Source organism: Crocodylus siamensis, chromosome 3 (assembly GCF_052110815.1).
Source record: "Crocodylus siamensis isolate JL-2025a chromosome 3, ASM5211081v1, whole genome shotgun sequence".
Taxonomy (NCBI): domain Eukaryota; kingdom Metazoa; phylum Chordata; order Crocodylia; family Crocodylidae; genus Crocodylus; species Crocodylus siamensis.
Window position 1 is genome coordinate 51,352,977 of NC_143397.1, and position 72,089 is coordinate 51,425,065.

Consider the following 72,089-nt stretch of genomic DNA (forward strand, 5'->3'; position numbering starts at 1 on the left):
TAAGGAACAACAAACAAAGAAATATGAACAGCTAGACGCAAGGAACCAACCCTTTTCTCTCTTCTTTGATCAGGGCTCTTAGTATTGGAGAAATAATTTTGTCCATTCGTCAGTAGATGTCCTCAGTTCCATACTTTATCAAGCACATTTGAATGCCGACAAAACCTCTTTGTCTTTAAATTACAGTGAGACTAGTTCCTGTATTTATATTCAGTTCCTTCAGCCAACTGATTGTAATTAAGTGAAGTAGCTTCAAATTCTGGTTGGAAGAGGATACTTTCAGGTTTCACCAAGAGATAGGATGGAATTAACATGTTCACAAATTATACTTTGGAGTAGCATTTTAAAAAAGCGTGATGGACACTAACAAGATGTAAGAAATAAAAAATGAAAACAGAAAATCTCCAAGGGGAAAAACAAGCTCAATACCATAGAAACAAAAAGGTTTCTTCTGTGTCACTAAATTTATTTTTCTTTTACTATAACTAACTACTAGAAATAGACAGATATGGCAAATAAAAGACAATGGGAGGAAGCTTTGAAAAGACTCATTCAGAAACCCCTTAAAAGAATAAAACCAAATAAACTGAATATAGTACAAGAGTCAGGCAAATTAAAATATTTTCCCCGATAAATAGCTGGTGTTACCTACCTAACTGCAGTATTTCTGACCATGTGTAAAAATGAGTCTCATAAAAATTATGAGTTTTCAGGTTGATTTTACTTTTACCTTTTTAGTTTCTGAGCTGCTAGTGTACCCTTTCAAGGGTTTAATTTTTTTCTGCAGCTGTGAGAGCTCAAAACTTACTTTTTACATAAATGGTAGAGATTCTTACCGAAAAACATGAGCTGGAGCTTTAGAAAAAATACCACATATCATGATTTGCAAATAACATAATTTGCATCTTCCTTTGAAAGTAAGAGTTGCTAGTGCTGTTACTTCTATTAGCACTGCTACTGCCCTTTTGATCAAAGTTTAAGAGTCTAAATCTGTTTTTATTTTACTGGTGTGAATCAGGAATATCTGCATTTTAAGAGATCCATCATAAGTGGAAGGATGTATCAAGCCTAAACATTTCCCTTTTCTAGAAAATAATAGATCTTCTAATTTCCAGGAATGCTCAGAGGGAATTTCTCTCCTGCTTGTTTTTAAAAATCTTGAGTGAGCTTCTTTCCCATGGCCTGCAACATGCTAGCTGCAGGATGCTCATTGCTGTTCCAGGTGTAACGGATAGAAGATTTCTAGAATGCAGATGTGGCAGTTAAAAATAGAGTGTTGGCTGTACTGCTTGGGGGCAGTAGATAGCTGGAGTGGTGGGGCAATAGAAGAAAACACTTTTTTTTTTTTTTGCTCATTCTTTCTTTAATGAGACAAGGAAGAGAACTGTTATGAGTTTGGGCACATGACCACTTATACCAATGTAATCAGCTATTTAAACTGGAGTGAACAAGGAGGGGACATAAAACTTACAACCCTATACTAGTGTAACTTAAATCTCTTATAGATTTAGCTGGGAAGAAGGAATAAAAATAGATGGCTATAAGTTATATTGGTGTAAGTCAGGGGTCCAATGGAAGCTGGTCACTGTGTGCTTGTGCACAGATTCAAGGTGATGCATATTAACTTCTGAAGAGCCACATGTGGCTCTTGAGCTGCAGGTTGGCCACCCCTGGTATAAGTACTTGTTCACAGCCATTTAAATTAGCTGCTTGCTATAGGCCACATAGCAAACATCTACTTCTTGTCTACTTTGGTTCCCATTGCAGCATGCAAAACTTATTTGAATTACACTAGTGTATGTATTTTGTGTGAAGGTCCTAAGTTACTTTTCTGAGGCTGTAAGTACATATGCGCTTCATTGCGGAGTAGGTTAATTAGTTACAAAGTAAAGCGTCACCGTCCACATATTTGATGGTATTAAGCCACAGTAAAGTAATTAACTCTATCATAAAATAGTACTGTTAGGGGCCTAGAGCCACATGGTTCCACGCTTTCAGCACCCTCATGCCCCAGCCAGCTCCTCTGCCACCCAATCCAGCCTCATGGGGCAGGGCTGGGCAGAGCAGGGGTAGCCCTGGAGTAAACTGCTTCACCCCACCTGAAATTGCTGCTGCCCCAGGTGCACATGAAGATGCTGCACCCAGGAGTAGTTTACCCTAGCTGAAACTGCTATGGAGTTTATTGATTTGAATTAATTGCACATGTAAACATACCCTGACTGACATTGTTGAATATAGAGGTTTTTAAGATCTGGCTAGACAAAGCCTCGGCTGGGATAACATAGTTGGGGATGGTCCTGCTTTGAGCAGGGGGTGGGACTAGATGACCTCCTGAGGTCCTTTCCATCCCTAATTTTCTGATTCTATGAATATTATATATTCTAGGATAGGTAAGGCAAGTGTTTTTTGGGTTTCAGCAGTGCTAAGACAAAATAGCATCCTGCTGGAGAGAAGGAGAGAAATCAGAGGGATTCTTTTTAAAAATCTAGCCGTAGCGGGAACTTCTGAGTCCTTTTAGTATGCAGCTTAAATCCTTACCATCTATCCTGTCAAGGCCTGCTGTAATGCGTGACCCAATGTGTTTGTTTGAGTACATGAAATATTTTTTAAAAATAAGGCCAAGGGCTGAAGTATTATTTTATTCTACATTCAAGGCATTCACCAGAAGAGCTTCATTATTAGATGAAGAGGATTAAAAGTATTGCAAAATCAACTTTTCAGCAGTGCCTATTTAAGTATTAAAAAGGGGACATTACATACGCTACAACCTGTAGTTTAATTTAAGTGTTTCAGCTTTTTCTGTCCCAAGCGTCTAAAAAATTATCCTTCTGTTTTCTCATCCTGTTTTTGTTGGCTTTGTGTGCAGTGAAATAGGATGTCTATACATGTAACTGGTTTACCTGTTTATGATGCACTACAAGAATTGGGTATTATTTTCTTGTATACATCCATTTTGTTGTTATTCCTAAGAAAAATTTCAATATGCATGACGAGTGAAATCAGGATCTCATCTGTTTTTATTTATATAAACCCATAGTATTACATATATCATAATACCTGTAGTGGCAAAAAGTCGGCAGTTACAAGAAGTTTGTTAAGCACTTGGACGAGACCAGAGTGCAATTCAGCAGCTGTAACTGTGACTGAGCAGCTGTCTTCAGGATCCACTCTGCTCGCCTCACATGGGGAGGGGGCTAGAAAAGGTGCCCTAAATATAACCTGACTACTTTTCTTCCTGACTGGATAACCACATTCAGTGGGAGCACCTTTACTGTGGTTGAAAATACCTGCGAAGATGCACCATCATTTTCAGAACCTGGAAGATCAGGCCCCTCATGAACAACCCTAATAGTGAACATCCAGAGCACCGCATTGCAATCGTGGTCTGAGAACTGAGGTGACATAACATCATTATAGCTGCACTGATCAAGACCTGGTGAGCAGGAGATGGGCAGCTCAAAGAACATGGAGGTGGCTATACCTTCTTCTGGAAGGGTAAACAGGAAGGAGAATGCTGACTACATGCAGTTCGTTTGTCATTGAGAATGAACTCATAAACCAACTCAATGAGTTCCCTGTTGGAATTAACGAGCACCTCAGGACTGTATTAAACTGGCAGGGAGCCAATATGCCACTGTCATCGGTGTGTATTCCCTGACTCTCGATGCTGCTGATGAAACCAAGGAGGAATTCTATGCCAACCTTCACTAAGTCCTTTCTGATGTTCCAGAGGGAGGCAGACTTATTCTTATTGGTGATTTCAATGCTAGAGTCAGAAGGAACGCTAACCTCTGGAATAGAACCATTGGCAAAGATAGAGTGGGAAAGGTCAAGTCCAGTGGCATCATACACTTGACCAAATGTGCAAAACATGGACCCATCATCACCAACACCCTGTTCCTCCAGAGAAACAAGCGCAAGACATCCTGGCAATGCTCACTATTGGAGCAGGAGTATTGGCACCTGATTGACTATGTCATTGTCTGTGCCCAGAATCACAAATATGTCTGCAGCACCTGAGCTATACTAGGAGCTGATGATTGCTGGACTGATCACCAGTTCATCTGTTCAGTTATGTCACTCAGACTGGCTCCCAAGCAATGGCTGCAGCACAAGCAATGCCAACGGAAGATCAATCTTGAAAGATGCGAGGATCCAATCAAGTGAGACCTTCCACCAGTGCCCCAATGAAAAACTGGTCAATTTCAGTTAATAACAATGAGATGATTTCAGCAGCATGTGGGATGCCCTCAACACCTTTGTCATCAGCGCCTGTCAAGAGATATTCAGATTCTCTACCAGGAAACATCAAGATTGGTTTGAGAACAACCAGGAGATCCAAGAGTTGATCTATCACAAGCACAAAGCCTTTTTTTGTGCTTGGCAAAATGACACCAACTCCAAGGAAAAGAAATTGAATCTCCAACAAGTCAAGGCAGAAGTCCAAAGGAGGACCCGTGGTATGAAGAACAAATGGTGGGAAGACCAGGATAAGGGGATTCATCATCTTACTGACAACCACAATATGCACGGTTTCTTTCATGCCACCAAAGACATCTATGGTCTAATCACCTAGGGACCAATCTCCTTGAGACCTAAGAATGGAGACCTCACCAAGGAAAGTAGAGCCATCAAAGCCCACTGAAAGGTGCATTTTGAAGACCTTCTCAAGCAAGACAGTGCTGTTGATGAGTGTTCTCAACTCCATCCTATAATACACAGAGATGATCTCAGAATTCCTCCAACCCTTGGTGAGGTGAAAAAAGCCATCAAGCAGATGAAGATCAATAAACCACCAGCAGTGGATTTAATCGCCACTGAAATCTTTGAACAGGGAGGAGCTCACATTACAGCTTCATGCCCTCATCTTAAAGACCTGGAATAAAGAGGAAATTCAAGATGGCCTCAGGGATGCCATGATTATGACAATCTTCCAAAAAGTAGACAAATCTGACTGGAAACTTACAAAGGGATCACCCTGCTGTCCACCACATGAAAGATTATTGCAAGAACCCTCCTGAATCATTTCCTTACACTTGTTGAACAGCTCCTCCTAGAATCAAAGTGTGGGTTTAGAGCATCAAGAAGCACAACTGACACAATCTTCAGAGCTTACCAGCTGCAGAAGAAATGCCAGGAATAACATAAGCTTCTCTATGTGGCCTTCTTTGACCTCACAACAGCTTTAGACTCTGTCAGCCAAGAAGTGTTGTGGAGGATCCTTCTGAAGTATGGATGCCCACTGAAATGTGGCACCACTCTCTGCTTGCTCCATGATGATATGAGAATGGTGGTTCTCAGTAATGGAACTATCACAGATCCCTTTGAGATTTAAGATGGGAGTTAAGAAAGGTGGTATCATTGCTATAATGCTCATTTCAATATTCTTTGCCACAATGCTACATATGACTACCAACATGCTTCCAGACAGGGTGGAGCTAAACAACCAAATGGATGGTAAGCTGTTTAATCTCAGCTGACTCCAACCCAAAATCAAGACCACTTAACAGTATGCTCATGATGCTGTTGTCTGTGCTCACTCAGAAGCAGGCTTTCAGGCAATTATCAATGTCTTTGCTGAGGCATACAAGAAAATGGGACTGATGCTTAACATTCAGAAGTCTAAAGTCCTCCGCAAACAAGCTCCTAATGAACAGTCTCCACCTCTGGTAATCCAGATCCATGGTGAGACTCTGGAGATCGCTGAGTATTTTTTGTACCTTGGAAGCCATCTCTTGCAGAAGACATTTGGTGATATTGGATTTCCTCATCGATGTGCAAGTGCAGCTTTTGGATGCCTGAAGAAATGGGTGTTCCAAGATTGTAACTTTAGATCTGAAATCAAATGTCAATTCAAGGGAGACTTTCACCAGGACTGCCCCAAATGGAGAAAGAATCTGCTGCAAGGTTTTCAGTACTTTGGAACCTCATGAGAGCAACAGGAGATGGAAAAGCAGGAACAGCAGAAACAGTGGGTTGTGGACCAAATCAAGAATCCAGTGCCATCCACCTCACATGGAAATGCATGTCTGAGTACAGTAGGGTCTATCCATCCAAGATACGTCTCATCAGCCATCTTTGGACACACAGATAAGACAGTCATTCTTGACTGTGGGGACTACCAAAGAAGAGTATATTTGCTCGCTGTAAAAATGCAAACTGAGGCCAGGTACAGATATTACACTTTTATGGGTATAAGTGCTTGGAAACCTGTCTAAACCCATAAGAGAACAAAAGTTTTATGCACATAGACTGGTTTAAAAATGGTGGAACCCAGTTTAAGATTAACGTAAATTAATTCAGTTTGAGTGCACATTGATACAGGTCTGACTGGTATATGGAACATCTGTACCAGAGCCCATATTGATGCAAGTTACATGGTTGTCCACTGGCACCCTAGGCCCCTTGTGGGTACCCACTAGTCCCCGCTTGCAGGAGTCCATGCTAGCACTTGCTTTGTGCTTGGCTTCACTGGCCAAGCGCCTAGCCAGTACCACACCAGGACTCTTGTAGAGCTGAGCCAGCATAGTGGCTGATAATGATGAGGTAGCAGGGGGAGATGTGCTTACCCACCCCTGCAGCCTGGCCATGCTCCCTGGGGATCCCTGAATGGGTGTGTGGGTACCCACCCAGGGATGCCTATACCCCCACAAGCAGGTACAGCCCCTGGAAGCATGACTGGGCTTCAGGGGATGGTTGCTTCCACTGCCTGCCTGCAGTTGACAGATGCCTGTGGCTGAAGATGATGGGGGAGGTGTGCTTGCCAGTGCTGGCACCCAACCAGCCTGCTGGCCTCAGCCAGTGCTGGTAGCCTGTGTGCCCCCAACCAAAGGGTGAACTTGTGTCCTGGTTGCTCCCAATCTAACCTAGGCTGCTTACAGAAACCCACATAAGTTTAATCAATTCCACCTTGCACTTTTTGAATATCTGTACCTAGCCTGGGTTTAACCCACTTTGTTTTATGCAATAAGTGAGACTGCTAGACCTTCCCAAACTGGTATTTTAAAACTTCTATGTAATATCTGAAAAAAGTGGATTTGAAGGGAAAGTGCTGACTGACTCTTAAACAGCAGCAGTAGCATTACACCAAAACAAACAAACAAAAAACACAACCCCCAAACCCTAAAATTGGCCATTGCAGGATGGCTTTATTTATCCCCAACTTTCATTTGCCTGAGAAACTAGGAGATTAGATGTGGTGATAATTGAATGAATTGTAATAATGCTGTAGTTTTGTCTTTGTATGTTGGGTTTGTTTCTCGTTTCATACCGGTTTCCTTTCTGGTGACTCTTGTAACCTAAATAAAGAGGTTATAAAGTTTTAAAATGTGATGGCTTGGACTGAGTCACTTCTTCCAGAACTATGCTACTATACATCTTCAATTGCAAGAAACTACATGAAACCACGGTGCAACTTAAAAATATGCAGTTATTTGTGAAGAACCCAGGTCATTCAGGCATAATTTACAATCTTTTTGTGGTGTATCTGTGTTCTGTTTGCCCATAGGAAATATTTCTCTGTTCTATCACTGTATCAAAAAAGGAATATTTTCCCTTACTGGAAAACAGTTTTGTGGATCCAGGACAAAACAGCTTTCACTTGAAAGCTACATCCTAACTCTGTTTCTATTCTAAAACAGGCCAGTTTGTAATGGTTTTTAAAATCATACCCTTAAGATTACTGCTATTTAAGAGTCTGTACAAAGAAAAGGGGATAAGGGTAACATTGTAGGCTAAGGGCAGTTCCATACCAAATGTCTCCGTTCTTGCCTTTGTTAAAAAAGATGCATTAATCAATCGCCCACTAGAGTTGTCATTCAAGTAAGGCCTCTTAGATAAATGGCTTGGCTATTTGTGTCTCTCCAGGGACCTAGCGGACCTCCTGTGGCTTAAAAGGAAAGCCTACAAAGGATGGAGGATGGGATTCACCTCCAAGGAGGATTACTCCGCGCTGGTCCAGTCCTGCAGGGAGCAAACCAGGAAAGCCAAGGCTGCAACTGAACTCCAACTAGCTTCAGGCATCAAGGACAACAAAAAGTCCTTTTTCAGATATGTGGGGAGCCGGAGGAAAAGCAAAGGCAACGTTGGACCCCTGCTAAACCAGATGGAGCAACTGGCAACTGACGCCGAGGAAAAAGCCGACCTATTAAATAGGTACTTTGCGTCAGTCTTTCATCAGTCACATGGGATGCCCATGCCTGCTATGGGACAGGGAAATCTGGGTGAGGGGGATCCCCTACCCTCCATAAATGCTGACCTCGTGAAGGAACATCTTGAGAAGCTGGATACCTTCAAGTCAGCTGGCCCTGACTATCTGCACCCCAGGGTACTCAAGGAGCTGGCGAGCGTCATAGCCCAGCCCCTGGCACGGATCTTTGAAAACTCCTGGCGCTCTGGTGTAGTGCCCGAAGACTGGAAGAAGGCCAATGTGGTGCCAATCTTCAAGAAAGGGAGGAGAGTGGATCCGCCTAACTATAGGCCCATTAGCCTGACTTCTATCCTGGGGAAGATCTTAGAAAAGTTTATTAAGGAGGCCATCCTTGAGGGACTGGCCCAGGCTAACATTCTAAGGGATAGCCAGCATGGGTTTGTTGCAGGTAGGTCTTGTTTGACCAATCTCATTTCCTTCTATGACCAGGTGACCTATCATCTGGACAAGGGAGAAGAGATTGATGTCATATATCTTGACTTCAAAAAAGCTTTTGATCTGGTATCCCATGATCACCTCTTGGCCAAACTGGCCAGTTGTGGCCTTGGCTCCACCATGATCCGCTGTCTGGGAAATTGGCTTCGTGGTCGGACCCAGAGGGTTGTGATTGATGGCAGTCACTCATCGTGGTGCCCTGTGACCAGTGGGGTCCCTCAAGGCTCTGTCCTGTGACCCATAATGTTCAACATCTTCATTAACGATGTGGACATTGAAGTCAGGAGTGGACTGGCCAAGTTCAGTAATGACACCAAACTTTGGGGCAAAGCATCCACGCCAGAAGATAGGCGGGTGATCCAGGCTGACCTGGACAAGCTCAGCAAATGGGCAGACGAGAACCTCATGGTGTTTAACACCGAAAAATGCAAGGTTCTCCACCTTGGGAGGAAAAACCTGCAGCACCCTTATAGGCTCGGCAGTGCTACGTTGGTTAGCACTACAGAAGAAAGAGACTTGGGGGTCATCATTGACCACAAGATGAACATGAGCCTGCAATGCGATGCTGCGGCTAATAAAGTGACCAAAATGCTGGCGTGCATCCATAGATGCTTCTCGAGCAAATCCTGGGACGTCATTCTCCCCTTGTACTCGGCCTTGGTGAGGCCGCAGCTGGAGTACTGCATCCAGTTTTGGGCTCCACAATTCAAAGAGGATGTGGAGAAGCTTGAGAGTCCAGAGGAGAGCCACATGCATGATCAGAGGTCAGGAAAACAGATCTTACGATGACAGGCTGAGAGACATGGGACTCTTTAGCCTGGGAAAACATAGGCTCACGGGTGCTCTGATGGCCACCTATAAGTTTATCGGGGTGACCACCAGGATCTGGGGGAACGTTTGTTCACCAGAGTGCCCCAAGGGATGACGAGGTCGAACGGTCACAAACTCCTGCAAGACTATTTCAGGCTGGACATAAGGAAGAATTTCTTTACTGTCCGAGCCCCCAAGGTCTGGAACAGTCTGCCAGCAGAGGTGGTTCAAGCACCTACACTGAACACCTTCAAGAGTAAATTGGATGCTTATCTTGCTGGGATCCTATGACGCCAGGTGACTTCCTGCCCTTTGGGTTGGGGGGCTGGACTCGATGATCTCCCGAGGTCCCTTCCAGCCCTAATGTCTATGAAATCTATGAAATCATCCTTTTGTGTTTATTTTTTTTGTAAGAGGCGTTTTAAAACAATAAAGCCTACTTTCTCTGATCTGAGATAATGTATCTGGTAGTTAGACTTGCCCAAGCTAAACCTTTGTTATAGTTGAAGAGATGTACCTTAAGAACAAGTCCTGTCTGAGGCCCCAGGCTCTGAGTATGCTTTTATTTAAGTTATATATGATCTTTCAGACACATTCTGAAGACTATCTCATAGCTCTATAGTAAAGCATGAGGTTGTATTTCTTGGTATAATCTGGGGCCAAGAGGCTTTTCTTTAGGATTTTCCCATGGAGGTAAATTGTTATTTTTAGTTGCTTACTTGAGGCTGCTGGCCAAAGGAGAAAATTTTCTGTAGAATAGTAATGATACCAGCTTTTTTGTTTTATAAATATAATTCCAATAATCCTTGCCAGGATGGATATAAGTATAAATATATTTTAAAATATAATATTAAACTTGAAGTAACACATAGTCAATGGTGTCCCTGGCTTTTTGCAGATGATCATATCTTACTGGGGGGAAAACATATGGCATCCATTCATCAATGAGTGGTGGTAGATATTGTAGCTATTCTACTGACCAGTGGTGCACTTTATTTTGTGGCTGTAAAGTCCAATGTTAGATTTAAGGTTCTGCCAAAGTGCTCATAGGTGTACATGGCATTAGAGACTACTGTACGGGCAGGTTGTTTCCTTCGGTCACATTTCAGTTTTCCTTCCATCACATTTTGAGTGACCGTTTCTCATGATGTTGAACTCCATGATTGAGAAGGGAGCACCACTTTGTTTTGTCTCCTGCTAAGGCCTCCCATAAGTTTGGGTCAATTCCATAAGCCTTCATATCCTGCTTGCAGTTGACTTTTGAAATTCAGTTTTGGAAACCCTGCTTTTCTCTCCCCACCTGCAATTTGCCCATACAGGATGTTCTTTGGAATGTGCACATCTGCCATCCTGCAAAGATGGCGAAGCCAGCATAGATGCCACTGTTTGAGTAGTGCAGTGACGGCTGTCAGGTTGGCTTTGGCCATGACTTCCGCATTGGTAATTCTGTCTTGCCACTTGATGTCAAGGATACACTGTAAACAGCATAGGTGCAAACTGTTCAGCTACTTTTCTTGATATGCATATGTTGACCATGTCATGCTGCTATACATAATGACACCTGAGGATGCAGGCTTTGTACACAACCAGCTTAGTTTTTATTGTGAGTTGTATTGTTCCAGACTCATTTGGAATGCTTACTGAAAGTGGTAACTGACTTTCCAATGCACACATTTAGCTCTTCATCCAGTGATAGGTTGTTGCTTATTGTGGATTCAAGTTAGTAGAACTTTTTCACTGTTTTGAGAGGTGTGTTGTCAAGACTGATGGGTGAACACCCTGTCCTAGGACCATAGCCTTCTTGATGCAGTTGGTCAGAAGAAACATCCTGCAAGCATGGGAGAGGTGATTTATGAGTATTTGTAGCTGGTCTTCTTCATGGACGGTGAGTGCAACACATCAGCAAAAAGGAGCTCTCTAGTAAGTATATGCCTCAATTTTGTCTTGGACTTTAGACATGATAGATTGTAGAGTTTGCCATCTGATCTGTTGTGAAGGTATATGTTTTCTTCCAAGCCATCAAAAGCACAGTGCAGCAGTGTAGAAAAGAAGTTCCCAAAGAGTGTGGGTGCTGGAACAGAACCTGGCTTCACTCCACTCGTCATCTCAAACCTGTCAGAGGCTGATTCATCAAACTTAACTGTGGCCTGCATGTTTTCATGAAAGAAGCATTACCATGTTGAGTAATGTTGAGGGGCATCCAATCTTTACCAGGACTTTTATCAAACCTGTGTAATGGGCTAGCTGGCAGTGACTTAGCCCAGGGGTTTTGAAAGGGCAAAAGATGATTGGAGGACTTGGAATTCCCTTTCCTCACCAATCAGGCCCCAGAGACTCGCCTTCCGTGTCCCCTGATTGGCCCTTTGGGTCACCAGGAGAGGGATGAAAGGGGCAGCGCGGCTGACTCGGGGGAGACCAGCAAGGGACCACAAGGAAGGAGATTCAAAGAGCTGGCAAGAGCTGGGTCAGCAGGGTGGGAGCAGTTGCCCCAGAAGAGCCTGAAGAAGTGGGACCTGCAGGCAGCAGTTGGACTCTCAGCAGTATGGCGTGTGGCTGGCAGGGGAGGCTCCCTGCTGGGCTCCAGGATTGCCTATGAGAGGCTGTGGCCAGCAAGAGAGGCTCCCCAGCTCCAGCAAGGATCTAAGCAGTGACCTGAGAGGTTCCCAGCTCTGCTTACAGCTCCTCCAATCAGTGGCCAGGCAGCTTGACATGAGGTCAGGGCTCCTGGAAGGTCAAGACCCCTAGTAGCATAAAGTGATACTAGAGCTGGTGGCTGTGTAGTAGAGTTTCTCCCTACCGTGTGAGAGCTCTGAGTTCAAGTCTGAACTTTGGTGACTTGGGGTAAGTGAGCTAATAGGATGGAAATTCCTTTTGCAGTGGAAAGGGGCCATTGTGTTTTCCCCCTTTCTCCCCCTCCAGGTACCTAGGCCTTATATTCCTTGTCATTTGACATTTTGTATTTTGTGCCTTTTATATTTCCTGTGATACCAACCAGTATTGTTTGTTCTGCTGTTTGTGTTTTACATTTTGGTTAACCTTGTTTTTTGTCAACTGGATGAATATGTCTATGATTGTAAGTGTCTAACCTTTGTTGAATCCTGCCCCTTCGGGGCATTGTAGTGTCCCCTATACTCCCTGGTTTATACTGGTTGTGTCCCCAGTATTGTTCTCTTATTAAAAGGTATATGGTTAAGTCCCCATTGGTGGTCTGGCTCTGCTCTATATGGGGAGGAGAGTCCCTACACCTCCCACAGCACTTGTGCACTTGCTTTGATCCCTTCAATTGGAGAGGGGGTACCTCTTGGAGTACTGCCTGGGTTACACCTGCTCTGCTGACAGTGAAGGCTCTTGTCAGGTCAGCAAATGCTATATGGAGTGGTTTATTTTCATAGTATCATAGTGCTTAGGGTCAGAAGGGACCTAAACAGATCATCAGGTCTGACCCCCTGCCCCAGGCATGAACAGGTGCCAGGATCATTTCACCCCAAGCAAATATCTGTCCAGCCTCCTCTTGAAGACCCCCAAGGTAGGAGAGAGTACCACCTCACTTGGGAGCCCATTCCATAACCTGGCAGCCATAACTGTAAGGTAATGTCTCCTGATGTCCAGCTTGAACCGTCTCTCTAGCAATTTGTGGCCATTATTCCTAGTAATCCCTGGTAGTGTCCGTGGGAACAGAGCCTCCCCCAGTTCCCGCTGGTCCCCCCTGGTGAGTTTGTAAATGGCCACCAAATCACCTTTCAACCTTCTCTTGTGGAGGCTGAATAGGTTCAGGCCCTTTAGCCTCTCTTTGTAGGGCCTGCCCTGCTGCCTCTTGCCCATGCGAGTGGCCCTCCTCTGGACCCTCTCAATGCTAGACACAATCCTTCCTGAAGTGTGGCACCCAGAACTGGATGCAGTACTTCAATTGTGGCCTGACCAATGCCACATAGAGGGGAAGGATCATCTCTGTGGACCTGCTTGTGATGCATCTGTAGATGCACGAAAAGGTGCGGTTAGCCTTACTGACTGCTTCCTCGCATTGGCAGCTCATGTTCATCCTGGAGTCAACAATGACTCCAAGATCCCTTTCTGCCACTGTGTTGACAAGAAGGGTGTTCCCCAGCCCATAGGTGTGTTTCTGCTTCCTTCTCCCTAGATGCACTACCTTGTACTTGTCTGCATTGAATTCCATCCTATTCTCATCTGCTCACCTCTGTAATTTCTCTAGATCTAGCTGGATTCTGTCCCTCCCCTCCAGCGCACCCACCTCACCTCACATCTTGGTGTCGTCAGTGAATTTGGACAGCATGCATTCCACACCCACATCCAGGTTGCTGATAAAGATGTTGAACAGTACAGGACCGAGTCCTGGGGGGCTCTGCCCACATCCCTCCAGGTCGAAAACGACCTGTCCACCACTCTCTGGGTGCGACCATCTAGTCAATTTGTCACCCATCTGACTGTGTAGGCATCAATTCCACAGTCACCTAGTTTTTTTTTTTAAGAGAATGTGGTGGAAAACCATGTCAAAGGCCTTCTTAAAGTCCAGGAAGATGACATCCACCCCAGCACTCTTGTCCAGGGATGTTATGACCTGATCATAAAAGGAAACCAGGTTAGTCAGGCAGGACCTGTCCTCAATGAATCCATGTTGGTTACCCCTGAGCATTACCTCCCCTGCTGGGCCCTTTCAGAAGTGCTCCTTGATTATTTTCTCAAAGGTCTTCCCAAGGACCAAGGCAAGACTGACTGGCCTATAATTGCTGGAGTCCTCCTTTCTCTCCTTCTTGTAAGTGAGGACCACATTGGCCCTTTTCCAATCCTCTGGTACCTGACCAGTGCCCTATGAGCACTCATAAAGCTGTGCCGGGGCCCCACTATGACCCCCACCAATTCCTTCAGCACCCTCGGGTGAAGAGCATCTGGACCTATTGATTTAAACACATCCAGCCCCTCCAAAATTTCCCTACCTAGGTCATCTGTGACCCTAGGCATGGTGGTGCCTCCCCTGGGTCCATCCACAATTCTAGTCGGGGAGATGTTCTGGTCCCTGTTCAGGAATATGGAGGCAAAGAATTTGTTAAAGAGGTCAGCTTTTTCATTTGCTGCAATCATCAGATTGTTGCCGGCACAAGGTGCCCGAGGGAGGCAACAATTGGGTTTGTTGCCCGGTGTGCGTTGTGCCAAATAAACACACTGGGGGAGAAGCAGACAGAGTTTATTTGAGCTCAAGTAAAAGGCACAGGGAGACTGTATTGTCTCAAATCCTGCACACCTAACCCTGCAACAGCGAGATCTTTATACCCCGGTCAGTTTCACTGTCAGTGATTTTCCACCCGCTGGCCCCCCTCTTTCTTCCCTTTTCCTCCTCTCTCTCTCCGAGTGGTGCCCTTGCATTCCACAGATAACAGTTTTAGCTCGCCTGCTTTCCAGAAGGACAGGAGATTTGCAGGCGCCAGAGAAAGGGTTGCGAAGGTTGGGCAAGGGGGGGGCTTTGGCTCTTCTGAGCCTGGAGCAGAAGGACTTCCTCGACACTCGTGGTCTTCCATCCCTCTGAGTTACCCAGGGTTATGCCCAGTGTCACCAACAAGATTGCCAAGCCTGTCTTGTAGGGGCCCCACGTAACCCGGTACTACCTTCTTACTTCCTATGTATTTGAAAAATAACTTTTTATTATCCTTAATTCTGGTCACTAGCCCTAGTTCCATCTCTGCCTTGGCCTCCCTAACAGTCTCCCTGCAATCATGAGTAATGGAGGTGTAATCTTCCTTGGTGATAGTCCCTTGCTTTCACTGTTTGTACACCTCCTTTTTTGCCCTCAGGCATCTCTGGATGCCTTTGCTGAGCGATGGGGGCTTCTTAGCACTCCTGCCCACCTTGCTGTGCATTGAGACTGACTCTCTTTGAGCTCAGAGGATCGTCTTTTTGAGGAACAACCATCCGTCTTGGACTCCCATTTGACTGAAGCTCCAAGACCCCAATGCCTCTCCTACTAACTTTCTTAGCTTACAGAAGTTGGCCCTCCTGAAGTCAAGGACCTCTGCCTTGCTGCTTGCTGTCACCAGCTGCACTGGATAGTAAATTCCAGCAGGCGATGATCATGGTCACCCAGGTGGTTGAATACCCACAGACCCTTCACCAGGTCATCGGCTGTGGCAAGGACCAAGTCCAGCAAGGCATTTCCCTTGGTGGGACTATGCACCTCCTGGGTTAGTTGGAGGTCCTGTATCTTGGTTAGGAGCCTACGTGAGCGGTCAGACCTGGCTGACTGCTCCTCCCAGCAGATGTCTGGGTAGTTTAGGTCACCCATGACAACCACAACCCTTGACTCTACAGAGTCTGTGAGCTGGCCTGAGAATTCCAGGTCAAGGTCATCCCCCTGGTGAGGTGGTCTGTAGTATCTAGATGCCTACTATCAAGTCCCTTTCCCCACTCCCTTGCATTCTCATAGTGCCTCATTTTGCCCTTCCTCTGACCCCACTCTGATCATTGAGGATGTGTATTGCTCTTTGACATATAACTCCCGCTCTTTTCCCTGCTCTGTCTCACCTGTACAGCCTGTATCCCACCATGTCCACTGTGCAGTTGTGGGTAGAATCCCACCAGGTTTCCGTGAGCCCCAGTAGGTCTGAGTTTTTGCTAGCTAGCAGGAGGACGAGTTCATCCTGCTTTTTCCCTGTGCTTTGAGCATTTGTGTAGAGGCGTTTGAGGCCTCATGTAGGTGCCCGTGTTGCCCCCTTGTTCCTAAGTCTGCTCTGGCCCCTGTCACTTACCTGGGTACTACCTATGTGTGTCACCTGGCTTGACGACGAGGTGTCCTCATGTTCCACTGCATCCTCATCCCCCAGTGAACCTAGTTTTAAGAATTTTGTTCTCTGTATTTTTCTTTCAGTTATTGTAAGGAGATTATCATGTCCACTGTTGATTTCCCTGCTTTGAATCCACACTGTGATTCCAGATAGACATGGTCAGCAAGTTGTTGCAAGTGTTTCAAGATTGCTCTGGCAAAAGCCTTGGCTGTGATGCTGGGGAGTCTTGCTTGTTCCTGTGGAGTGCTGATGTTAGTGTCATGCATGTCCTAGCATACTTGACCTTCCTTCCAGCAGCATGCTAGGAGCTGATGAAGATGTGGTAGCAGGCTAGTGTTCCCACAATTGAGAACCTCAGCTGGGATGCCATCCATCCCTAGTGCTTTTGGCTTGCTAGAGGGTCTATGGAGCGTTCTTCAGCTATAGGTTTTTTGTCCAGTACACTTAGGCCGCAGCCACATGAGCATAGACATTTGTTTCCCTGGGCACATAAGGAAGTGGCACACCTTGTGCCACTGCTAGTTGTCCCTGGGGAATGCCTGTGCCATGCACCCTCTGGCACTTGGCAGGTTACTCTGGGTTGGGTAGGGGAGGCTGGTGCCAGTACTGGACTGCCCACAGCAGCCTTACCTGGGGTCCTGGGGGGGCCTTCTGGGGATACAGCAGTGGTGTTCCTGCTGCTTGGAGCCTGGCCAGCAGCCAGAGTGTGGCTCCAGCTGGCCAGGCTCTAGTTTCGTGTGGTATGTACTGTCTGTGTGCACCACCCCTTTTTTTGACCCTGGGATTTCCCAGGCTCAAACTAACACTGCTACCTTGCACTCAGAGAACACCTGAATGTGTGATATGCGGTGCTCCAGACATGTCTGTGGCATCACATACTGCATGGCCATGCTCGTTTGGATGTGGCCTTAGAGTTGGAAGTTGATTCAGTGCCTCTTCTGAAAAGTCTTTTTCATGGGAGTAACGTTCCAAGTAATGTTTGACCCAGTGTGACATATGCTTGTTCTTGTCAGTGATTTTTACTTCGCCAACTCGAGACTTGAGGGGAGAGACTTCAGTGACAGTTGGGCCAAGAGCTTTCTTCAGGCTGCCATACAAAGTTTTTATGTTTCCTATATCTGAAGCAAACTGTATCTCTTGACATGGGTCAGTCAAGTACTGGTTTGTGCAGCATCTGTCTTTTTTCTGTACCATTGGCCTGACATTCTTCAGATTAGCCTTGGAACTTTGTTGGATTTTGGTTGTGTTTCCCCAAGGCTGTGTTCTGGGCTTCAGCAAGCGGTAGCATCTCTTCTGAGTATGCCTCAAACCAGTCTTTATTTGACAATTTCTTTTTCCCAAATACTTCTGTAGCTGTTTCCTGGATGACTGCTCTTGTTTCACTCCAAGTACTTTAAGCATTTGTAGTTGTTGCTTTTGTAGACATAGCTAGCTTAATGGTCCTTTGAAAGTTGAGGCACTTGCTTTGGACTTTTGTACTGTGTATGTTAATTCTTGGCTGAGTTGTATGCTTGTTTCTTTGGTATCCTTTTCATTTTGCTGACAATAAAGGACTGGTCTGTGTCACAATTTGAACTGTGGGTGTGTAGTATGCTGGGAGGTCTTTCCACCTGGTGTTCATGAGATCTAATTGATACCAGTGGCCAGATCATGGGTGTCTCCGTGTAACTTTTTGATGTTTTTTGCCTGCAAAGTAGGTGTTAGTGATACACAGGTGGTTTAAGGTACAGAATTTGAGAAGACACTGACCATTTTCATTCACTTTCCCCTTGCCAAGATGTCCCATGCACCTGCTCAAGCATTAAAGCCTCCTAGAAGCTGCCTCTTATTTGATGATAGGTACTCAATGTCTTGGTGCTTTCCCGCCTTGGTTAGCATCTGCCTTTTGGTGGCATTTCTTCCACCAGGAGTTAAAGACTAGTACCACCTTCTAGGTTGCTTTTCTGCCCAAAGCTGTTGGCACCAGAGGTTGCTATGCTATTTCCCTCTGCCCAGCTCTTGGTGTTGACAGGTGCAGGTAGTACCAGCTACTCTCATAATGGTAGCAGACCTGGCCTGGTCTGACCTCACCTGACCTATAAAAGGGGGAAAACATAACTATTTGCCTATTAAGTTACAGAACTGAGTTTAATGGAAATTATTTTTAAGGGCCCATCCAGTTTGCATCACAGAAGGTAGTTTTATTAAAAGTATCTGGCAAACCCTTAATGACATCCAAAACAAGGTACAAGTAGTAAACATTGTTTTATGTGCTATACCTGGCCAGAGAGCTCTAGTGAAGCATTGTGGCTTTTCACGTTTTTTCCCTTATCTTTAATGGTTTTTTTGACTTTGTGTGAAAGGATTACACAAACAGGTATATTTGCCTTGAGTGAGACATTACAGCTCAAGTACAGACAGTCAAAAAGTCTGAGGCTGAATCAGTTCAATCTTCACAGGGTAATCTAAGCTTCATAGATGGAACCAATAAGCAAGTGAACAGACATTCACTTTTGATTCTGGAAATGCAGCCACATGCCTGCAGTGGCCCAGACTAGAAGCTGGGGGGCACAAGAACACATCTCCCTCTTGTGCTGGAGCAGACAGCTTGGGCCAAGGTGATCCTGTTCACTCTGAGAAGGAGGGAGGTGGGGTTTGCAGTAGTGTTACAAAGCATCCTGGGATTCTGGGGGACTGAGTTAACTTGAATTTGGAGGGGATCTGGGTCCAAAGTTCAGTAAACCGATTTAACCTAAATCAGTTAAGTTTGATACCACATCCATCCAGATTTATCTTAAATTGGTTTTGGGTATTTTGAAAGTAGTTTATGTGCACTGAACTTCTGTTGTTACAAATCTGAACCAGTTTCTAATCACTAATTCTAGTTTGTGTAATTTCTCTTCCTAGCTTGAAAGTAACTATACACAGTATTGTCAAACTTGCAGAGTAAGCAAAGCTAAAATTGATTTCCTTTGACATCTTCAGTTAGAAATATACAAAGTGTTAGTCAAGTGTGTGTGTGTGTGTGTGTGTGTGTGTGTAAGTATATAAAACTTACTTTATTTAAAATTCATGTCTCTTTAAAAATTACAGGGCCACTCACTGGAAACATGTAAAGCAATATTTTTGCCCGTGTGAGGTTTCTAACACATTTATAACAGAAACATTTTGTTTATATACTATGTATATAGGGACTACACTATTTTCTATACATCAGATGCCATTGAACCCATACACCGTTTTTCATAATTCTTACTTGGAAAAGCAGTTTATTTTTCATCTAGAGGCTGGTTTCCCCCTGGAAATGGAATTAGGGTTTTGTTGTCATGGCAACAGATTTCACTGCTTGTTTCCCACAACATACATTTCTCTGGGTAGCTACAATCCTGGTGCTTATCAGTGTTTTATCCACTGAGTGAGCTTGGTGGTGGCTGACATCTAGAATAAACTTCAAAACAGTGACCTATGATATTTCTCAGAGGAGCAGGGCAGCTTGCTACTCTGTGCACATAATGTTTTTACAGCTTTTCTTCAGTCATTTAACTAGATGCTATTAACTTATCAACCTTTTTAAAAATGGCATGGATGTTTTAGTTCAGAGATAATTTTAAATGGCTGTTTTTCAAAATAAGAAAAAAAAATGGACATAATGTTAGAGCAGTGACCAAGAATCTATGATCAGTGTTTCACTTGAATGTTAAATAAAAGTACTAATTACTTATAGTCTGGTTAAGGCATGTAAAAGTGGAGTAGGACACCATTTTATATACAAATACTAGATACGTTTATACACCAAAGCTCTAATTCAAGGCAGTTTGCTGCTTCTGGATGATATTAAAGTATGTGCTTAAATCCCGTTGATTTAAAGGGATGGTAGTGCATGATTTGCACGCTGTTGTGAAATGGGAGGCCAAGGGAAGAATTACTAATTATGGCGCAAGGGAATTTACTGTTGAGTCAGGGAAAAGAGCAAGAGACAGCTAAAGCTTAATATTGGGAAAGGCAACTCTTCCATACAGCAAGCTCTATTAGCCATTGAAATTTATTTCAAAGCCTCAGTCTGTTTTAAGGAAAAAAAATGCTACAATCATTGCAACTTTTAAAGATCTTAAGTTCTGAGTAAGAGCTAAAAGTAGATTTACTTGTGTTACTTTAGCTATAACCTTACTGCTCAAAACTGGTCCAGTCAACATGGTATTAAAATGACCTAAGACAAAAGGCAATTTTGTTGTGGATCTCATGATGCTAATGTCTGGGGAACTGAACTGATGTTAGCGATGGATGACTTTGAAAAGATGTTGCTTGAAATCCTGGCCTTTCGGAATGCAAGGTTATTTTTACCAGTCATTTCCAGAAACAAGACACCCCACTTTATTTATACTTTCTGTGATAGGGACTCTCTTTTTTTGTGTTCATGATCTAAAATAACAGTAAAAGTAATATGCAGTGAAACATTGGATTTATTCTGATTATGTGGCTGGGGTGGGCGAAGGGAAGGGGAGGGAAGAGTATGGGAAATAAATTCTGTATTATCTTGATGACTTGCTGAGGTGGGAACTCTTTCTTCTCATGCCCTCTAACTAGATGGTTTGGAAGTAACTGAAGTCTTACACAGACCAGAAAGGAGATGTGACTAATTCTCTATTCTGAATTTTTTCATATTGTGTTAAAATGTTTTTTGATTGTTCACAAAAGATGTATAGAAAATTCACTTTTAATTACAATGGTGTGCTAGATTGCCAAATCAGAGTTAATTCTTATTTGATTCCTTTATATATAAAATTCTTTTTTTCTTTGCCTTGTATCCAACACTGTTTCAGCTTTCAAGTCCTGCCTATGATGCTGTATTTTTTTCCATGCCTGATCAAGCTTTAATTAATCAGGCACAAACCTTTTCAAATTAAAGTATGTTAAAGAATAAGTATAATATTAGCAAATGGTATTATACTCTTTGATTCTGTTGGGACTAGTAAATGCTTTCACAAATTCAAGGGGTTCTAAAATCCCTTCCTGCTTTGTTTTACCCTCTTCACTACCTGTAAATGTGAGTAAAGCTATCTCTGGCATTCAGTAGGCATGAAAGGGAAATTGATGTCTCTTGCTTCCTCTTAGACTAGGTCCATTAAAAAACATTAAAAATCCCGAGGTGGAAGTGATCTGAGTTTCACATTTTACTCCAAGCATCTTGGCTTAGTTCAGGAGTGAACAGAACACACTCTCATCCTTCGGTGGAAGGGTGGGAGGACATACATAGTGGGGTGCTCTTGCATGCCATCCAGCCTCCCCTGCTGGCTCCCCAGGCTGCTAGAGGCTCCACAAGCGTAGCCAAAGGGGCAGGCCACCCCTGATTGGCTGCTGAGTGTGAGGGAGCAGTGTCCTCCTCTTTCTCCCCCCCCCCCCACTAGTTCTTGCTTCATGTTCTGACTTTGGGGAAGGAGAAGTGGGAGAAGAAGGGGAAGGGACTCCCTCTGTGTGGAGCTCAGGTCTGGCAGCACCTGCTCCCTGCAGTGGATCCAATGCCTTGGTAACTTTGTTTCTGTAGCTTCACAGCCAAAGGCAACAGTGAGCTGGGGCCACTAGGCAGTGGAGGGCATCTCTGCCTTGCTGGGGCTGTGCTGTCCAGGAGTTGCTGATGCTTTTGGGCTCTGAGAAATCATTAGGAGGAAGTTCCACAGCCTGAGGCTGAGTGGTAGAGGGAGGGAATGAATGAGTGAGCAGCTGTGAGTCAAGGGGGAAGTTCAGGGGACAAGCGAGGGATCCAGGCCAGGCTAGGATGCCTGGAGCCCAGGCTCTGGGTGGGGGAACCTGCCTGCTGAGTGCCTGGAGGGGCAGGTTGGGCACAGGCATCTCGTGGGGGCACCCATCCCACCTGGATCTGATGCAGACTGGAGTGGGGAGGAGGCACAGCTACCAGCAGCTGCCACTCACTTGCTCTGCCTGGTTTGCCTTGCTGCCAGAGCTCCAAGGAGCCCAACTTTTCCTTCTGCAGCACACCACTCTCCCTGCCTAGGAACACTGTATAAAGAAAAATATAGAGCTAAAGATGCTCTGTCTTTCCCCTCCCCCGCACCCCAACCTGTGGCTGCTTGGAGCAGCTAAGCTTGAGCCAAATTCCATCATGCTTGACAGGGATGGGGATAGGAGTGTGGGATGCTTGACCTGGGATGTGGGTGGACTGTGACCTAACTTGAGTCAGGAGAGGATCTGTATAAAAGTTTGATAGCTTGGTATGATTAAATCTGATGCTACATCCATGCAGGTCTTTCTTACACTGGGTTCTGCCATTATTAAATCAGTTTATGTGCACCAAAATTTTATTCTGTTACAGGTTTGGGCTGGTTTCCAGTCACTCAGTTAGTTATACCTGTTTATTAGTTATGTCTCTACCTGCCCTTAGTGATCTATAACATCACATTTAAGTTCTAGGTTGCACAGAACTTCCAGGGTGGCCCAAAATTCCAAGAAGCATAATGTATACATCTGTTATTTTTTTTGTGACATTAATTTGAATGAATACAACCTCTAAATTGTTAGTCCTTAGACTTTGCTGGCCTATTGGAAAAATATTGAGCAAGTAATACTTCATTAGCTTTCCTTGTCAACCTACATTTTAATTTTTAATTTCTTGTGGCCATGAGGAACGTTACACGTGAGCCATGTGTTTGGCCCCATTACTTTGAATGAAATTGCTATTCACCGTGCCATTTCTTCCCGTGCTTTCCTAATTCCCTACAAAAAATAATCATACCTCATTTCAGCAGGGATTTTTTATTTTTATTCAGTAAACTCTCTTTAGAATGAATTCATATTTTTTCTATGCTACTATGCCTGCACTGAAGACAGCACTGTGAAAACCAGGTATTTAATGTGAAACCTAGCATAGGTTAACAATTTGAGTATTTATCCAGCTACTTAGGTTTCGCCACTGCCAGGAGTTCTGTATTGCCCTTGCTACACAGGTAGCAGTACCTCCACCAGCTCAAGTGCCATGAACTATAGTGCAGATATAGTATAATATTGCTTGTAGATTAGCCAGATGTTACCACCAAACATCATGGATGTTTCAGTTATAAGAAACTTCCACAAGTGTATCTTGGCTTTGTCATGTGCTGATATTCTAAGAGTAAATTGATAACTTTTCACTCACCTTTGATGTACCAGAATCAGCAATTGCTTTCTTAAAGATGCGCAGAAATTCAATATCAAGCTATGAGTGGGTTTCCACTGAACAGAACTGACTTCAAAATGACTGCTCTTTTATGGGGAAGTTAAGTATGTATGGGGGAAGCTTTTCTTAAAATTTCCTATTAATTCTTTTGGTCAAAACATTCCTGAAACAGAAGCTTTATACTTTCTTAGTTGGCCTTAATTTTATTCTCCCACAACCATGCTTCCCACAGCCACCCCTAACCTACCCACTCTGCTCCCCCACCTCCATCTGCTGCCAACATTTTTCTATCATATTCAATGGCAAAAGGGGAGAGGAAAACCAATTTTCCTTCCTGTCTTTTCTGGCAGGTTTCTAACTAGTTCAAGAACTCATCTGCTATGGGAAATAAACTTTCATTTTTATTTGACTTATGAAGTTAATACTACACCTCTTCCTTAAATGTTAAGACTTAAGATGATCACAATGCTAAGTATAACTAAATCTTAGCTTGGACCTAAAACAATTGGTATGATTATCAAGTAAATCAAGCCAGGAGAGAGGTAGGAATAGACTACTTATGACATCATTGTAAGACTAAGGGAAAACTCATGTCAGAACTTACCATACTTGGGCATCTATACATGTACCCAGCACCTGCTCCAATGCATTCTAATAGGAATCAGATCCTAGGCCATGAATTGTGTCACTTCATTCTTAAAAACAATGAAACAGATAACAGGATGAGAACAGAAAAATAAATATTTCTTATTTCTTCCATAAATATTCTGTATTTCTCACTACTTCTGCCATTCTGAAATGTGGGAAGCTGAATATACTAGATCAGGGGCAGGCAACATATGGCCCACAGGCCAGATCCGGCCTACCAGGCAACTCCTGTCTGGCCCATGGAGCCCCTAAAAATTTCAAAAAATAATATTTATTTGCCCTGGCATCCTGTCAAAGCTGACAAGAGCCAGGGGCAGTAGGACCCAGAGGGAGCCTCACCAGGACTGAACAGCCCAGCCCAGCCCAGCCCAGCCCAGCCCCAGTCATTTCACTCCCTTCCTGTCCCCTTCCTGCTCCAGCACCATGTGGCTGCTGGCTGCATCGCTGAACTGGTATGGATGGGTGTATGTGCAGGCAGGGAGAGTGTGTGTGCGTTTGTGTGTGTGTGTGTGCACGCAGGGATAGTGTGTGTGTGCACGGGTGTGCATGCACGTGTGCAGGCAGGGATAGTGTGTGTGTGTGTGTGTGTGTGTGCCTGCACGCATGCTCAGGCAGGGATAGCGTGTGTGTGGGTGTGCATGTGTGCATGCACATGTGCATGCACATGTGCAGGCAGAGATAGTGTGTGTGTGGTTGTGTGTGTGCATACACCGGCAGGGATAGCGTGTGTGCATGTGTGGGCAGGGGAGCTGTGGGCAGGGATTGTGTGTGTGTGTGTGTGTGTGCGCGCGCGCACATGCATACATGCATGCATGCAGGGATAGAGTGTGCGTGCGTGTGTGTGTGTGTGCGCGTGCGTGTGTGTACATGCAGGGATTGTGTGTGTGTGCACGCAGGAATAGTGTGTGCGTGCACGTGTGCAGGCAGGGATAGTGTGTGTGTGTGTGTGTGTGTGTGTGTGTGTGTGCATACACCAGCAGGGATGGTGTGTGGATGGGCAGGGAGTGTTTGTGTGTGGGTGGGCAGGGAGTGTGTGTGTGTGTGTGGGCGAGCAGGGTGTGTGGGGGGCGGGCAGGGCGTGTGTATGGGGGGCGAGCAGGGCATGTGTGGGGGGGGCAGGGAGTGTGTTTGTGTGTGGGGGCGGGCAGGGAGTGTGTGTGGGTGGGCGGGGGGCAGGGAGTGTGTGTGTGTGGGGGCAGGGAGTGTGTGTGTGTGGGGGGGTGGGCAGGGCGTGTGTGGGGGAGCAGGGAGTGTGTGTGTGTGGGGGGGCGGGTAGGGAGTGTGTGTGGGTGGGCAGGCGGGGCGTGTGGGTGGGTGGGCGGGGGCAGGGAGTGTGTGTGGGGGGGCAGGGAGTGTGTGTGGGGGGGCAGGCGGGCAGGCAGGGAGTGTGTGTGTGCATGTGTGTGTTCATAGACTCAGTTGCACACGCATACCCCCCATACACTGGCACCCATACCCCCCTTGTACTGCCATACATGCAGAACCCTCACATCCCCTCATACACCCTAGGCACCCAGGTCCCCACCACTCCCCACATGTCCACAGCCCCCTGTATGCTCTCTCACCTCACCCCCACCCCCGCAAACCTATGCCCACCCTGCACAATATACTAGAGTAAGAATTCATTTTAAGCTGTTGTGCAGTCATCTCTTTGTACACTGCATAAACATGTAAATCGGGACAAAAATATTTTTTGAAACCAAATTAATGAATGTTTTTGATGTTTGCTTTTTAGTATATAATTTGGTATTTTTCTGATTCTGAGCTGGCAAAACCTCTTGCTGAAAGGATTACTTCCAGGGGTAAGGGGAGGTACTTCTGGTGGCAAAGGTCAGGGGTTAGGGGGTGGGACTTCTGGTCACAAGATGGTGACCAGGGGCAGGGCATCTGTCAAAGGGTGGGTCTACCAATGTGGCCCTCCTAAGAGCTGCTCTAAATAAAATGTCCCCCCCATACCACAGAGCATGTGTAAAGATGACCCTTGTTTTTAATTCAACATTTAGAGAGGCTTTTGAGCCAGATACAGCCTCTCTAGTACACTTTAATGTCAAAGTTAAAATGAAATGAGTAATGTAATATGTTTAAGTATGTAAATAAAGACAAGCCGGTGTTTTTTTTCTGAAGAGAAGTTTACAGTTTCTCTTTATGACTGGCTGGATTTGCAATTAGGTGCTTGGTCTAAGTTCAGAATGCCTTTTTTTGTTTGCATTTACTTCTTCGGGCTTGAAGTGCTTTTTTGATATTCAGTGTATTGAGCTTGTTTGTTTTTATGACAGAGGTCAGACTTTCTTGGTCTTCTCAGAGACTGAAATATATTTTACTTGCTGATGATGCTTGAATTATGTTGTCTGTAGAGTGAGCTTTACTTTTAGAGTGTTTGCTTGCTGGCTGATTATACAACTGAGGGCAGAAGAACTGTGAGCATCTGGTGCGGGGGAGGGAGAGGGCATGGGATGCAGGGAGTGAGAGAAGTTGAAAGATACTGCTACTTATGGATACTTATGGAAGAAGTGAGAAACATTTCTTTTTCTGTTCTCATCCTGTTTATCTGTTTAATTGTTTTTAAGGATGAAGTGACAACATTCATGGCCTAGAATCTAGTCCAAATTCAAAGTTAGTATCAGAAATAGCTGTCAGTATGGAACTGATTCTCCTAATTCATATAAGCTAGGGACAGGCATTAAAAAAGCCTGAGCCGGAATTGAGTCAATTTTTGCAGATTAGTCTAACCTGGCTAGGTTGAACTAATTTGTAACAGCACAGACATCCCCTCTGGACTGAAGAAACGCAGCCACATGCCTGCAGTGGCTCCCTAGCTTCTAGCCTGAATGCTAGAATAGCCCTCCCTTCCTTTTGACAGTACTGAGCTGAGGGTGACATGGCTAGGCTCCAGCTGGATGCTCTGATTAGGGATGGGTTTCCCCCCTCGCTGTTGGTACCGGAGCATTGAGTTATACCTCAGGGAGTTACACAGGGAGTTGTTAGCATTTATCAGCCCATCAAACAAAATAAAGCCTCTCTTATTAGTTCAAGCTTTTCTTAAATAACTTTTTCCAAGGAAGGAATGGAGGGATGTTACCAGCTGACCTGAAACCAATTTTGTCCAGTCTGCCTTTGCCCTGTCTCCCGTAACATGGACCCTAACCAACATGTGGTCTGCTAGCTAATGCTGAGAGGTGACTGTGTAAAACAGTGGGGAAGGGGGAATCTCTGCTTCAGCAGGGAGTAGGGGGGAGCAGGAGGAATTCAGGCAGATGCCCTGTACCTGCAGTCTCTGCCAGAGCTGCAACCAGGGAGCAGAGGGGCGGGACCAGCCCTGCTGGGCTTGAGCAGACAGCACAGCCCCACCCAGAGTTGTCCCAGCAGCTGCCTCATCTGAGCACGGGGAGGGCAGGCACAGGCCTCTGGGGCCTCCACTGGGTTGGAGCCCCTCACCATGCACCCCTGGATGACCAGATCTTCCCGGACCCACCTGGGTCGGGGCCTGATGCCACTTCTGTGCTGCCACTGCTCTTATCCATGCCTGCCTGGCGGTCAGACAAACATGGTGTCGGGCCCCAGCCTGGATGGATATGGAAGTCTCTGTGATCCAGATGCATGTGGGAGGTGGGGGCTCCCAGTACTGGGAACAGACTGGTGGAGGCCTCAGGAGACTGGAGCTCCACCTGTGCTCTGGGGGCCTAGGCCCCCCATGCTCAGGAGGCCTCAGGGGCCAGACCCCCCTGTGTTCTGGAGGCCTCGTGGGGGGGGCTGGGTCCCCCCAGTTATTCTTCAGAGGCCTCAGGGGGCCCATGCCCTCCCCACCTATGCTCTGAGCTCAGTGAGCAGCCTGCATCTGCAGTCACCTGTGGGGCAGAGAAGTGGGGGGAGAGGAGCCGAGAAAAGGTGAGGTAGATACTTCACTTCATGAACCTACTGAATACTAAAAATAATGGACTCAATATGGTCTAATAAGATATCACATCTACCCAAAGAATGTTGCCTGTCTATGTCCTTAGACCAACATGGCTATAAGCAAAAACCCTGGACTCAATATAGACATTGGATTTATGACGCATTACAACCTGCCTGACATCTGATTCACTTATCACCTGCCTGACCTGACCTCTTATATTCCTTTTTCCCCACCACCTTTTCTCTCCCTCCCTCCCCTACTTCTCCATCTCCTTTTTTTCTAGGTTCCCTGCGATTTCCCTTTTTATTGCTAGCCTCTTTTTTACCTTGTATTATTACCTCTGTAGTGTTTTTCCTTTGGCCTTTCCCCCTGTTTTCTTCCCCCTTCTTGACCTTTTGTTTTTCTACTTCTACCTTTTTATATTTTCACTGAGATTCTCTAACATTTTGAGCTTCTCCCATTTCTGCTTTCCTGATCTCCAACTATTCCCTTTTTCACAGACTATTTTTCACTTTGTATTTTATCTCTATTTTTTCCCTTTGAATTTTTCTTCCCTGTTCTCTCTTCTCCCTTCCTTCCCTGTTTTTCCTTTTGTCTTGCTTATCTCTACTTACTTATATTTTCACCATTTTGGCCAAAAGCCATTTTGTCACTCTGTTTATTCAGAGATGGTTTGTGCTGTGCTGTCAACTCCACCATGAGGAGGTAGAGACTGGGGACTGCTAGAAAAGCAACAGCATAAACTGCAAAATGATGTGATATGGGCCTTTGCTAGGAGCTGAAGAAATCTGACCAAAGAAACAGGGCATCAGGAGATGTCTGGGCCAACTTCAGTAACAAAACTCAAGCTGTTCCATCGTGTACTTTAATTAGAAGGAAGTGTTGAATTGTTCTGATGGAACGTATGAAGCTTCCATGCTGTCCTACCCACTGCCCCACCTTTGGCAGGGCTGAGCCCCCTTAGTCCCAGCCTTCCACCACCTATGAGTGCAGGGGGTTGCTCTGGAGCTACTGGGTACTTGGGATGGGGGCAGCTTACTCTGGAGCCAGGGCAGAGCTATGATCTATAGCCTGTATGCTCCGGGCAAGTGCAGAATTGGTTGCAAGTGCAGAATTGAAAAAAAGAAAAAAGCTTATCATGTGTAACACACATGTCTACCACTTATAAGTGTTTCCTATAGACTAAAGTAGCAACTAGTGCTCTCCTGTTTTCTCTTTTTATGGTAATAAAAAAATACATACCTAGCTAGCTAGCATTAACAATGAGTGACGAACCCAGGCCATCTACAAAGAAACCAAAAACCTACAACTTCCTTCCAGAATGGATAAGTGAACTTCTGTTCACAACACTGAAAGATAAGTGCATATGTCTTCTGTGTCACACCACTATATCGATAAGTAAAAAGGGGAATTTAAAAAGACACCACACAACAATGCATAGCAAATTCAAGGACAGTTTCCCCTTGAATAGCGCACTTCGTACAAAGGAAGTCAGTGAATTGAAGGCCGCTTTGAAAGGTCAACAGTCACTTTTTACTAAACCAGCAGCAAAAGAGAAGGCCTCTACTGAAGCATCATTTCATGTTTGCCACGTGCAGGCAAAACATAAGAAATAGTTCATGAATGGACAAGTATTTAAAGAGGCAATGACTGTGGCAGTGGACTCCTTATTTAAAGAATTTAAGAAGAAAAAGGAAATAATGATGGCAATCCAGAGCACATCGCTTGGTGCTGCCACAGTAGCAAGACGGGTGGAATCTTTGTCTGAAGATGTCTTTGTGCAACTATAGCAGGACTTGAATGACTGAATGCTTTTCACTGCAGTTCAATGAATTGGCCAACATGACGAACACAGTCCAGGTAATTGTTTTTGTTCACATGGTTTTTATGGACACAGCAACTAAAGAGGACTTTCTACTGTTTTGCCCCTGAAAGAGAGAATGAGAGGTGAGGATATCTAAAAGGAATTTAAAAAGAATGTGGGAAAAACATTCCAATCAAGAAATGTGTTTCAGTCACAAGAGATAGTGTACCCACCATGCTTGGTGCAAATTCAGGCTTTGTTGCATTTTGCAGATCAGAAATGATCCTGATTTTGCTTCTTTTGTGAATTACCACTGTATCATCCACCAGCAAGCACTGGCAAGTTAATTTTAAGATTTCTCACATTAAAATAATTGTCAGAATTGTAAACTCGGTTTGAGCAAGAGGCCTTCAGCACCGCTTTTTAAAATCTTTACTTGACGAAGTGGATGCTGCTTATGGTGAGCTACTTCTCCATGCTAATGTGAGGTGGTTAATCAAGGGGAAAGTTCCACAAAGGTTTTTGGATCTAATGCCCAAAATCATTACTTTTCTAAAATCAAAGAATAAAGTGTGCAATGATCTGTCAGACAATGCATGGCTGCATTGTTTTTGGGGTCCTTACTAACATGATGTTCAAAGTGAATGAGCTGAACTGCAAACTGCGAGGAAAGGACAGAGACTTATCACATATGATCAATGCAGTGAATGCATTCAAATTGAAACAGGGTCTGTAGTCCTCCCAGTTAAAGAATAAAATACTGCAGCATTTCCTGAGTCTGGAGAAAATACAAAAAAAACCCGAAGACCAAGGAAAATGGTTCCACCCGGAAAAGTTCTGTGCAAACCTGAGCAAATTAGCAGAGGAATTCAGCAAGCAATTTCAAGAATTAGATGTGATGTAGCCAACCATCATGTGTATCTCAAATTTGCTGCTTCCAGTAGACTTTGATGGTTTGGCGGCAACATTCCATCAGGTGTTTGATTTACAAAGTAGTGGAATTGATATGGAGATAATTACCTTGTAAAGTGACACTGAGATGAAAGCCAGATCAAGGGACAGTGATTTTGGGGCACTTGTAAACTGAGAAAAATATTCCCTTCTATTGTCCTGTGCTTTAAAAGTGAAAGCTTACTTTGGTTCCACCTATCTGTGTGAGAGTGTTTGCACAAATGAAGACAATCAAACTTAAGTATTGTGTCCACCTCACAGATGCCCACCTGCAGGACTACATCTGACTAGCTGTTTCAAACTACAACCCAAACTTTAAGACACTGGTAGATAATGTGCAGTCACAAGCATCACAGTAAGACTCAGTAAATAGGGACAATGTATAATTATGTATATTAAGCATTTGATCTCCGCTTTATATACCATAAATATATAAACAGTTATTTCTATATTTTCTTTCAGAGGAGGCTCACCTCCTTGCCTGCCCAGTGGCAAGACTCATGTCCCGGTGGGGGTTGGGGGGTGATGCTGGTCACTGGTAGATCCTGGGTTGGCCTTCAATTCAAAAAGTGATCTTGTACTTTAAAAAGGTTTGAGATCACTGTGTTACAGGTTTAAACCAGTTTCTGATCATGTGGGCTAGTGACAGATATTCAGAAAGCTTTAGCTTCAATTGATTCAGTCTTTGCAGGTTAGTTTAACCTGGCTAGGCTAAATCAGTTTGTAACCTAGACAGACATCCCGGAAATGCAGGCACCTGCCTGCAGTAGCTCAGGCTAGAAGTTGGGGGGGGGGGTGTGCTAGAGCAGCTGTCCCTTCTCTTCTGCAGGGAGCTGAGGCGGGTATGGCCAGGCCCCAGCAGGGCACTGTGATTAGTGTCCCCCCTTGTCCCCGCTTCATAACAGAGCATTTATTAGTGCTGTTATCAGCATTTAGCACCCCATCAGAAAACAAAGCCTCGCTCATTACAAGCTCTTCTTAAACAGCTTCCTAAATACAGGGATATTACTGGCTAAGCTGTTGATTACCTCCAAAAAGCCCTAAGTGGACACTGCCCTGTCTGCCTTACACAGCATTAGCTAGCAGACCACATGCTGGGTGCAGTCTGTGCTGTGGGAGAGATGAGGAAAGGGCAAGTGAGAGTAGGGAGGGGGAAGGGAGGCATGGGGGAAGAACAGAGGGGAGAGGCCAGCCCTGCTGTGGAGCAGAGAACCCCACCCAGCCCCGAGAGGATGCAGGGATGCTGGGGGTGTCTGGTTTAGCTTAAACCAACAAAGGGTCTGGGACAGACATTGCATAAACCGGTTTGAACCAAATCAGTTAAGTCTGATACTACATTCAACCAGGTTTATCTCAAATGGGTTTCAGCCATTTTCAAACTGGTTTATGTGCACTGAATATCTCTTCTGTTACAGGTTTAAACCAGTTTCTAATCATTTAAACCGGTTTATGTATAATGTCTGTCCCTACCCATACGGTATGCCTGTACTGTACACTGCAGCATAGCATAAAGATAAACAAGTAAGCTATAGTAATACAAACTCCATGTTGTATGTAGACAGCTATCGAGCTCAGTTATCAACACTGCACAGCCCACTTCAGGTCAGACATAGCCATAGTTATCCTGGTAAAAGTTATGGCATATGTATTAATGTATGATGCATTGGAAAATTTGGACTGACTTCAATTTGCCCACATCTTTTCTGTAGTGGGAAGCCTAAAACTGAACACAGTGCTCTAGATGTGGCTTCAAGTCTAACATGAAGTGCCTTGAATCCAGTTTACTGGAGCTAGATGAGAAATAAACTGCTGGGAATGTATGGTGGGGTACTGCCCAGATACATAGCAAGGGTATCCCAGACAGGCAGCAAGCACCTACCAAAGTCATACTTGGCTCTTCTGTGGAACTTTGTAATCCACACTTTTCAAAGCACTTTGCAAAGGAAGCTCAGAATCATCTCTTACATTAGGAAACAGGCAGAGTGGCTTCCTAACACCAAGCAGCAAGCTAGCAGCAGAATCATAGCCATATTAAATGCATGTGAAAAAGGCTGTGAGAAACCACTACAGACATCTTTAACTTCTGGAGTTCATCCCAGTAGTGGTAACCAAGTTTTTTTAGTGGCTGTCACAAGTTAAACTCTGCATCCTACCTGGTTTATGCATATGACACTCAAGGGCTGCCCAGGCCACTTGTGGCATGTGTGCTGTAGATTGGCCATCCCTGCATGAAGGTGATGTGCTATGTATAAGTGATTACATTTAAAGGCTATTTCAAAATTTCCCGTAATGAAGAGTAAAGAGGAGGTGTTTCACTTTGTTGCTGTTTTTCATCAGATTTTGGTCTGTTTCCAGGTACAGCTTCAGGGGTTTCTTTCAAGCTACTGATTTGTTTTTTTGTTTTTTTATTATGACTTGGAACTTCTTCAAAACCAATTTTCAGCAACATATCTTTTAAAAACAAACAAGTTGCAAAGCTAGTGCAGATAAGATAAAACAATGTCTTGTAATGATTCAGAAAGAAGAGACTTAGACTGTGTTATATTTGAATAAATCTATCTGCCACTTATGGTGAAAAATGGATTGAATTTAACCCCTAAAACTGACTGCTTATCTTGTTTCACAATAGTAAAAGTCCATTCAGTGTTACTACTGCCATGCAAATTCTAAGGGTTTGAAGATATTTACTATTAGCATTGCTCTCCACTACGTTGCTCAGTGAAGCATTTCCCTTGGCCAAAGCCAAGGAAAGAGCTGTAATAATCTCTTGTCTCAAAATCTCTTTCTAATTGCAGTTAATTTATCATGCATAAACTCTATTGAGTTTTCCAGTTTAATAAAGCAAGGAGTAAAACCATCTGTTTTCATGTAAAGTGCCCAAACCATAGCCAAGGATGTATAGAATTAGCACCTCAGCAGTACCTACTTTTTAACCATTAGTAACAAGAAATTACAGTGGGAGAGCCATGACCAATGATGCTTTTCTCCATTCAAATAGCAGTTCATACCATGGCTATAGGTATGTTGAAGCATTGAAATCACCAATCATTTTAGCATTCTAACATTATATCTTTATGTGGTAATACTGTAGTTTCTTCTACGTTTTCTTTTACATATGAAAAACATGGGATTAGATTGTATTTAAAATGCATAGAGGGAAAGTAAGAACAGCATTAGAAACTAGCTATAGACTTCAGACAGGAAGTAGAGAAAAGAGAGTAAGTCAGAAGTGGGAAGATTTGAATATGATGGGTTTCAATTTCCTGGATGCTAATTAAGATATCAACTGTAAAATCATGTAAGAAACCTTGATATTCTTGAAGATAGCACAATAATGTTTCTTAACACAGTTCACTGAACAACCAGAAAGACTGGAGGCAATTCAAGGCTTATAAAACAGGTATTTAAAAAAAAAATTGGAAGATGGCAAACATGTAGTTTTGAGTGTTGAAAGCATTTAATTTGAAATCTTCCTAAGGGTGTATGTAAAACATTGCAATTTGGAAGTGCAAAATATAAAGCCAGCTTTCAGCTACTGTAGAGTCTGTCAAAAACTTGATTTGGGGCCAGTTTCTTGTTAGAAAGTCTGTTTCAGAAACCTGTGGTATATAAGAAAAGTTTTGTAACTTAACATACATGCAATTTTGTTACGAAACAGTTACTGTTATGACACAACTGCATTGCTTGCCTCTAAACCAACAAAGAAGGAAGGAAAGGAAACATTTATCCTAATAGCTGTAACTTCTTCTACTTTACTGCTACTATACCGTACTGATTTCGTTGTGACATCACCTCTGCCTTACCCAGGGGTTCTGGCTATTCAGTCAAACATGCAAAAAAAAAAAAAAAAAAATCCCTGTGCAAAATACTGATTTGGAAGAATGACAAAGAATGACCGAAGTGGTATTAGCAGAATTAGGATTTGGGGGGGAAAATATCAGTGTTATTTTATTGCTCCCTCTGCCCCCACCAAAATCATAAGATTAATTCCAGTCACCATAAATATGAATGAAACACAATACCAATCCCTCATTTCTGTTTTTTAGGCTGGCTGAGGGAGCTGCTCATCCTCAGTGTCCTAATCTGAGTATGAACATATCATCTTCCAAATTCATGCTAAATGCATAATTAAGTTCTCCCTTAGAGAATCTCCTCTTTTGGGTAGAAGACTTGCTGTTTTATATCCTGTCTTTATTACTTTTCTGCTTCCTACCGCTTCCAGCCATACCCGCCCCCCCAACTTACTTTCTTCCTTACCTCCTTCAGAGTGTTCAGTTACTTACCCCATGATGTATGCTTTGTGGTTCCCACGAATCTTAGCCCTATATTCAACTGTCCTTCTTTCCCAGCTGTCCCTTGCCCTCCCTTAGTTATACTGAGAGTGTAGGCAGGCACCAATTTCCTGAAGACATAGCTTTATTTCCATTTGGAAAAATGGAAGATGTTTATCATGGTTGAATGCTTCTTCCTACACAGGTCTGTCAGCAAATGGTTGTAATATTTATTAAGGATATGTAGAGGTGTTACATTTAGATTGACCTAACCATGTTTAGGTCAATCTAAATGCCCTATCGTACAGGCATACAGAGAATTTAAATCACTGAAGAAAGTGTGCCCAATCCTAAGTTAGGTTACATGAGGATGTGAACTAACTTGGATCAGGATTGGGTTAACCTGGTCTCCTGAATGCCTGTATAGTTTTCTAGCACAGCCCTGGGGCTGGAAAAGCCCAGCTGCTTTCCTCAGCCCTGGGACTGCACTATTCCCATCCTCTGATGAACCCTGACTGGGCTACTTCTAGTGTTCTGCCCCCTGACCAGGCAACACCCCCATGGATCCTCTGGACCCTTACATCCCATCTTAAGTTACTTACATTGATTTCCCTGCTTAGCTCCTGGTAGTGGAAAAGTAAACTGTGTGGATGTAGACTGTATACAGCAAATGACTATGTCACCCCATGTAGTTACAGTATCATTGAGGACACAGACTATGGCCTTAATTGTGGCAGGTTTTTTTTTTTCAAGTGCTACATTTTGAAACTTCAAGTTTGAATGCAGCTATGAGGATTTCTCTGATAGTGACAAAAATGAGGAACTATAGCAAAACATAAGTGGGGTAAACACATTTTAGCAAGATTTAAGTCCAAACTGTTCAAATCTATTTTAATTGTATAAATATGCATATATAGTTTGCCACTCAGTTCTCTGGCTTCTAGTTTCTTTGGGTATTGGTGATTCCAAATTTCTTTAAATTGTCAGGAGACGAGTTTTTGCTGGTGACAGGTGCAGCTGGTGAACTTGGAGACAGGTGGGGCAGGTGGCATAGGCAGAGGGAGAAATTTTTTAAGGGGGGTGGAATGTGTGCAAACATGCCTGAGTGCATCTCCCCCCTGCCCAGAAAGTCTGCAGAGGGGAGGGGTAAGGGCTATGGGAGGGCATGGGGGAATGGGGCTGGGACCAGGCAGGGATCAGAGCAGAGCTGGGGCTGGGATGGGGCTGGAGCCTGCTGCAGCATCCCTTCCCACGTGTCCAGAGTCATTGCCCCACACTGCTTGGGGGGGCCTTGGGCTGGAGGGAATAGAGCCCAGGGAACCCCTGCAGCTGCCCCGCATCATCCCTGGGAAGAGCCTGGTGGCTCCTCCAGGGGCATGGTGTCAGGCAGCCAAGGGGGGCCCATGGCCCCCTGATCTTTGCATGGGGCATGAGCTGCAAGCTGCGCTTTGCCTGCTCCATGCTTTGCTGCTGCCTTTGAAAAGTGGTGTGGCAAAGCATCATGAGAGTCCCACCACTGGGTGGACCAGGCAGCAAAGCACATGGCACCACAGTGCTATGCTGTCAAAGGCAGCAGTGAATCATGGAGCAGGCAGAGTACAGATCGCAGCTGTAGCCCACTCAAGCTTCATGCAAAGATCGGGGGAACACAGGCCCCCCTTGGCTGCCCAGTGCCCTGCCCCTGGAGGAGCTGCTGACCTCCAGTTGCCAAATGACCTGGCTCAGTGGGGCCCCATTCACCATGGGCTTGGTTATGGGATAATCAGAACCTGGTGCATCACCCAGGGGCACAGCATGGGGAAGCCAAAGGAGGGAAACATGCCCTGGCTCTCTCATGGTGCATGCAGCAGCGAGGAGCCTCCCTTCCCTTGGATGAGACACTGTCACAGGGCTCTCAGGTGCTCTGCTACTGAGGGTGGAATTGGCTCAGAAGAGACCTCTGGTGGTGGGAAGGGAGAAGCGTAACTGCCCATCCCCAAGACTGTGCAGGTGTGGGTTGCCTTAGTAACCAGGGAAGCCTAGAGCCAGGAAGGGGCGGGGCTTGGTCCTTCTTAAGCCCAGGCGGAAGGCCAGGAGAGCAGTTCCCCTCTGGCAGCCTCAGGAGCAGCCCGGGTCAATGGTTGCAGCCTGACCACTTTGACCGGCTGCAATGATGCAGGGGTAAAGAGAACTCTGATGAAGGTAAGAGAGAGCCAGTATAGAGCGGAGCTGGGTTTATGAGCTCGGGGGCTTATGATTGTGTTATGAGCCGGTAGGCTTCTTGTTTATGTTGCAGCCGCTTGGCTCATGGTTTTGTTATTGTTATAATAACGGAGGACCGGGTGGGGCTGTAGGGGTGTGAGGAGGCCTCACAGGAGCACCCCAACAGTGTGGGGGTTCCTGTTGCTTAGTGGGCACAGCTGGTGGTGCCAGAGAAGGCACAGTTCTTTCTTTTGTTGTTCGTTGAGGGGATGTGGTGGCCCAGCCCGGAACCCAGGGGGCAGCGTAGTACCCTGGCTAGGGGGCAGCGAGGAGCCCTGGAACTGAGGAGGCAGAAAAGAGCTCCGGAGCTAGGGGGCGGTGGAGAAACCCTGACGAGGGGGCAGTGAAGAGCCCGACAGTGGGGGTAAGAAGGAACCCACAGTCTGGGGGGGCAGCAAGGGGCCCTGAGAGTGAGAGAGGCGCTGAGGAGCCCAAAAGGCAAGGAAGGGCCGGGACCCAATACCATGTTTTGGAGGAAGACTACGTCAGCAACAACTGCGAGGCTTGGGCTGCGGTGCAGGGGAGGAAAGGAGCTGCAGACAGTGCCCCCTGTCATTGGGGTGTATAAAATGGGCAGCTTCCCACTAGGTTACACCATTCCTTAATTATGAACAAGATCAAGACGTGGTAGGTGAGAATAAGCGGGCGGTGGGCCCATTGCAGGAGATCGGAGCTGCATGCCCGGAGAGGCTCCGAAAATGAGACTCCTGTTACAGACACCCACAGCCCTGCTCTGCTCCCCACTGGGGCCCTGCAGCCATGCATTGCAGCCCAAGCCCCATCTGGATGGGCAGCAGCCCCAGGCCTGCTCAGCTCCATTCATACAGGGGCCTCAATGCCTCTCTCCCCCACTTACCTGCTGGAGCTGCTCTACAGGCTGCCTGGGACCAGTGCATGTCTCTGCAGTCTTCTGCCTTCCTCCCAACAGTTTGTTACCCAGGCTGGGGTGTCAGTACAGGCACCCCACTGCCTACTTTAAAAAGTGGTTATTGTGATCCATTCTAACTGCTGAAGTGTTTCTACTGTGCATACACCATTGGAGCGGCAAGGAGATCACCCCAAGGCACCTTACTGCTCATATACATAGCGGGCTGGACCAGCCTGCATAATCATAACATGATTGATCATGTCTTTGGTGGGGTGGCATGCCCCCTATTGACCAGTCGCCACTGGTGGGTGATAGCTTTTATTGGACCAACTGCATGGTTGGGTTACAGATAGACCAGGTTTGAATACAAGGCATTTTTCATTAGGTTACCCCATTTCTGATTGATTGATTGATTGATTTTTTGCTAAAATATAATTCTGCTAATATTGCTTCTTTATTCCTCCAAATCAATATTTTTGTACAGAGGGAGTTTTTTGGGTATGTTTTAATGAATGGCTGGTATCCCTGGTTTAGGCAGAAGTGAAGTTACCTGATGAAGAATGTCTTGCATTGAAAAGCTTGCCTGAATTTATTGAATAAATTGTACAGTTGGTATAAAAGATATCACCCACAAAAATCCTTAGCCTCCTGCATAAATCTTGGACCATCCCAGGTACAATATCATTCCAATATTTTAAATTGTCAGCTCCTTGTATTTGAGCAGATCACCAAACTTCCTTATGTAAAAGCTTCTTTGGCCGTATGAAATGCCAAATTACAGTCCCTACAACGAAAGACAGGCTATGGCAGTATGTATTAAAATGGTAGCTATAACTACAGTTTTAGTATTTGGTACTTTAGTACTTATCATTTTATTACTTTCCATCCAGGAAGAGCACAGACTGACTGCAGATGCTTTCTTAGCCAGACAAAGGGTGTTTATACCCGAAAGCTTGGAAAGAATAATTTTTCTAACTATTTGGGTTGGTTTAATAAAAGATATCAGATTTATCTAAAAAATCTTGTCTGGCTATAATTAAAACATTTCTGGAAGTTAAATATAGGATAAAAAGTATCAAGGCTAACAGAAAGGTGTTTGAAAGTGGCATATTATCTAGAGAATAGAGAAGGACAGGACAGTGCAAAAACTAATGTTGGTAACAGCTAATTATAATAAAAATGAATATCAAAGAGCACCAGGAATTTTGGTCAAAAGAAAAGCTTTTTAAATACATGAAGTGTAGGCAAAGGTGAAAAGGAAAAGAAAACTTAAATTTTGATGGTGAGAGAAAAAACAGGGTATTCAAGAAAAAACAGTTTGAACATCAAGGTGGCATACCATATGTGACTTTATTCCTGTGAAAACCTATCGCAATGTAGCACTAAGAATTGGAAGTATCATATTATATTACCTTTCCTTGACAGAAATGCAGCATTATTCCCAGACTGATTCCAGATCCAGATACTGCCTAAAATAAGCCAACAGACTTCCAAGGGTGTAGGTTGTAGCCATGTTGGTCTAAGGACATAGGTAGACAAGGTTCTTTGGGTGAATCTGATATGTTTTATTAGACCAGCTCTGTGCTATTTATTGATACAGGAAGGAATTTCTGGTGATTGGACAAAGGCCAAACTGTGTGTATTAAACAGTATGTCTCCCTTGATTCTAGATGAACATCATTAAACATTAATATTAAAGAGGATGTGCATTAGAGGCCTTACCCTGGCTAGAGTCTGACAATTTAGGCAAAGGTCTTCCTCTTTTGAAAGAATGATACCATGGTACCTTGGGGTGTCATAAGATTCTTTAAGGGCACCATGGGGTCCCCTGCAAAATTAACATGATTATGCATTCAAATGCCTATAAGTGCAAAATACCAATTTATGCATGCAAATACCTACAAGATAAACCTAGAGATTTCAAACAGGCATCCAACATGTCAAAAACATTCTGACTTCTTGTGGTCTTTTTCTGAGTTCTTTGCAACAGAGAATTGCTCTATTATTTTTCTGTAGTCAACAAATGAGTGAAAGCTATGAGGTGACATTTCCTGAGGGGTGCCTCGAGTCTAAAAAGGCCACTCTTGTAGGCTATAAGTGTAAATGTCTGAAACAGCATTTTTGTATGCATTTTCTAGATTTCAGACTTAATGGTTTTGTTCTTTCTGGCAAGATTAATCCTTTTTTTTTTTAAGTGGGCATAGTGTTTATTAGGGCTGTGTGAAGCTTTGGTAGCTGATTTTAATTCAGAGGGGATTCAGCCCAGTTTGGGGACTGAATCTCCAAATACAAATTGAATTGGGAGACCAATTAAAAGCTCTGAATAAAATTGGAAGCCTCCAAATCGATTCAGAAAAGATTCATTTGATTCGGAGATTTGGCCCTAGACTAAACAGGCAGCAGTCCTGACCACGGTGGACACAGCTGTCTCCAGCTGGTAAGTCTGTTGTGGTTGGGAGAGGGAGGGATTGGGGCTGGGGCTGGGGCTAGGACAGGCTGCCCAGCTAGGGCAGGGGCACACGACTTGGGGAGGGGGGTGGGGTGCAGGTATGGCTCACTTCAGGCAGAAGGGGTCAAGCGGCAGCAGGGAATAGTCCCCACTCCCAGTGTTGTCATGCCCACATCCCATGCTTCCCTGCCCCAGCTGGCAAGTGGCAGCAGTGCCCACCCTCCCCACACCCACCCTGCACCAGCTGGGCAAGTGGTGGCAGGGCAGAGCCCATGCTCCCAGCGCAGATATGGCAGCACTGCAAGTGGGGACTATGCCCTGCTGCTGCTTGCCAGCTGGGGCAGGGGGCATGATGCAGGTGCAGCTTGCTCCAGGCAGAAGGGGGCAAATGGCAGCAGGACATAGCCCTCACTCCCAGTGCTGGTGTGCCTGCATCCTGCAACACCCCCCCCCAACTGGTCAAGGGCACAGCTTCTGCTCCCACTGCTGCTGCACCCACATCCCCCACCCCTTTGTCCCCCTCCCCAACTCACATGTCTCCTGCACCAGCTGGGCAGCTTGTTCCAGTCCCAACTGCTCCCTCCCCCACGCCCCTTCCTTCCCCCACCTCCCCCAACCACAACAGACTTAGCAGCTGGAGACAGTTGTGTGCAGCATGATGAGGACTGCTGCCTGTTTAGTCTATGGCTGAATGTCTGAAGCAGCACCAAATCTTCAGATCTGATTTGGCTGTATCAAATTGGGACAGTGAATCAAATCTCCAAATTGAATCATTTTCCCTCAAAATCGACCAGAGCTGGATCCAAAGCAAATACTTGCTGCTTTGCACAGGCCTAGTGTTTAGGGAGACATTTAACTGAAAATTCTCTGGGTTTCTAATGTGAGTTCTAGGATTTGGAGTACATTATTCCAGAATAGTGGAGGTGGAGGTGGGGAGGGGGAGAGAGAGAAAGAGAGCAGGAGGACCTATTATGCAGTAGCAGCAGTGGTCTAACTCCAGCTTTATGATAAATTAATGGTTGGACTTGACTGGCAGAAAAGATATCAGTTTATCTTTTTGTCCAGTCCTGATATTGGTCATGGCAAAATTCTGTGGAACTTTTATTTTAATGAAAATCTTTTCTTTAATGTGAGAAGACTGGCTGTTTTATTGAAGTAATAATGTAGAAACACTTATGGTTTAGTTTTATTCATTTTATATGGAACAGAATAATGACAAATAGCAAAGTCTTGGTATTTTAGTATTATCAAGCTGGGTCTTGTTTCAAAATGAAAGACTTTCCTCCTGAGAGCTTGTACAGTGAAACTATTATGATTCATAGATAAAAATGACTCCTCACATTGAAATAATGCATGGGGCAAATAAATGATACAAAATTCACAAAACTCTAGAAAAAGGTCAACAGCAGGAATTAATGACTTAGTATTAGCTTTCACTTGTGTGACTTCTATTAATACATGCCACATCATTTAATGGTTTTGAAATGCATTATTTTGAATTTCCTTATTTTTTTAAAATAGTAATATTTTAAGACTAAAAATAATCAAATATGCATTGCATAGAGGTAAAATATATTGAGAATGTAGATCTTGCTGATGAGCACTCTGGACTTTGTAAATATTTCTCAAAATTATAAATATTTTTTCTTTGTTTCAGTCAACTCAAAGTTCTTGCTAGGACAATTAATTTGCTTTTCCACACAGAACGTGTACTGACATCAGTAGGGGTTGCTCTTTCTTTTTTTATACTGGGTCCACTCCCCCCTATATTTAGCATTCTTTTTAATTGTTTTGAGTTAAGATTCAGAGAACAGAGTGGTTTTAAAAAGTTGATTATTTCTTGGTTGCTAATGACCACTTTTCACTAATCACAAGGAAGGACACGTTGTCACCAGTGTTATTGGATTAGAGACACTATCAATGGTAGTTGCAATGCTATATAGTGGACCTTCACAAGGTCCAGTGCCATTATCCTATCTCTAGTAAATTGTGATAGATCTCTCTGTGCATGGATTATTTTAGCTATGCAACTTTGATGTGAGAAAAGCTAGCTTAAAAACTTAAACACTTACGAGGTCCCTCTTGCATTTGAATATCTTTCCATCTTTAATTGGTATTGAAATAGCACTTAGGACCCTTCTGTATAAGATACAATACAAACATAGTAAAAACAGCCACTGCCCTAAAGAATAGTCCTAAATTCACTTCTTAATACTTATAATACCCTAGATTTACAATTGGGATATCAAGGCATGGAGAGATTTATTGATATTCTCATGCTCAGGTGAGAATTCTGATGGAACAGAGAACTGAACTTGGGCTTTCCAAACCTTATGTTATACCTTTAGTCACTGGACTGTCCTTCCTCTTGTAAATCATTGAATCAAACTCTAATATTTTAAAATAGACCTTGCCCGCTAATTCTTAATAGGGGAAATGGAAGGTTTTTGACATCAAGCTGTAGGTTGCAAGTACTACAGTATGCCTCCTTTGCTCTCAGTAAGGTTGGAGTGTCCATATATCACCACAATTAAGTGATAAATCATATAAAGCAAACAGCAGTGTAGGTTTATTAAAGGGAAATTTTACCAACAGATTAAAACTAAACCTAATATGTAAAAGAGAGAACCTGTGAATTTCAGCATTTCTTGGTTTTGGTTGGGACTGAAAAGGGAGTCTTTCAAAATACCACTACAAAAGAAGTTCTGAAGATATTTCTGATCTAGCTGAAAGTAAAAATCAGCATGAAACTTGTGAAAGCTTGTTCTGAGATTTTTCAGCCTGATTTCCACATCAAAGCTGTTCAAGTATTTCAGTTTAGCTTTGGATAGTCATCCAAACCAAACTTTCAAATCTTCTGAGGGTTGCCTATTGCTAATATATATCCTAGTCATAAATATACATATTTTTTAAAGAATCCTATGTACCTCTTCCAAAAAGCTCCAAGCGACTGTTACTTCCTACTATTCACTTTTGAATCGAAAAAGCATACTTTGAGAAATAACCATGGGCTGTTATACTTCCTGCAAAAACTGGCAAGAACAACATTTTATTATGGACATCTTCAGTTCTGTGAAGCTTCCCCCCCCATAGCTCTGTTATAATCCCAGTGTTAACCTTTTATGAAACCTTCACTTTTATTTATTGCCAAAAACATTCATTAAGTCTTGAGTCAACAAACATTTTCAATACATTGGGCCCGAAGAAAACATCTTTATTCCCACAAAATGCATAGTGAGATTTGGAGACTTCTTATGTTAAATACTACAGGATTTTGTCTCAGGAACAGTAAAGAGGAGCTGCTAGAATTTGAGTTTATAAAATTAATTTATGTCTGCCTTGAATCCACTGTATTATGAATCAAAAGATTACTGCCACTTTTCTCAACTTTCACTCCTCATGCTAATTTTGATTTATGTTTATTTTCTCTCTGATTTGATTTATAGTTTAATGTATTCCTGTTTTCAATTTGCCAATTAGACTGGTAGCTGAATTGCTTAATTTTGTACTTGCTGATTGATTCTTTTTAAAAATATAGATTTTGACCAAACTGGTTCAGACGTGGAAAGGAATACACAATGCCTAATCCAGAAATCAGCTGAGTACATGATTTCTTTTTTATGGGCAGTACTGTAGCAAGGGCAATGTCAGCAGTGCCCCAGCACCAGGCACCTCTGCACTTTGGGGCTCGAAATCAAATGGAAGTAATGTTACACTGTAGTGCATAGGAGTGGTGCTCTGTACATAACCTGCACCAGGTCCTAAAATAACTGGGCATGGCTCTGTTTACATGATTACTAGAATTCTTTTATAACACTTCAGAATTTGCACTTTTGACTATAGTTTTTTTTCCTTAATTTGTCTTCACTTTCTAAATTATACCAGAAAGTGATAGAATTTTTTTTGCTGATCCTACAGGTGAAGTTTAGGGCCCATGGAGAGTCTGACTGAAACCAATGGGCACTTCCAGATGTCCATGCATGTGTGATATGCAGTGTTGTAGACCCATCTATGGTGCCACACACTGCATATGCTGCACATGCAGGTGTTCACTGTGCTGCTAATTTGCAGTGCCGGGGGTGGAGGTTGACACCAGGAGAACCTGATGTTGGAAAAACCTGCACCAGAAGAAAATGGGGTGGCACATGTAGTGGCAGCAGGTGTTGCCTGACACTATAGTCTAGCTGCCGATCAAGCTCCCCGCTGCTGGAACACCTCCACTGGAGTCCCAGGAGGACCCCAGTTGAGGCTGTTGGGGGCAACCCAGGTGCTGGCCCCAGCCTCCCTTACCCGACCTGGAGCAATTTGCCGTAAGCCACAGCACACATGCACAGGCATTCCCTGGGGACAAGTAGCAATGGCACAACTATGTGCTGCTGTGGTTTGTCCCTAAGGAAACGTACATGCATGCTCATGGAGATGCTCATGGAGATTTGCAATCCTTTTATCATTTGGGGCTTAAATATTTCATGCCAGAGGGTAAAAATAATTTCTGTGCAACTTCATTCTTGGTATGATATTTTAAGAGAGTGCTAAGATCCTTGTATTTACCCATCCTCTTTTTCCAAAGCATTTTGTACTGAAAAATCCAAGAAAAAAAGCAACTTCAATTTTTAAACTTGTAAGACCTTAAATGTTATTTATAGACATCTTAAAGTAAATCAAATTTACTTTTACTCACACTTCACCTTTTGTTTTGCATAATAGAATTCAGGTCTCCAGATTTTTGCTACTCTATCATAAAAAAAAAAGAGAAGAAGAAAGTGGAAATCAATAGCTTCAGTCTCTGGTCTGCATTCAGTGTAACAAGATAATAAAATGGCTCGTGAAGCCTGAGACTGTAAGGTATCTGAAGCTAAAAACGTTTCACAGGTGACATGCTCCTCGCTCTTGGGCAACACAGAATATAGGTCACAGTCCTTTAAATGTTGTTTTCTCTTTTCCTTTTTCTTTTTAAAGCCCCCATATACTGGAGGCAAGTGAGAATTTCAGCTATCATTTGAAATAGTTTCTAGCATCAGGGTAATAGAGGGAAATCACAAAATCCAATAAAAAGACTTTAAAAAACAGATGGCAAGTATAAATAACTCTGAAGTGTTTGGGGTTTCTTCCCTCCTAAAATCATGATATCTATGGTTTGAGAAGGGCATCTGGCAACCTGCATTTCCCTACTGCATCTCTCTTCATATGAACTAAACAAGCCATTTGCTGTGATGAACATGACTTCTGATTTGTTATCAAGTTACTTGGCTTCTTGTGTGGGCAAGGTGTATGAGTATGTGTCAGGGGTGTAGGCTGTAGCTGCATTGGTCTAAGGACATAGGCAGACAAGGTTCTTTGGGTGAATCTAATATCTTTTATTAGACCAACTTAAATAGTTAAATAGCAGGGTTTCCCTGTGCGCTCCCTGGTGGGCCCAGAAGTAGACTGGAAGTGCTTCTGGTCCACTTCTGGGTCTGCTGCTGAGCACATTGGGGAGCCCCCTGAGCTCCTGTGGGATGCGCCATCTGCCTCAGCATTGCAGTATTCATAAGCCACTTGCTACCTTGAGGTATGTAGAAAAAACATTTAAAGCTGTGTCTATATCTAAATCTCCAAATCTTTACGAATCTCTCTGAATGGATTCAGAGGGTTCCAAATCAATTTGGAGAGATTAAAGGGTCTCCTGATTCATTTCAGATTTGGAGATTCAGCCCCCAAATCGGGCTGAACCTCTGCCAAATAGAATAAGGAATTGAAGCTTTGCATAGCCTTAATATATGTCTGTCTGTGTATATTGGCTTTTGTATTGGGCCAAGAGAGGCAAGGAAGAAATGAAGGGATGGCGGGGGGGAAAACCCTTCCCAAAAAAACAGAAAACCCTTTCTAGGGACATAAATTACACTTAAAGCAGCATAGGTGATCAAAAACCAATTCAAATCTGTAACACAACAGAAGCTCAATGTACATAAACCACTTTCAAAATGGCCAAAATTGGTTTAAGATAAACCTGGATGGAGTATCAGACTTTACTGATTTAGGTTAAATTGGTTTATTGAAGTTTTGTCCCAGATTCCCTCTGAATTCAAGTTAAATCACAGCCCCCTGGCATCCCAGGATGCTTTGCATCTCTACCACAAACCCCAACTTGCAGGGTGGGTGGGTTAGCCTTGCCCTAAGCTGTCTTTTCCACCAAAGCAGTGATATGTGCTCTAGTGCCCCCTCAGTTTCTGGTCTGAGCCACTGCAGGCCTATGGCTGCATTTCCAGAATCAAAAGTGAATGTCTGTTTACTTGCTTATCACTTCAATCTACGCATCTTAAATAAACTTGTGAAGATTGTTCTGTCACCCATAAAAACATCAGGGCTAAATACAGATAATAAAAAAGCCAAGGCTGAATCAGTTCAGAGTGACTTAATCTCAAAATGTCAGCTGTTTGTAAGGAGACGGGTAGTTCTTATATTTAAATCTGAGTCTGCATGCTGTCAGCATCTTCTTTATTACACAGTTCTTCTTTCCCTAATCTCCCTGGCATATTCACCATTGCCATCTCAAGTGCTCATCACTTATTTTTCCAAAATATATTGGAATTTAGATTTTGATACATTACATATAACCTTTGCTTTCAATTTACCGGGTGTGTGGATCTGTGAAAGCTCAAAATTAAATGCTAATATTAATGTTTATGTTTTCTTTTGGCACTCTTCATTACGTGGTCTATGAAATTGAAATGTGAACTTCAAATATTTTGATTCAAAATACTGAAATATGAACATATATTATGGAGAAACAGAATCCCCTTTTTAGTTCTTAGGCAGATATAAAATTAATAATTCTGTGTATAATAAGAGAAGAAATATGAAGTCTATTATCTGGTTTCTTTTTGTCATCTCACTGATAAAATATTGAATATTGTCATGTGTTTTCCTCTATTAAAATTGCTATAAATATAAAGGCTCTTTAGCTAAGTGCATTATATAATTTGGTGTTCTTCCTCTAACATGCTTTGTGTTGATTAACTCTATATGCATTTTGCATTCACTTTAAATACCTTGCTAGCTATAGTACATATCTTTATAGTGTCCATCATCATAACTAAATGCTGAAAGCCAAATTAGCTAATTTTAATAATAACAAACAATTTCAAATATATCAGCTGAAATTCTTCACTCCAACCAAACTGTGCTGAGTACAGAACAGAGGAAAGGGAAAATGATGGCTTTAAGCCTCCCTTATAGCCTTCAGTACTCATTTAGAGCAGCCTCTGAGTTCCTCTGTTACGGGAACAATGTATCCACAGGGATCTTCCAACTACTCTTCTTTTTACCTGCTTTACTGTGGGTCACAAGACATGTGCTGGAGAGCCAATATGTAGCTTCCTCATATCATCTCTTTCTTTTAAAGTGGAAGTAGTTAAATTGGTATTATGGCATTGAAGCAGCACACAACAGCTGTAGTGGTCCCAAAGACCTGACCCTTTTAACTTTGCTGTTATGAAGATTAGGAGATTGAAATCCATTTGTACCAATTCATAGTATCTACAGACAAAGTACACCTGTTGGCAGAGCAAGCCTCTCAACTCTAAGCTAGAAAAATTCTTTCAGTGAAAGAGCAGCTCATGCTCCAAGCCTATTTGAATTTTTTTTCTCAAAAGAGTCCATTAATGTCAGCTTTGATATGGCTCCTTCAGGTTGCAGTTAATCATTGTAGTTCTAGAGAAACAAGTTCAGCTCTTTTAAAATTGGTCACTGAACAGTTGGACAGAAGGCAAGCTACAGATGTACTTTAAGGTGCAGGCAGATATTCATTTAATAGTATGATGGGATCTGATCCTCAATCCCAATCATCATGCCTCCTGCCATGCCATTTTTCAAAATCCCATGCAAATCCAGGATGTATCTAAAATTCAAAGGACTCCTTAGTATTGATAAGCATCCAAGCTGAACTGAATTATGAGAAATATGGCTGCTTAGGGCAATAGCTAGAGCAATGTATTAAATGTTTGTAATGAAATCTCAACCACTGTCAAATTTACGTAACTTAAAATTTCTCTGTGACTTTGATAAACGAATAAAACTTGATCCATTTCAGCCAGATCTAGTTTGGGATAGATATACCTTAGAAAGTTCCCTAACTTCTCAGTGCAAGCAGGTAAAAGCTTATTTTGAGCAAATTATGTTGCATTTTGGAACTCATTCACTTGGAAAGTCAAAGCAAATCACAAACAGAGCCATATGCAAGAAATGCTTATAGGAACCCTGCCAGCCAAAACTGTTCCAGAAGAGATAGCTGTACTTACCAATCAATCTTAAAATCATTGCAGTAGTCTTATCACTTTGAAGACCTAGCCCTGCAAACTGTTTAGTCATCAGATCTTGGTCAGAAAATTGATTTAGTAAGGACAGATCACTGTAAATCAATTGATTATAAAATGTTGTAAGTTGCTACTTGGATTGATGCAAGATACTGATGAATCAGAAGTTGCTTTAAATGCACACAATTTTTAGAATCAACTCTAAAAAAAATAGCTAGATCTTTCAAGTATGGTGATATGTAATTAGAAGAATAAACAGTGTTTATTTAATATTCAGTTATTGTACCTTTAAAAATATGTGCTTCATGAAAATGTTAATAATTTATTACAAATAAAGATATGGCTGGGAAAAGGATAGAAAATTAAAGGCATAGAAAGTTGAAGTGATTTACCTATATGCAGTTTAGTTACTGAGCAGTTTAGTGAGGCAAAGTTAGGAATGGATCCCAGATATCGAAAATCACTGTTACTGATTCCACAGATATGAAGGAGGTATCACAGCGATACACTCTGCTGCTCCTGATGCAATTGTCTGGCTCAGTCACCTAAATGTAAAATTATAGTTGCTGTTCTGTAGCTACATCAGCCATATGAAAGAAGACTACTCGGTACACTAAGCACTGTATAATGCTACCTTTCTGAAAAGAATATAGCTAGTTTGTGGTGCTCATTGTTACTCTGTTAATCCATTTGCTGACAAAAGAAATTGACCAAGTAAATAGCTTCAGATTTTCAAAATGCTTTGTTATGCATTTAAAAACTAATAAAGTTCTTGGAAAGGAAGCAAAGGGAAAATGAAAAACTTGCCTAAGTGGAGATATCTTAGAAGAGGGGAGTCCAGGAAGAGGCTGGCAAACAAGTAGTCCCACAGTGAGCCCATGAAAAATCCCTGCTTCCTGATTGACTGGGAAGGATCCTTTAAGAGAAAAGGTACACGGGTGGGGCCAGAGGGGAGAGGGAGCTTTGCAGCAGTGGATCCATGCATTGCAGCAGCTGGAGCTCATGAGGGTACCTACAGAGGACCTGGGAGTGTGCAGCCCTGAAGAACTAAGCTGAGGCATCAGGACATGACAGGGTGATCTCCGCAGGGATCCATCCACCAGGAACCCGTGAGCCTTGTGTGGGGTGAGAGGGAAAGAGAGACTAGAGGGAGATAGTGTGGGTCACCTTTGGCATCTGTGAGAGGTCAGGTTGGCCTGAGGGAAGTGGGGTATCAGGTGCCACACAGGAAAGCTGTGTGATAGAGGAAACCCTGTGAAGGGGAATAGAAGGCTATAGAAGACCAAGAGGGGTTGGGAAGCACAGTGGGTTTTTTGTGTCGCTTTGTTTTGTGTTTGCCTTTGAGTTAAGGCAGACCAGGATTACACTTGGATGGTCAGTATGGCTGGCATATCCTGCAAATCCTCACTAGGAGTGGAAGCAAAAAGTTAATTGCTGTAGCTGACAACGGTGAACATATTCCATTAAGGAAGCTAAAACAAATGGGTTTAAAAAAAGAATGGAAAAACCAAGTGGAACCAGTGGTTTTGTTGTGCAGGGTCTCATGTTCCGTGAAGCTGATTTGTTAAAACTCGCAATGAATGAGACCTATAAAAGACTTTTTGCCTCTGAGCAATAACATACTCATTGCTGTAGTATCTGAGTGATGTGCAGTAACAAATCCAGGAAAACACATACACTAAATGGACTGAATGGGGAATAATTCCCCCAGAGAGAGCATCCAGCAGTACCACTAACATAATTTCAATTTTATGCTAAATCTGAATACCAGTTGTGCTGTGCCTCACTTCAGTTAGGTGCTCTCTAGCTTCCAGGCTAGCTTTTCTATGAGTTTGCTTGGGAATGGGGGTTTTGCCACCGGATAGTAAATGGCTAGAATCAATAGATCCCAGCTGGGTTTTGTTGGTGTTGGCTGGACTACTGGGTTTTTGAAGGAGAAAGGAGTGATTTCTTATTGGCTATCAGCTGGTGGACACACAGATCCATGTTGTTTGAGAGAGTTTCCTGAATGATCTTTTAGTGAAATAGGATAGTAGTTTGTCATAGTACTTGGCTCTGTTGCTAATTCTAGGTATTCAAGATTGATGAAGCATTTTACTATTTTGGATTGTTCCCTGGGGCAGGATTTAGTAGTGGAAACTGACAGGAGAGTTCTGGTTTCAGTATGTACTTTGAAGAATTTTGTTGCATCTCAAGCTGTCTATATCAAACTTTGTTTTCTGGTATCAAATTTGGTTTTCTGGTACCTTTGGGTGCCTGGAGGTCCTTTCAAGGGTGTTGCAGGGTGCCACACAATGTTAGCCTGGTTAGGTTTATAAACATGATTCACAAGATAAACCCATACATTTCAAAGAGAAATCCATAGTTGTGGTGTTTCTGAGTCCTTGTAACAGAAAGACTGTGCTATTTTTTCTTTAGTTAAAATAGGAGTAAAAGCTAAGATCTGACATTTTCCAGAGGTGCTTAAAGCCTAAAAAGATTAAGAACCACTGTACTAGTTGAAGACATATAAACAGGGTTGTAGACCTTGAATATGTGGGAGTTAAAAATATAGTTATCAAGATCTAGAGGATCCTAGAAATTTATGCAGCGGTGTTTGAGGGGTGCTAACTGTCCGTGTGGAAATATAAATTTATGTCTTTCATAACTAAGCATTCAATAAAATATGGAGGCAATTGATTCATTATCACATGAAGTTCACTGATCAGGACAACATTTATATTTTTAGAATGATTAATAGTTTATCCTCACACACAGAATGAACAATAAATACTTTGACAGAGGAAAGTTAAACGTTAAATGGAATTCAGGAGCCATTACTTGTTTAACTTGTAATCAGCGGTGCTGGAGGTTTCTGTACAAACAATAATGAAAGTCATATTTGGATTTTTTAAAAAGAGTTTTATACCTTTTCTAAACTGAAATATGAAAACTGCAATTGGAAGTTGAAAAAGTTGAGAAAAAGAGTCCAAGAATGGCAAGGTGTTGTTGAGGGACATTAATAATTTCTTTAAATATTCATTGCAATTTGTGATAGTCTGTTTCTGGTAAATATACTTACAAACAGAAGCTACCTGAGCAGGGTGTGGGGCCTGGGGCAAATCAGCCTGTGCAGGGCCCCGCCCCCGAACACAAGGAAGCCAGCGGTGGATTTGGGGCGGGGGAGGAGGGTACTGAGTGGACAGACGTGAAGCTGGCAGCAATGCAGCCCAGCTCCATGGGGCCCCCCAAAGTGCAGGGCTGGGAATGATCGCCCTGATTCCCCCTCTTAGGGACAGCCCTGCTTACAGATGGTTAAATTAGTTCACTTACTGAATAATCTTTGGTGGTAGGGAAGGCAAATTAGGTGACCTTTCATCACAGTGCAGAAGACAGCTGCATGGAACTGTGACACAAAATAAAGTATCTGAATAATGGCTTGAAGTCAGTGCAGTAGTCCAGTCAATTAGTGCAGTAGTCCAGCTGACTGTCACATAGGAGTATATTTTGTGATTCACTTGCTTGCAACAAATTTGAGACTTTGTTTGATGTCCCATTCTGACAACAGACACATATGTAACAAGCTGAAAGGGGTATCGCCACACCACCAATAACAGCTTGGCTAACATTCCCCCTACTGCATTGCTTCAGTCTACTTAATATGTTTAACTTTCCAGCTTGGGTAAAATAAATTTTGTAGTTTTAGAGCTGACCTAGTCATCTCTGCTTTTTGATGTGCTGTTCAAGACGTAGCCAGATTCAAAACATAGCCAACAAAAGCTTTATTGCAGGCTCTGTTTATGTAGAATCCAGAATCCAAAAATTGTATCTTGGCAGTGAGGTGATCAGTCTCCAGAGATCAGTTAGTACTGCAAATAAAAGTTAACTAAGCAATAAACAACCGACTGAAAACTTGCTTAATAAATGTGGCATATAATAACTCATGTCTCAACTGTTTGGTTTTTATTGTACTCTAAATATTTTGAAGAAAAGCAGCAATTAGGCCTTGTAACACCTCACTAAGTGAGTGTGTACAGTTAGCACAGTATTATGATGCCTCATCTGGCATTTCCTCAGGCAATCAACAAATAATTAGAGAAGATATCCTTTAGAAAACTTGAACACAGTAAGACATATTGCTCCTCTATATGAGTGGAATCTGTTGAAAGCAAGAGTGCAGCCAAGAGTTGTCTTTGCGGTGTAGGCTTGTACTGAAGACAGTGAAAAACTGCACTGTCTTGAGGCACTTACCTTTTGCATCCCCTTGCAATGAGGGGGTGATAGAACTCCCTTTGAAAGAGGGAATCATGCAGTTACCTCCTCTTCATACCAGCTCTGACCTTGGTGCTGCCTTTTTGGGATGTAGCATTGGAGTAACCTTCACACTTATAAGAATAAAAGGACAGTAGCTGTGAGAAACACCTGTGCAAGACACTACCTTTGCATCTTCTCTCTTTGCAGTGATTGAATACATATTGGCCCAGATCAAGCACATCATTCACTGTGCTCCATCATGAGAAGAATAATGGGGCAATGCTAAGAAATTAATTTGGTTTGCCCATATTTAATCTATGGAGAAGAAATCTAAAGAATGTGACAATGCTTCCTTTGGTTTTGCAGTCATGATCCTTTTGATTATTAAATATCTTTTAATACTTTTCAAAGCACTGAAGGTGTTAGATACAGGGTACATACAAGCATTACATTTAGATTGACCAAAGTGAGGCTAGGTTGGTTTAAATACCTTGGGACACATTCACAGAGCTTAAATCACCCCAAAAACAGTGCAACCCAAAAATGGCACACCTGGTCTAATGCTAAGTCAGCTCAGCAGGAACTAACTTTAGATTGATCTGGCTTAAGCTGATCTAAAATACGTCAACCCAGTCTAGGAAGTGCTTATACACACATATAGCTCAGTCACCTAAATGTTCCTCCCCTGCTTCTCCAACCCTGACTAGGCTATTTTTAGCCCTTGGCTCCACCTTTTCCCCTCCCTGCAGACCTTTGAACCCCATCCTGTGAAACTGCCAGACCCTCTCCTTCCCCCACCTCCACCCCTTCCAAATTATTTGACTTGGGCTGCCTGTGCTGTTCCTGGCAGCAGCAAATGCATTAAAGTAAACTGCCTAAGCCTAAACTGGATCCCCAGAATGCTTGTTCTCACCTACATTTTGCTATTTCCAGTAAATTATTTTGTCTTATATACTCCTTCACCAGTAAAATGTATACAGAGCAGCCAGAAGACTGCATCAGAAAGGCATTTCTACAAGACTAATGGAATAAACATGAATATGGACTTTTTTTCTACAAGGTTACTGCCCTAGTTTCTAGATAGCCACTAGACTGCATGATACATTTCTTTTCCACTCGTGATCTTGTGTCATTTTAGTGGAATTTTTCTCAAGGGACAAAAGTGGAAAGGCAGTAAGTATTGTTTTGGTTCCTTTCTTTTGTCAGTTTTTTAAGGTTGTTTCCTTCCAAATAATTATTTAAAAACTATATGGAATGATAGTGAAAGCACTGCTTCAGGGGCTGTTTGATGCTATAATGGTGACCATTAATTTACATTACTTGTATTGTTCAGCTGCTTGTTTGCTCATTGTTTTGACCATTTATATTCTGTATCAAATACCCAATAGACACATTTATTTGTGTAAGCAGTTATTCATACTGTAAACCAACAAATGGAACTGCAGGGATATTTGTATTATAGGAGTGAAACATCCTACTTACCCGTGTCAGATTGATGGCATGGATTAAAGAAAGTGCTCTAGCTGTTTTTAACTAGCTCTCTCTGAGGGTGTTCTGTAACATTACTCTAGCTACTTTTAAGTATCCTTGCCTTGCAAGTCTCTGTTTTTCTTAAAAATAAATGTCCACGAACCTGCATGTAGTGCCATATTAAAGCCCACAGTGGCAGCCCTCCTTTGCCCCATGCATATATTTGGGGTGCACATGGCCCCCCCCTCATGCTTGCCTGGGAGTGCATGCAATTGTGGGAGCTGCCCTTCCCCTGTCCCTGTGCCCCCACCCCCAACGAGCCATTTGTGGCTTTGTCCTGCATCCCACTGTGGCTGGGCAGCACCTGTTGGCGTGCCTTCGCTTCAGCACCTGGGGCTATTGTCTTGCTCACCCCTCCCCTCCGCCCCTGTGCAATGGCACTGCCTGTGTGTGATAACTAATTATTATCTCTTAATTTTAAGGTGAAAACTTTACAAAAAAGCAAACAAACTTGTTATTACCTGGGCCACAAATTAGAACAATTTCTCCATTCATTTCACGTGCTCTTATATGAAACTTTTTTTAGTGTGTTGCATTCATTCTGGCATGTGGCTTTTTAGGTAAACAATTCTGTTGTAAAACACTTTTTGCTGTGACATTATAAAGTAGTTCTATTTTGTCTTCCCTGCATTTTATTTTCTGCTGTTTTTGCACTTTCTGGCCCAGTGTCACTGCCTTGCAAAACAACGTTCATAAGGACACTTTCACCTTTTTTAGTCTACAGAAATTGACAGAATTTGCAGTTAGGGGTTGTACATGTTCTGCCAGAGGAATTCTGCCAAATTTTAATACCTAAGTTGAAAGCTTTTTTTCAAATAAGGTTGGTTTTCATATGGTAATCAATCCAGTTCCAAATACTTTAGAATACAGATTCTAAAAATACTGCTTATTTTCATGAATATTTATGTTTCTACTAATTTACTATTTTGTTCTCTAGGTGATCCCAAAACAATGTTCTAAACTGTCCCCCTGAGCAAATAAATTGCTTTGTTAAATAAGGACACCTTAGTATTAAAGATATAAACTCTCTGACTTTTAGTCTGCATTTCATAAAGTTACTGATTAGGCTAATTTAGTGTGATAAATTAAATGAAATTATATGGTAATACGAGGGATAAGATAAATATGCAACATTTAAGTAGTTGTGGCGGATCACCTTTGGGGTGCTCACCATGTGGCAGGGGCTGCAGTAGGCTGCGGCAGAGCCAAGCAAGGAAGGCAGCCAAGTAAAGCCCCCATATTTCGTTTTAAGGGGGGAGGTGTGTGGCAAAGCTTGCCACTTGAGGGCTCTCACAGGCTCTAAGGGGAGCCTGCTTTGGAGGAGCAGCAGGTAACATTTTAAGGGGGAAGGTGTGTGGCACAGCACTATTGGTGCCTGCCACTTTAAGACCAGAGCCAAGCAATCAGCAGGTGCTTGATTGCAGCATCCATTTTATATCTCTGTCCACCCATATAAACAGGGCAGTTTGCTGTTGGCAGGGAGGCAGTAATATTACCTGGCTGCGAGGCTGCCAGAACATCCTGGAGGTAAGGGAGGAGCTGTAGGGGATGGCTAGGAGGCTCCTGGTTCTGGGCATAACCTAAAACTGCACCCTGCCAGGAGTGGGTGGCCTGCTAGAGCTCTCAGTGGTGTGGGAACCCCCAGGAAATGCCAGGCCAGTGATCACCCCAGTGGAAGGCAAGAAAGGGGTGCCTTAACCCTAGCCTTCACCTTTAAACTAGGCTCGTTGGGGGAAGGGGAAGACGAGGGTGGAGGAAGCCTTGGATTGCTAAGCCAAGCAACACCCACAAGTACAGCCCAGCCTAGACTGACGAGTGGAACATATACTCAGGTCAGCATTACCCTGGCCTCTGTTGCTTAAAGTAGGGGGCCAGTGCACACATCCTCAGGAGGCCTCAAATGCCTGTACACAAATGCTTATAGTATGGGAAACAAGGAAGAGGAACTTATCCTCCTGCTAGCTGACACCAAGCCAGACATAGTGGGGCTCACTGAGACGTGGTGGGACCCAGTGCATGTCTGGGCAGTGAATATCAAGGGCTATAGGCTGTACAGGAGGGATAGGACAGGGAGGAAAGGTGAGGGCGTGGCGCTTTACATTAAGGAGGAATACACATCCTTGTCAATTAGCAAAGAGTCAGAGGAGGGGCATTCTGGCTCTGGGTTAGAATATAAGGCAGTCGAGGGGAAAGAGATTTAACGGTGCGGTTTTACTACAGACCACCCAACCAGGGGGAAGAGCTAGACCAGGAATTCTTAAGTCAGCTCATGGAGGTAGTTAGGTCAAAGGACGTGGTCATCACGGGTGACCTGAACTTTCCAGACGTCTGCTGGGAAGAGCAGTCAGCAGGTCTGACTGCTCATGCAGGTTCCTAGCCAGAATGCAGGACCTCCATCTAACCCAGGAGGTGCACAGCCCCACCAGGGGAGATGCGTTGTTAGACCTGGTGCTGGCCACCGGCAATGACCTGGTGAGGGGGCTTCAGGTGCAAAGAGAGGTAATCCCAACATGGATCAAAGAGGGCAGGAGGGCAAAAAAGCCCCCATGGCTCACCAAAAGCATCCAGGAGTGTCTCCTAGCTAAAAGGGAGGTATACACCCAATAGAAGGGAGGAGCCATCACCAGGGAGGACTATACTGCGGTTGCTCGAGGATGCAGGGGGGCAGTCAGGAAGGCCAAGGCAGAGATGGAACTGGGACTAGCTTCCCAGAACAAGGACAACAAGAAATCCTTTTTTAAATACATAGGGGGCAAAAAGAAGGCTCTGGGTAACATGGGGCCCCTGCAGGACTCGCTAGGAAATTTGGTCGTCGCACCAGATGACAAAACTAACATATTTAACAATTTCTTTTCCTCCATTTTCCTGAGCAGAGACTGGAACAGCCATCCCCGCTTTGGGCCCCCGTCAGACCCCAGGGGAGGCACACCTAGGCCAAGGGTTAGTGAGGAACTAGTTATGGGAACTTCTGGAGGGACTGGATGTATTCAAATCAGCTGGTCCGGATGATCTCCACCCTAGAGTACCGAGGGAATTAGCTGAGGTCATTGTGGAACCCCTGACATGGCTTTATGAGCCCTCATGGTGCTCTGGTGTGGTGCCAGAGGACTGGGAGAGGACCAATGTGGTTCCCATCTTCAAAAAGGGGAGGAAGGAGGACCCAGGAAACTATAGGCCAGTTAGTCTTACCTCAATCCTGGGCAAGCATTTTGAGAGAATTATTCTGGCACATGTCTACCACGAGGGGCCAGCAGGGGAGATTATGCTTAGGGGCAACCAACACAGGTTCATTAGAGGCAGGTCCTGTCAGACCAACCTGGTGGCCTTCTATGTCCAGGCCACGAAATCCTTAGATGCAGGGGTAGCAGTGGACATAGTCTTTCTGGACTTTCAGAAGGCCTCTGACACTGCCTCTCACCCCCTTCTCATTAAGAAACTGGGGGACTGTGGTGTCGACACCTACACAGTCAAATGGGTTGCCAACTGGCTGGAGAGTCTCCCCCAGAGAGTGGTAGTGGACAGGTCATTTTCAACCTGGAGGGATGTGGGCAGTGGGGTTCCGCAGGGCTCAGTCCTCGGGCCCGTGCTGTTCAACATCTTCAACAGTGACTTGGATGAGGGGGTAAAAAGCATCCTCTTCAAATTTGCTGATGACACTAAGATGTGGGGGCAAAGTGGGCATGCTAGAAGGGAGGAATAGGCTGCAATCAGACCTAGACAGGTTATAGGGGTGGGCAGATAAGAATAGGATGGGATTCAACACCAACAAGTGCAAGGTGATGCACCTAGGGAGGAACAACCAGTACCATACCTACAGGCTGGGGAACTCCCTTCTTGTCAGCACAGAGGCAGAAAAGGATCTTGGAGTCATCACTGATGCCAAGATGAACATGAGCCGGCAGTGTGGGGATGCAGTTAGGAAGGCCAGCCACACCTTGTCATGCATCCACAGACGCATCTCGAGCAGATCCAAGGAGGTGATACTCCCCCTCTATGCGGCACTGGTCAGGCCACAGCTGGAGTACTGCATCCAGTTCTGGGCGTTGCACTTCAAGAGGGATGTGGACAACATGGAGAGGGTCCAGAGGAGGGCCATTCGCATGATCAAGGGGCAGCAGGGCAGGCCCTACGAGGAGAGGCTAAGGGAGCTGAACCTATTCAGCCTCCAAAAGAGAAGGCTGAGGGGGGATCTAGTGGCCTGTTACAAACTAGTCAGAAGGGACCAGCAGGCATTGGGGGAGTCCCTGTTCCCCTGAGCACTACCAGGAGTGACTAGGAATAATGGTCACAAGCTGGCAGAGGGTGGATTCAGGCTAGATATCAGGAGGTGCTACTTCACTGTGAGGGCAGCTAGGATCTGGAGCCAACTTCCAAGAGAAGTGGTGCTGGCTCCTACCCTGGGGGTCTTTAAGAGGAGGCTAGATGAACACCTTGCTGGGGTTGTCTGACCCCAGTACTCTTTCCTGCCATGTCAGGGGGTCGGACTTGATGATCTGCTCAGGTGCCTTCCGACCCTACAAACTATGAAACTAGGGTTTGTGTAACACTGGAGGTAGTTGGGGCCAGGAACAGCTGCGGCCACCTGAACCCTGTTGGGTGCAAGACCCCACAGACTGAAGGTGGGGGCCAGGCATGGCTGAGGCCACCTGAGCCCTGTGTGGGGGCAAGACCCCAAGGTTTGAGAGTGGGGGCCAGGCATGGCTATGGCCACCTGAGCCTACCAGGGAGGAAGCCCTGTGACCCCAAGTGAGGGGGCGATGTGGAGCCCCAGTGAGGGGGGCGGAGATATGGAGCCCCAAGGGAGGGGGCAGTGTGGAGCCCTGAGTGAGGGGCGTAAGCCAAGGTATGTCTCTAGTTGCCTGAGGCTGAAGTTTGGGCCAGAGGCTGAGTAAAAGGGGCTCAGCCCAAGAGAGAGGGGCAAGGCCTCCATTGCTGGAAGGCCTAGTGTGGGTCAAAGGCAAGACCTTCAGTGAGCACCATGACCTGCTGCTCCAAGGGGGGAGTGAGAATCCCCTTGAGACCCTGTAACACCAGTTGTGGTGTAAGTTACCCCAGCTCCCACAACAAGGCGGGTTAACCCCTAGTAGGGGCCAGAAGGTGGACCCAAGAGAGTGAGGGGGATGGGGCAAAGGCCTGAGGTAGAATACCCTTGGCTGTTCAATGCTGGGGCCAGGACCAGAATGGTCAAAAGGGCCAGGGGCCCACCATGAGGGATGCCCAGACCTGAGGGCCTTGGGTCCCGACTGGCCTTGGAGGTGAGGCTGGGGCCTGTGTGGCCAAAGGTCCTGGTGGGACCACATCTGAGAGGAGAAATAGTTTGAGGGCAGCCAGGTAGCCCGAATGAAGGCGGGGTACACTGCCAGAATGGAGGGATCTTAGAGGGGTCCAAACTGGAGGATTCTGGAGCCCAGTGTGGTGCTGGTGAGATTAACAGCTGGATGCCATCTGTGAGGCATGGGCTGCAGTGTAGGGGAGGTACGAAGCCGCAGATAGTGCCCCCTGGCATTGGGGCAAGAATGAGCAGCCTCCTGCATAATTAATTAAGAACAGGGCATGGCAGTGAGTTAGGTGGGCAGCGTGCCCAAAGGCAAGTGGGAAACCTAGCACTGTGGCTGGGCGAGGAGCCCCACTTTGCCACAGTAGTATTCTTAACCTTTTTTAGGCTTGCAAAGCTCTGGTGGTCTGCTAATATTAAATGCTTTATTTTATTAAAAGCTACTTTTTAACTTTGACTTTTTGGAGTTTATTTGGTGATGGAATAATAGACGAGTCCCAGCCTATCCTGGCATAACTTTCAGTATGATCTTCATGGACTTTTAAGAATTTTTTGTAGGAATAGAAATGGACAGTGAGCCCTTCACTTTTGGAATAGCTTTGGCTGACTTCTCTTAGTCAAGTTTGACTAGTAATGTGTTCCAAAAGTCATTGAAGAGCAGCATTTTAAAGTATGTAAACATGTAAAACAGTTAAATTTAAAAAAATTCTGCCACATGCTTGGTAGCTTTCTGTCTCGAGGCTACGCCACATGATTTTTATGCCCTTATTTTATATATGGGAACAGAAATTAAACAAAAGCAGATCTGATCATTCAGATTTAGATGTATTTAGCCCAGATTGAGTTTGACAGAAAAACTAAGGGACACATTTATTTCCCTTAATAAGAAGCAAAGAATAGATTATTTTCCAAATAGGCAATACTAGATACTTGGACCGGAATATTAATTTGGTACGTGAGGGATTCCAGTCTTCTTGTTTTCAGCTCCCTCTCCTTCCCATCTCCCCTGCCTACTTTGCCCATATCAAATTTAATGTATCCTTTGTGATCAGAGAGATAATACACGTTTAACTGATAAAGGTCATAATATTGACAAATATATTTCTACTTCTCTAATGCATTAATTTGGTATCACATGGCATCTTGATTAATAAACTAGAATGGTATAACAAAATAACATACATAAAGTAAATTAAATTATGAGTCTCAAAATACAGTTATAAATGAGGAATTATCCTCAAGTTCTTTCAGTGGCTGTTCTTTCAGTGGGTGGTCACAAAGATTGGTTCTTGGCCCTGTCCTGCTTCACTTTTCACCCATGACTGGAAAGGAGGGGCAGGGAATTTATGGTATCCACATTTTAAGAAACATTGAAACTTGGAAATGGCTTAGAAAACAGCTATCAAAATGTTTGGAAAATATGCCTTCTAGTGCAAAGCTCATGCAACCTAATCTATTTGGCTTATCAATGATAGCATTTATGGGTGACTTGAACACAATCTATTAGTACTTAACAGAGAACAGAAGTTTAACAACAGACTCTTCAGCCTTCCAGGCATAAGATCCATGTCTGGAAGTTGAACTTTGACATAACTTAGAAACAAGTTGCAAGTATAATAAAATGATAAGGAACTGTCAACCTAGACTGGTCAAGAGCAATGTTTGACTAACCTGCTTTCCTTGTATGACAATGTGATGGGCTTTGTGAATGGAGGGTGTGGGGGGAGGGGGAAGCACGGGATGTGATATGCTTCAACTTTTAGTAAGGTTTTTGACAGTGTCATCTCCCATCTCTTCTGATAAGTGAGCTAAGGGAATCAGATCTCGATGAAACTAATATAATGTGGATGCCTAACTGGTTGGATACTCATACTGAACGTCCGATTGTGAAGAAGTATCAAGCAGGGTTTCACAGGAGTGTAATCTGGGCATCGTGCTATTCAATATTGTAATTAATCACTTGGAGGGTACGAGTGCATGCGTAGTAAATTTGCAGATAACACCAAGATGGTTGGGGCAGCAGACGCTTTGGAGGAAAGGGTTAGGATTCAAAATGACATTGATAAATTGGAAAAGTGGTCTGAAATAAACTAGATGAAATGCACTAAAGATAATACAAAGTACTGTATTTAAGACAAATAGTCAAAATAAATACAAAATGGGAAATGACTAACTTGGCTGCAATACTGCAGAAAAGGACCTGAGTATTTTGGTGGACTGAAAACAGAATGAGTTAACAGTATAGTAATGTTGCAGATAGCTAATTAGCATAATTAAATATATTAACAGAAAAGTTGCATGTGAGTTGTGGGAAGAGAATTTTCCGCTCTATTCGGCACTGGCGAGGCCTCATTTTTATCCAGTTTTAGTCACTGCATTTCAAACAGACATGGACAAATTGGAAAGAGTCCAGCAGAAAGTAATAAAAATTAGTAAAGATTTAGAAAACATGACACATAAGGAAAGGCTGGAAGAACTGGGGTTACTTAGTCTGGAAAAGAGAAGACTGGGCTGGGGGTGCTGATAAGCTTTCAAATACAAAATCTGTTATAAATAGATAAACTGTTTGCTGTCAACTGGGAACAGAACGAGAAATAATGAGATTAAATTGTTACAAGGGAAATTTTAGTTGAATATTTCTACCTAAGGAGATGGTTAAGTACTGGAACAGTTTACCATTGTCAGTTGTGAAGATCAGATTAGATAAGTAATTTGCTGGGATATTTAAGTAATGATGCTTGTGTCTCGAGCAGCACACTGGACTAAAGGTTCCTAGAGGCACTTAGAAATGTGTCAGGCAAAAGGAAGGGTAGATGTTTACCCTTAGGCAATAGAAAGCACCCTGCCTTCTATTATTCTATGGGTTCTTGCACAAGTTACTTTTTTGATGGTTGGGCCCCTGAAAGCACTCTACAGCCATGATGTTATACACATACACGGCTGCAGGGCGCTTTTAAAATAGTCAGTTGTGTGAAAAATTAAGCCTGGTCAAATCAGGTAACAGGCACTCTAAAGCAAATCAACTAAGGGAACTTGTGTTTCCTCCAGGGTTAATTTTTTATGCTTTGTAGGGCTGGACTTGTGCTTCAGCAGTGAGCAACAGTCCAGTGCTGCCTCTGGGGCTGTCAGCCACCTTCCCCACCTCCAGCTCTGGCCAGGCAAAGCAGCTTATAGCTCTGTACTGCGACTGTCAAGAGGTCTGGGTAGGGGGTGGGTGAAGGAAGCCCCACTGCCACATGGTCTGGCTCCCCCCAGTACCCCAGCTGGCGTATGTGGTGGTGGGGGGAACAGGGTGATGCTGCTCCATTCCACCCCTCCCTCCTGGCTCTGGCCAGCAAATTAGCAGCTTTGTGCTGTTTCCTTCTTCTTCTCTTCCCTCCCTCACTGACAGCCCCAGAACTAGGGGGGAGTGGTGCAGGATTGGGGAAAAGGGCAGTTCACCAGTCTCCTCAGAGACTGCTGGAGTACACCCATCTGCTGGCCAGTGCTTGTGCAGGCAGCCCCCTCTGCCCAACAGGTGAACATCTGTTAGATTGGGGAGAAGGGGGGCGCTCTAACTCATAGCACTTTGTGTAAAGCACCATGAGTTGGGAGTGGGGCCCTGAACATCTGTAGGCACCTGTCTTTCTACCTGTTATGATGTGGGATTACTGGAATTATTTACTAGGGTTGTGCTGAATTCTCTATTCTGGAATTTATAAAACTGGATTGGATAGCTTCCTAAAGGGTGCATGCTTGACTACTGCACTCAGAAAGAAAAGTATTAATACAAGGAAGTTCTTTCTGACCTTAAGAATATTTTTGTAACTGAGCAAATAGCACCCCTTGATACATTAATAGGTTTTACCTTCCCTCCCTTCTCCTATAGTGCTTTTTGAAAATGTGTATACTTGTTCATCCCTGTAAGAAGCAAGGGATTTTATAGGTGTTAGACAGACAGATGTATCATAACTGCATCATTTTCTAAGTAAATTGTTTTTATTTATATAGGGAGTTTTACACAGGTCATTGTTCTAACTGCTGTTCAAGCTGTCTGGTTCTTTCTCAGACCTGAGAATGGGCACTTTGTGCTTGAAAGCTTGCTTAAATCTCTCCCACCTATGCAGCTGGCCCACTAACTAATGATGGTAGATGCCAGAGAGGGTAATGAATAGGGGGACAGATCACTCGAGATATACCCAGTCCATTGCTCTCTCTCTAAAATATAAACTCCTGCCACTGTCAGAGACAAAATATTGGGCTAGATGCACCATTGATCTGACCCAGTATGGCACATTTTATGTTCTTAATAAAAGATCTCTACAAATATCCTCTTTGCATATTTCCTGGACCATAATGGCTGCAGGCTCACTCTAACACTATCACTCACTTTCTTTCATATAGAGATTTCATCATACAGATAAAGGCTAATGGGCAGGCATAGTGATCACAGTCTTTTGGTTGCGTAAGGTGGGTTAAGAATGGGAATAAGAGGCCTGTATTCATAGCCAAAGAATTCAAATACAGCAATTGTATAGAAGGAAATGTAATAGGGAAATGTGTATTTCTGACAGCCTCATTACTCAGTTAAATAGTAGGAAAAGGTAGGCTAGGAGAAATGCTCTACTGGCCTATAGAAAAAGTTTTATGGACTACTGGTAGCCTGCAAACACAGAGTTTGGTTATCACTGTTTTATGCCTATAAAGCTTATTTCCTGAGAATTCTAAATTACTCTATGTTACAATATTTTATTGTCCAGGAGTGTTTGCTGGCATGCTAAATATGGGAAAGATGCCAACCAGATGGTGTGAGAAAATCTACCAGGAAAGCAGCTGGACTGTTTCTGTTTGGTATGTGGCTGATCTATTATGCAAATACATTTTCTCTGCAATTTGAAAAAAATTCTATAGCATCAATGCTGCATACAGTGCACATTTCAATTGAAAATACCATGTTATAAAAATAGTAAAAAGAAGAAGGTAGGCATTCTATGTGTTTTCCAACATAGTTTTACTAACTAAGAATATTTTAAAATGTTAACATACAGCCGTTCAAATAATTATAAAAAAAACCCAGCAATTTTTTTTTATTGCATGTGGCATGCAACATTTATCAAATCTCTCTGCAATGAGATGCCTGTGCACTACTTACAAGCTGCTGACAAAAGCTAAACAATCATTTATTCATACTAAACATCAGGCAACCAGTATATGGAAGCTTTAAATCTGAGGTGGCCTAACAGATCTGAACATTTAGTTGAAAATGAACAATATATCATAATGTTAAAATTAAGCAATCAGTTATCATATATAATCCTGACCTATTGGCTCTCCTTTGCCTTTCTACTGCATTTGAGAATGACAACTACGAAAAATAGAGGAGCAGTGATGAAGTGAAATGTACCTGACGCTTAGTTTGATTTTCTGTCCATGTTGAGATAGATTGGATGCCATCAGAAGTTTTATTTGAGTGCCTCAGGAGATTTGAAATATTGCACCGAAAGGACACTTCTGGGTGTGTATGAGGTATTTGTTATTGCACTTACTATGTGTATTTTAAAGAGCTCATTTTAATAAACATTGCTATGGTATGTAGCAAGGAACATTCTCATTTTTTTAAGTGTTTTATTGGAACTACTGTATATATGTAGAAACATGTTGTTGAACAAACTTATTTATGAGGCAGGAAAAAAATATGTTCTAATAAAATGAAATTTAGGAGTAGTTTTTTTTAAAATGTGTATGTACAGCAGAAATATTACCTCTTATTGTCCTGCTCAGCTCCAGTGTAAGTTTGAGAATTTAATGGGGGGAATTCCTGCCCCTCCCTTCCAGTGTATCTAATAAAGCAAAATAACACATCACCATTATCCTAGCATAAACTACACAGAAATTACTTAAATATATTGTATCACAAATACATGAATACAAAATATAGCATACTGCAACATTATATTATATTTACTTACCAAATACCTGCTTTTATTACAGTTTCTGTGTATACAAACACAATTAACAGTTTATCTTGTAAAGAACTAAGTGTTAAGTTAAATACTTTTTTGACCCCCAGAAAATATTTGAACTGATATGTTTTGGCCAGGTTAATTACTAATAATTAACATTGCTATATAACTGCTGCTATCATTCAGGATTGCTGCAGTGTTGTCCATGGAAAGAAGAGTTTTATTGCCTCATAAGATAGCCATTATGTGATTCCTATTATGCTACAGTATTAATAATGAAAAATAAGATTTGGATAAGATTTTAAGCAATGTAGGTGAAGAAAGAAGCAAATTAAATGAATTTGATTGAATATGAGAATGTTTCCATAAAATTTGTAACATATGCATTCATATTAAAGCTCATGACATAAATATTTCGTAAGCATTATTTTGGAGGAAGTAAATGGTGTTACGATAATGTGATCTGCTTGTAACATTTGTCACTGTAATATCTTATAGAGCTTTTACCAGGAATAGCTGGATTGGTAGAAAACTTCCCAGTGGTGAAAAGGTTCTACTCCTGGACCAGTGAAGTGATGCATGAATAGTTTAGAACAGGGATTGTCAACATATGACCAAGAGCCCAGATTCAGTGGGCTTTGCTTGCGTCTATGTCTACCCTGAGGGCCAGGCAGCTAGGAGGTACGCTATGGCTCAATGGCCAGAAGCTGTGTTCATGTTGCCGACGCTTTGCTAAGTCCCCCATTCTCTGGCTGCAGCATGGGTACAGCTTCTGGCTGGTGGGGAGCTGCGCTGCAGCTGGGAAGTGGGGAGACAGAAGGGTGGGAGGAGAAGTGGTGGCAGCTCCGATGTAAGTCCCCACTGCCTGGAAGGTGGACCTGCATCACAGCCAGGGAGCTGTGGAAAGCAGCAGTGGTTGCAGACTTAGCTCCCACCTGTCTGGCCCCAGCGTAGGCACAGGCAAAGCTCACCACTGAAGCCACCCAACCCACAATGAATCAGAGCTGGGTTGTTCTGGTCTGCAGCTTGTTAAAGGCTGTGGCTGCTAGATTAGAAGATGGATGCAAAATGAGAATGATTTACTGTAATTTGGTGTCTCTGAAGATACATTTTTATGGGATTCTTCTAGGTTTTACCTTCCTTGCATAAGAACAGTAAAATGCCCTCTGATCTTGAGGAAAACTGACACATCTCATATTGGTACTGAAGTAGAATAAGAGAAAAAAAAAAGCCCTTTTTAAGCCTGATATAGAATTCCAGTAAGATATTAATGCCATACTCACCACTGTAGTTGGCAGAAATTTTTTCCCCCTGTCCATGAAAACTTTAGATATTTGAAATATTTTCCCATTCCACATCAGAAGCAACCTGAAACCTTTCAAAGAGAGTGCACACACACTTGAGGCTAAGCTACAATGGAACATCTAGTTGTCTAGTGATAAGGTCTTCAGTTGACATGCTAGCAGCCCAGATTCAAGTCAGTGAATCAGGGAAGATCATCCTTGGTAAGTGTCCTGCTCAGCAAGTCCTTGGCTATTTTGGAATGGGTGGAAATCTTTCTTTTTGATTAGAAATTCTTTCCCCAGAAAGCTAAGTGAAAACTAAGGCTGTGAAATTTTTTTGGTTTTGACAAAATGACACTTTCCAACGCAAAACAGCTTCCTTGGAAAGTTTCCAGTCATCTCTCTCTCTTTTTTTTTTTTTAATACCTTTTTTAATTCCTTTGGTTACAAAAGAAGGGAAACTCTTAATATTAAGTCTTTTCAAAATGACAAGTCCTAACTTTTTTAAACCAAAGAAGGGGCCAGCAGAAGGCTGGGTAGGTGTGTACCTTGGAGACTATCTAAATGAGAGATGTATAAACATAAAGAGAAACTTCATCAGATTAGAAAGGGACTGCAGGGAGTAGAACATTTCTTTTAAATTTTTTTTCATAATTTTTTAAGAATGTCAACAACAGGACTTAATACAGTATTCCCATGTTTGTATTTATCAAGGCTCACATTGGCTTTTCATAGTCCTGCTCTGGGAGTCGTAGTGTTCAATATAACACCTATGTCCTTTTCAGTTATTGTTTTCTAGAATATTGTCTCCTAGTCCACAGGTATGACCTACTTTTTTTATTTCCTCATGTATAGGACCTTACTTTGTTTTAAATTCAATTTTGTTTAATGGTCCAATCTTACCAGATACTCCATATCACCAGTTTTCATCATTATTTATCACTCTACTACTGTTTCTCTGTAATCTGTAAATTTTATGGCAGTGGTTTTTATATTCACTTCATTGGTGAAAAAGGTGAATAGTGTTAGGCCTATGTTTGGTATGAATCATATGGAAGACATGGAATGATGCTCAGATACTAAATAGTGGGACCATTAAGTGTTTGACATCAGCCTTACATTTAGCAGGCAGTGGTAGAGCAGTATAAGTAAAGCTGACCTAATTAATTTTGTTTAAAGCAGGACCTTGAGATTTCAGAATAAAATCTTAGGAATTAAAATTCTAGTGCCTTGTATAATATTATATCTTTGGAGTTAAGGGTGAGAACTTCTCTCCTGAGGTGTTGGACAAAATTTTCATTTAAATTGATGTAAACAGCATTTCACAAACTTTCCTGATCACTCACAGCAAGAGCCTTTTTCTTAATGTTTCTCTATTATTTGTTCCAAACAGATTGCTGAAGTCAGATAATACTAGCTCACTCTGTATTTACTGACCAGCCATGCTATATTTTGTATGGTGCAGAGAATGGACTTACTGACCACAATTTTGAAAACAAGTTAATTTTGTAATTGGATTCCAAATGACCTGATTTGCTACCACTATTAGATATGTTTCATAGTTGTTAGGGGCTAGAAGGGACCTTACAGATCATTGGGTCCAGGCCCCCTGCACTTAGGCAGGAAAGACCGCTGGGATCAGATGATCCCAGCAAGGTGGCATCTAGATGCTTTTTGAAGATTGCCAGGGTGGATGACTGTACCAAGTCCGTGGGGAGCCTGTTCTAAACCCTTGGTACTTGTAAAGAAGTTTGTCCTTATGTCTAGCCTGAAGTGATCGTCAATCAGCTTGTGCCCATTATTTCTTGTCCTCCCTTGGGAGGCCTTTGGTAAATTAGACAATTGCTTATGAAATTACAATAACTCAGTCACAACATAGGTATGCAATTATTTGCTGAATTATTTAGAAATGAAGCCAGGGGAAACATTAAACAAGATAAGTATAGCACAGGCTAGCAAAGTACATCTGTCATCTCTTTTCGTCACTGAAATATATTGGTAAATAAGAGGGATGACCCATATATACTTTACTGACACAACTGTAAATAAGAACTTGACGTAGGAATGCGATTGGCATACATTTCATTTGGCACTGGTCTATACCTAGGATGACCATATGTCCTGGTTTATCTGGGACAGTCACGGATTTTGGGTGCTGGTCCTGACTGGCTGATGAGAGTTAAAATGAGTGTCCCAGAAATGTAGGGGCACAAGACTGAGTTGGTGCAGAGCAGAACGGTGTACTGGGCAGCATGGTGCAGCTGCCCGGCACCCCACCCCACCCCAGCCTCTGCCTATAGCAGCACCACTGACTTAGGAATGTGAGGGGAGGAAGAGAGGAGGCGGTATCCCGGATATCCCAGATTTCCTTATGGTCAGCTTATCTATACACAGTTTGAAATGGAATGTTTGATTTTCAAATCTATATTGGAGTGGGAGCTGAATTCTGGATAATATCTTTGCATGACAAAATATTGGCCTTTTCCAATGAAGAGAAATATTTGTGAACTGTATTTTGCTTTTCTACCAGAATAACTTAGTTTACTGTATTAATGTTGATTTGCATGACAAAAAAAACCCCCTTCCTGGAGGTTTTTCAAAGCAGTGATATTTAATTTGAAAAATTAGCAGCTTAACCACCTTGATAAGGTTTTTTTCTCTTTGTCTATGGTGCAGCTCTGCAATCAGCATTCAGCAGGAAAAATGACAATGCTGTGACAAAAAAACTTCAAGACTTCTAGCACAATAAGCTTCAGAAAGTATTTTTTTTTTCAAAACTTGAATTAGAAATAACATCAATGACGAAGTATGACAGCTCTTGAATAACAGAAAAATATATTTGATAAAGAGACAAAAATAAGACATTAGAGTTAACTTCAGAATATATTGCAGAGGCACAATAATTAAAGGAAAATCAGATACCAATTTACTTAAAAATTCCGTGGGGTTACCAAGATAGTTCAAAATGGGTAAAGTAATGTGACAGTGACTTTGCTTATTCTTTAATGCACAACTCTGTCAGATTTCTCATGTTTTCTAATATGAAATGAGTAAAAGATTTAAAAGTCTACTTTTCATAACTATTAATGACTGATAAGTAATAAAAATAGAAATTGCAACGCATTTAAATATCTTTAGTAAAATAAATCTAAAATACTTGATAAAACATAAGAAATATGTGATGTCAAGAGAGGTTGTAGGAAACCTTCATGTTTGGAATTTCAATAATTTTTGTAAAAATGCAATATAGATGCAGCTTTTTATTGTCTCTTCTGTCTCTGATCAAACATTGGCTTTATAAAGCTTAATATGGCATGTAACTAATTGGTATACCTAAATATCTTTCCCATGGATGACTGCCCACTGACGTCAGTTGTCTTTTTCACTTGTATTTTTTTGGGATTTACAGTAGAGCACTGAGAGTTTTTTTACATGTAATAGTTCCAGTCATTTAAGTCATGTGCCTTTTTTTCTGATGTGTATATGGATATGGTTCCTAATAGGCAGGTGTTAATACTGTATGGAAAATCTAGATAGATGTACTGTCAATACTTTTGTAGTTTATAAAAGTCCAGTGACCTTAGAAATGAAAGGTAAAATCTTAAAGGTAAATACACATTTCCTCTGGAATAGCAGTAGAAAAATTAGAAAAATTATGTAGGGTCTACTAGATCTTTGTAGTGTAGCAGGCTTACCTTTCAGAGCTTGGGTTGAATCCCAGGCTTGAGATCCTGCTTTTTGATTCGTGGAGCCCATCCACCAATCAGGAGGCAAAAGAGAAATAACATCACATCTCTTTCCTGAGGGGAGGGGGAGAAGAGCTCCCCCAAACCTGACTGAAGACTGCAAACTGTCAGGTCTGGAAGACTTCAGGGGCAGAGCCCTGGAGCGTATAAAAGGAGCTGCGTACCCAGCATGAGGGGCAGATGTGTCAGGGACAGAGAAGAACAGGGCTTAGAAAAGCTGAGGAGAGCCCAGGAAGAGCCCCTGAAGACTTCTATCATTGGGGAGCATGGCATGGCTCTAGGTGCGCTGCACGACGCATGGCATCCATACCCTGGGAGCTGCATGAGGCAGCTCAAGTCTGCAACTTCTGGCGTGTGGCCAAAGACACGGTGCACAAGCCAGTGCATGAAGCAGGATCTTTGGAGCCCCTGGGGTGGATCAGGTCCTCAATCCCCAGAATGAGGCTGGGTCCTCGGTGCAGGAGACACTGCATGGAGGGTGAGAGACCTTGGGAGTGGCTCAGGTCTACAACTGGTGACATGGGGCAGCAGCTCAGTTCAGACAATACTGCCCAGAGGGTCTGGGAACAGGCCGAGCCCTAGTGCTGCACAAGGCTGCCCAGGCCTCCAACACCTAGCACAAGGTGAAGCACCCACTACACACAGTGGTGCATGTGGCCCTAAGTCAAGATGGTGGCAGCAGAGTTAGGCAGCAGCAAAACCTGGCAGGGGACAGAGCTTGACTTGGAGAATAAGAGGCAACCCTCTGGGACTGTGGAGTAGTAGTAGAGAGGGTCCCCACAGGGGAGGAACCCCCGAGGGTTGCAAAGGGGCACCACATGGGCCGGTCCCGGGTGATAGAGGGGGAGCTTAGGAGTCTTTGTGGTCTTCCTCTCCTTTTTTCTTTCCCCCCACCTCCTTTCCTGCAGTGGTACCTTGGGAGTGGGGCCCCTGCACTGGAGGGCACCCAGTAGGGCTGTGCGAGGCTTTGGACAGCGCTTTGGATCTGGAGACACTTTGGAGACTTTGGGATCCAAAGCAGTACATCCAGGTCAAAGTGCTGGCCTCATCTGGCTTCCTGAAGTGGTTTGGAGCTCCCAAAGAGCTTCGGAGCTGCCTCGGAGATCCGGCCATAGGGTATAATGTGGAAACAATAAAATACTTATAACTTTGTTGTTTTTTGTCTGCTTTGGGTGAAATTTTCAGGGATACTAGACTCTGAAGAGGGAATGAAGTATACTAAGTTTCAAGAAGATCAGTGCAGGGGTTTGGGGGTAATGGCACCCCA